Consider the following 71,083-nt stretch of genomic DNA (forward strand, 5'->3'; position numbering starts at 1 on the left):
GAATCAAGATCTCTTGAGTCTAAGTTGATAACCTTGAGGCTTCAAGTGCTGTTCTAGTGTCTAGAGAAAGTTTAGTTGCAGCTCTTGTCTGTATAATTTTGTCTTTCAAGTCCCTTGGTCTCCAATAGAGAGTTGGTAGTATAGGATATCAAGTGCCACTATGGGATGCTTGATATGGTATTTAAGTGAGTTAGTTCTTTTACTTTAATAGTTAACTTTTAGGATGAGATTCATCATCTTACTTAGGTATCCATCAATTAGTATCAGAGATTCGTTGTTAACAATTCTAAAAATGGCTACCTATGGAGGGTTATCAGTAACCTGGTAGTATAGGATATTAAGCCTCGCATTAATAGTATAAGATGTTTAATGAGACATTTAGGTGGGTTAGTTTTTTCACTCAATAATTAGCTTTTGGAGTAGGTTTTTCCATCTCACTTAAGTATCCATCTGCCTTATTAACTAACCCGACTGGTTGTAGCCTTCCTTCAAATGAGGTAGGGATTATGCTTGCCTTGAGGAGATATAATGAGGTAGGTATTATCCATCTTCCTGTTTAACGTATTTCAGGTAGTATTTGAATTCATGCTGTCTAATGCTTTTGAAGTCTCAGTTCATGCTCATGGCTGCCTTCGTTTTGGTGCACATACATCACATTCTTTCACCTATTTTAATATGCTTTAGTCTAAAATCAAAATCATTTTTTATGGAAAATACAGGGTTATTGTAATTTAATTTGGGGATAATAAAAGTTTTGATCCTTCAAATTTATCTAATTATTGATTTGATCCATGATTTAATTTTTATCAGTCAAATCTCTAAAATTTCATAATCGTACACAACTAGTTCTTGTGGTTTGAAGGCATACAATCCTAGACACGCATACATGTGGTGAAACATTTAACTCAAGGATGACAACCTCTTTATAGATTGCAAAAAAAAAAAATGTTGGTACGAGGAAATCAATTAAGAGTATAAAATTGTGTATGAGACTTTAAAAACTTGATTGATAAATATCAAACTTCAAGGATCAAATGAATAATTGAAATAAATTTGAGAGGCTAAAAGTTTTATTATTTCTCTAATTTGTCAGACAATTTGATCCCTTGTGTTTTAAAATGGAAGACACTTGAATGTATTCTTCTTTGATCATAATTTAATTTCTCATAATTCATACTAACTCACTTGAAATTCTCAAATTAAATCCTAATTCACTTGAAGTTCACAAATAAAATTCAAGTTTATTAGTGTGTTTTGTACAGTTTTTTTTTTTTTTACATAAAAGTTTAGGTGAGTTAGATTTCGAAAGCTTACAAGAATTAGAATATATCTCTAAACTCAAAGAGCGCTTATTAAGATACTTATAGATCACCTACCAACAAAATGTTCACATTGGCAATGGAATTTAAACCTATGAATTACATACTTGTTGTCTATTGACTCTTAGTGGCTTGGATGAGGAACAATAACATAACTACCAACGCTTAGATCAACCGGATAAGGATCGTCTTAGCTTAAGTAAAGATCTCGAGTTTGAGCATTGGAAATGCAGCCAACATGATAAATCCCCCTCAAGGGTTGTGGTAGAGACTTCCCCAAAAATGAGCCAACCCGATCTCGGTCTAGATTAGTTTGGCCCTGTAAATTTGTGGGCTGAGATAACGGATGCTATACACAAAAGAAAAAAAAAATACTCTATTCATTCAAAATTATAAGGCATTTTTTGAAAAGTTAAATGTTAAAAAATATAAGACATTTTTAGTTTTTCGACATATAATCATTGCCTTTTTTCAGAAGTGCTCCTATTGATGGATGGCTTTATATTTATTATAGGGTGTTTAATAGAGATAAATATAAAAAAATAGGTTAATTTGAAAGTAGTGATTGCTTTATTGGAGTGAAATTTAGTTAAAAATACTTTATATTTTTAAATGAAGGGAATAATAACATATGCTACCTTTATTATAGTGAATTGCTTAGCTCCTTTGGATTGGGGTAAAAACAAGAGAAAAGAAAGTGTGGCCCCCCTTATCTTGTGCTTTTTTTTTTGGTATATATATATTCATAAAAAAATGCATAAAACATATTAAAAATATGATTTCAATTCAAGAAATATCTAAACTAGCGTATTTATAAAGTCTTTTAATGGAGGTGGTCGTTGATGATAGATGCTCGGCTTATTTTGTAACTTTGCTCGTTTTCCAATTTTTGTGAGTATTATCCATTTTCATTCAAAAAAAATATATGCATAAATAACTTAAAATTGGGACAATTCACATTCTACAATTGACGTAATGGATGATGATCTTCTTGGAAATGATATTGTAATTATGGTCTAATTAAAAATTGCAGGCAAAGGCAAGCAATGTGTGGGATATTCAGAACAAAATGTGAATGTCAAATATGTGTAAAAATTGATGGGAACGTGATTCATATTTAGAAGTGTTACTTGTGTTGGCCGTTAATGAGGTGGGCCTTAAATGTTTAGATTTGTTGGAAATTTTTTTTCTTGATGCACTCAGTATAATATTATAATATCTTTTTAATTAAATATATTTTTTAATAAGTTAGTTAATTATTTTAAAATTATATACTCTTTTATGTTTATTTTTATTTATTAGAGTTTCTGAATTAAAAAAATTATTAATTACACTCCTAATTGAATGTATTTAAAAAAAACATTAATTAAATATTGAAAGATTTAAAATACTTTATATTTTTAAATATGATATTTTAAAAAAATATCTTATAATATTAAATGGGAGGAGTGCATAACCCATTCCTTTTTATAAGAACTCTTTATGTATAACTATGATTGTTAAAAAAAATTGTTAAAGCTAGTTTAAATCTTTAAATGTGTAAAAATCTTTGATGAGTTTTAAAACGGTACCTACTTGAGGAGTCAATATGAAATTTTAAAAGTACTTATTGCAAATATTTGATACTTGTATTTCATAAGTTACTAACTATTAATTATGTAATAATTTACAACTAATCTTTCAAATTTTAACATGTAACATTTTAGAAAAACAAAGATAATTATGTAATGTTATATGATTATTAAGGACAAAAGGTCGGTCCGATGTTTTCTGTCATACACTAAAATTAAATGAAGGTATTGGCCCCCACATTGTCATCGCTCCTAAAATAATGTAAAAGAATTGTTTATTTTAAATGAAAAAAATATTATATTTTTTGGGCCAGCAAAAAGGGGATTGCTCTGCACCTTAGGCTTAGAGTTTGTCATGTTGCTTATACATTTTTAATGGGAGTCGCCAACTCATCAAATTACATTAATTAGACATGAGATTTTTTTTCCAATGTTTATGGAAATTGTCTTGCAGTGCACAAATATGGGACCCATTGGCAAATAATGGAATGTTTTTCATCGAGAGGAACATTAACTATTTAGTGGTTGATGTAAGAGAAGATGCCAAGTTCCCTGGTTTGTACCTCGTGTGAATGCATAATTTTCTTTTAAAAAAATATTTCAAATTAAACCCAATAATTTTTAAATCTAAAACAATTAGATAGTTATATAAAAAAATAATTACAAACTTTTATTAAAATGTGTATTTATATCGCATAAATTTTTGTTGGCCAGTAGTTTGGTATAAATTTTAAAGATATATTGACGTTGATTTAAAAAAATACCAAATTTTATTAAAAAAATATATCATTACATCATACATTATTATTTATGACTTATAATTACCATTTTTAAGGAGTTTTTAAGCAACAAAATTTAAAAAGTCTGTGGAATGGGTCATTATTTGCAATTTCGCCCAAAACTTATCACTGAAAAGTAGAAGGCGTCTTTGTCGCGTTATTATCCGCGAGAAAAGCGATCCAATGATAACCTCTAAAATTATTTCCTATTAATTAATCGACGTCGACGAAGGGGCATTTATCAGTGACCGCTTGTTTGCTTTGTTCTTGCTTCCAAAGGCAGCGAACAGCGAAAGCCACCGTAGGTGTTTCCTATTTCCATTTGGATTCAAACACCGTCATAATGAGCAACGAATAGTGAGTTCGTTCCTTCTTCGCTTTTCTTCATTTTCTATAACACACTATTTTGGTGGTTAACTCTGTATATTCTTGTTCCTTTTCTGGCACGATTTCAGCGATTATCTGTTCAAGCTTCTGCTAATCGGGGACTCTTCTGTTGGAAAGTCTTGCCTGCTTCTCAGATTTGCTGTGAGTTGACTCTGTTAGACCTTTGGTCATGGTCTGTTTTACTTGATTGTGGTTATGGTTTCGAAGAGTGAAAACGTGGATTAGTGTTTTAAGGTTGCTGGTCGGTTATTTGATTGTTTATTTTTTCTTTCAGGATGACTCGTATGTGGACAGCTATATCAGTACCATTGGAGTTGATTTTGTTAGTTCTTTTATTTCTCTGTATGAATTCAATTTTTGGATAAATTTGCTTCTTTGTGATCTGAAGTACACATTTCGGGATTATTTTTTTCCCAGAAAATTAGAACTGTGGAGCTGGAAGGGAAAACAATCAAGTTGCAGATTGTGAGTAAAAATTATCTTCAATTACACAGAACACTTATAAGTAATTATATCAAAAGATATTCTGGTATCTCTGGGCATTGTCTTATGTGTAATATGCTAAATGTGTATGAGTTGCCTTTTTTTCCCTTTCCCGTTTCCTTTGGTTTCTTGTTTTGGCCTTTTATGTAGAAGTTGAAATGGTGGTTTATGCTTGTTTGTTAGAAATTTTCTATTTTAAACCTATCCCAATTAGGGCTTCTATTCTGCAAAATGTGGTTACATTTATTTCAGTTTGAGATTTGAGAATGATGGTGCATTCATAGTTTGTATGATCTCTCCTTTCTCTTTCTTTTCGTGGTTTTGTGGAAGCATTTTTTGCTGTAAGATACGGCACGGGCTTTCCACGAACATTGTTCAAATATGCTTCTATTTTTGGTGCATTGCTGACTTTAGTGCTTCTTCCTTATGCTCTATCCTCATCCCTTATTTTTGTCTTAGAATTTATGCATAAGCTTGCAGATTTATTTCAATGCATGTTTCAGAAGATAATATTTTAATTAAATACAGATGTTAAGTACATTTCTTGACTTTCTTATCCTTTCGACCAAAAAAAAAAAAATTTGCTTATCCCAGATATATGATTCACTGAATCCAGTGAAGGTGCCAGCTTTTTTCTAACTACAGCTTAATGGTTTTGCTTTGCTGTCTGTTCAGTGGGATACTGCTGGGCAGGAGCGATTCAGGACTATAACAAGCAGTTATTATAGAGGAGCACATGGAATAATTGTGAGTTTTTTTTTTTTGTATGAAAAATAGAGAATAATCTAATCAATAATAAAATCTGTTAGCAAAATTCTGAAACTTTGTATGTTGCAACAGATTGTATATGATGTAACTGAGCAGGAAAGCTTCAACAATGTTAAGCAATGGTTAAATGAAATTGATAGATATGCAAATGACAGTGTATGCAAGCTTCTTGTTGGGAACAAATGTGATCTAACTGATAACAAAGTTGTTGACACACAAACAGGAAAGGTAAATGGCACTATTTAGTTCTCCTTTCTTCGTAAATTATCTATATTATCCTGTTTATATTCTTATATAAGTTCAGTCTACTCAAAAATTAGTAAGCTGAAATCATTTTTTTGGCTCAGATATGCATACTTTCTATATGGATATTGTTTAACAAGAAATTTATATCTGATGTTTGAACTATAGCATGTGTGTGGATCATAATTTTGGTCTTCTGTTTCTTTTTGCTTGAGTTTCTTGTTTGCAGCATAACCCTCACATGCTTCCCCATATGAAATCAACAAAATTTTTAATTTCATTCTGTGTGATGATTCATGGTCACTGGAAAAAGAAAAGGAAAAGAATATATTAAATGATTTAAACTAATCTCTTTTGTCTTCTACAAAATTCAAGAGAAGAACGTAAGGAGAAATTAATTTTTCTGCTTGAACTATGCTCTGATTACTATAAGTGTCTTCTAGATGGTGTTGGGAATAAATTGGACCTTAGTAAGATTTTTATATGGAAATGAAAAGTTTGTTTGAATTATGACATATCGTGATGAATTTGTAAGATTTGCTAGCTAAAAGGGCAGGTATCAAAGGTTTACATTCTTCATCATAGATGTTTTTTTTTTTTTTTTTTATGTGAAGTATTAGTAGCAAATGCCTAAACTTCAAATGGAACACCGGTAATAATTCTGTGAGGTACTAAAATTGAACAATAAGATCACATTTTCAGTAGTCTGACTTGATATTTATTTGTGGGCGTGGCAACAAATCACAGGCATTTGCAGATGAACTTGGTATCCCTTTCCTTGAGACAAGTGCCAAAGACTCAATCAATGTTGAGCAGGCTTTCTTAACCATGGCAGCTGAGATTAAGAAGAAGTACGTAAAATTTTCTTGTTTTTTCCCCCCTTTTGTGTCCTTGGGACTCCATGAATTTTCGAATATAATCAAAATTATGGTATAAGTTTACTTCCAACACTCCCGGCAATTTCGAGTTCTCTCTGTTTTTTTTTTTTTCTGAATACTGATTACTGAAGAATGGTGGTCGAGATCAGCTATCTTAAAACTCTTTGGTTAGAGTGTCAATGGCCCGCTCATGACTGCATTTGGTTCCTCTCCAGATATAAAATAATATCTCTAAGAGAGAGATAGGAAGTGAAAAGTGGGCCCCACACAAGTGAGACCCATTATACGCCAAGTTTTTCTCCACTAAATGGATGATCCACTACGTTGGAAGATCCTCGAATTAAATTTGATGCTTTAGATTTGGCATTTTATAAAAATGTAAATTAATTTGTACAATCATAATTTGATCTGAACGGTTCAAAACTGCAGTGGAAGGATAGTGAAGAGAAATTTGACTCAAGGCCAATTGTGCTGCTTACTCCTTAAACTTACCTAAAAAAAAGTAATATTAACTTGATAGACTATGAATTCATTATGATTTGAACTTGCATGCAGGATGGGAAGCCAGCCAAGCGTTAGCAAGTCAACAGGAACTGTTCAAATGAAAGGCCAGCCAGTCCAGCAGAAGAGCAACTGCTGTGGTTAGGTAGCAATTTTCGTGTTCAATTTCTTCTTCCTCCTGATGTTATCACTATAGCAAGACACTCGAGTCCTTTACTCTGTTATGTGTTTAACTTTTCAGAAGCTGATAAATATCTTCTATTCAAGCCTTTTGAAAATTGTAAGTCTGACGTATTATTAAGTTCAGAATGAAAGCTTAACTACCACTTATATTTGGGAAAACACACACCAGCAATTATATATTCAAAAGTATATTTTACTATATATAATTTAAACAACTTCTAATTTATCGAATTGACTTTAAAAAAAAATGTATTCAAATACAGATTTTATTGTAACAATTAATTTTCACTAAATTGAATTTTGTTAAATTAATTTTTGACAACCTACCTTTGGTCAATGAAAAACCAAGCATGTAATTAGTTAATTGTTTTTAAAATTGCACCTTTTCTCATATTTATCATTTATCATTATTTAATATGGTGTCTTAATTAGTAAACTTTATTAATTACACTCCATTTTTATACAATAATTACACCCTTAATTAAAGATATTTTATGAAAACATTTTTAATTGCATCTTGATAGACGTAAACTGCTTTATTTTTTTTAACATAATGCTTTAAAAAAATATGATATTAAATGAAGGGAGTATGTATTAAATTTATTTTGGTAAAAAATGTTGTCTTGAACTTCTAAAGTCATTGAAAAAATAGTAATTAATATTTTTTGAAATTTCAAAATGATGCTATGGATAATTTATGTTCAAAACAAGTGACAAAAGTATCTAATAATTAGTAATTAATAATTTATGTTTAAATTTATTGGCCTCCTCTAATATTTGTGAGTTAAATGGAATTTTTTTTTAACATATCGTGTGTGTATTTTGTACAAGTTTTTCAGGGACCTATTAGTAATAACTCAATTTTAGTGGACATATAACTAATTTTCTTGCATTGGATTTCTCTATGGTTATTCCAATAACAAGTATTAATGGTTTAGAAGATATCGTTATCTTCATTCTCATCTACTGTTTACTACTTTGAGCTTCATGAATCCTTTATGACAAAATATTATCCCAAATTGGAGTCAGACCCTTTCCTTTTGTATGGAATCTAAATTAACTACATGTTTTATATTTTATATTGATATTAATTAATTTTAATGATGGTTGGGTTGGGTGGAAGAAAATAAATTTCTCTTTTAAATCCTTATGAAAGAAGTATTTATTGCTCATATTTAGCATTTGGCCATATCTTAGACATGATTACCTTTAATAAAAAAGCACCTATGTACAAGGTTGTTAAACTCGCGAATTTAAATAAACCCGTAATAGGGATGTAAATTCGAAATGTAAACTTGGATCATAAACTCATAAGAGTTTATCTTTATTAATAAATAACCTTTAAAAGTACATGATTAAATAATTAAAATATAAAATATGACCATAATTTAATTTAAACATATTTTAAATATAAATCATTAAAATTAAATCTACCTATATTTATGGATTATTATACTCAATATAAAAATTTTAAAATATGACAACTTATTTTTGGTATTTTTAGTTTTATTTTTCATTAAACTAAATCTCACCGCTTTTATGAATCTAGTTTTATATAGCATATAGATATCTTGCTTGATGAGTTTATGAGCGGATTGACATAGTTCTATAAGTTTTAGAAACATAAAAATGATAAATTCAAAGAGTCAACTTACAAGTTTAATTGAATTTATTTTAATTTAAGTTTATGAGCGAGTTAATACGATTTTATAAATTAAAAATATAAAAGTAATAAATTTGTAGAGTTAACTTAAGAGTTTGATAATAACGTCTATGTGTAATGTTTTCAATTAGTTTTAAGCTTAAATTTAATCTAAAAACATGATGCTAGATAGTTATGTCAATTAAAAGAGTTCAGCAAAAGCGGATCGGTTAAAGCTTTGTTTGGGTAAGAATAATTTTTTAGATTTTTATTAACCACCACTTGACATGCATTTGTGGTGGCACGTGGCAGAATTAGGTTTATTTCATTGAAAAATTCGCCTTTCTCAAAATAGCAGCCAATAATGCTTTAGCAAGTTTATGTTAAGCTATTGCGATATTCAACTTAAGGTTTGGAATTTGGATCTTTTAGAACTCCATGGACATACAAAAGTGAAACGAGCATTACTTTACTTATTCAAATAAAAATTAAGGTGAAGCAAAGCCAAGAACACCAAAAGAAATAAAAATGGTATTAGTTATTAGATCTATGAAATAAGTGATGATTAAGGTGACTTAGAAAACCAACTAATAAACATAAGATTCATGAGCTCACTCAAAAATCCATGTGTGGATTTGTTTAATTACCAATTAACAATGTGATGCTTCAGTCAAAAAAAAAAAAAAACAATGTGATGCTTATCCTGATGTTTAGTAATTTTCTATTTTTAATTGAAACTCCTATATTAAAATTTTTGTTTAAACTAAACAATTTAAATGTTCTTATTTATCACTTTTTTATTTCATTGTTACATACTCTATTATCACTTTTAAATAACATTATCTATAGAGTGTTTATTGAATTAGATTCACTGCGTTGGAAGAGTTAGTATTATACTCTTCCAGGATTAAAGAGTCTTTAGCAAACAACAACAACTAATGTTAGAAAATAATATTAATTACATTCTTATGATTAGTATTCTAATAAAATTTTAATTTATAATTTTTTTAATATAAAGATAATTATAAAATTATTTTTTATTGACAAATATACAGTTAGTATTTTAAAATTATAAAGTTACATTCTCATTATTAGTATTCTAATTTATATAATATTTTCAGTTAATCTCTTGATTTTATAAAGTATTTTTTTAGTCTTCTAGTTTTAATACCATGAGTTTTAAATAATAAATTTTTGTGCTAATTATTATTATTTAAAAAATTAAATTTAATATATTAAAGTTTAAGAATATTTTGTTCATATTTAAAATTTCAATGTTAGTATTTTGTTTGAAACTAAATAGTTTTAGGAATAATTTTATAAAATTAAATGAGTACGTCTAATATAAAATTAAAATATACAAGAAATATGCATTTTTAAAAAAAAAATCCTATTTTTTCCGCTTATTTTTGCATCCATGTTTTGCGATTTGCCCGAACCTAAACATTGATGTCGGGTGGGTAGACCCGACCCGTCTGGATATGCGGTTTTTTATTCGTCTTTCGGACGCTACAAAACCCTAGCCTGCTTCACTTCCTGTACTGCTTCTCAACCCTTCAAGGCGCAGCACTTGAGCTCCGGAAGAACGCCGGTACGGTAAGACCTGCCCCACTTTCCCATCTCTATCTCTCTCTACTTGCCTCCTCTTACAGGCTGAATAATCTGAATTTCCTTTACGTGTGTATTTTTCTTTTGTGATCCAATTTTGCTTTAATTCTGGCTATTGGCTTATTGGATGGTTTTTGGTTTTTTTTGTTATCAGATCTTGAATAAGGGCGGCACGTTTTTCTGGGAAGCCATGGCGCTGGTGAGTAATTTTCTAAATCTTTCTTTCGTTGATTGAATTTGTGCTGATCTGGTTGTTCTCTTATATTCATAATAGCATGATTGTGTACGTACGACAAGATGATTTATCTATCTTGTTTTTACTTTCTTCTCCGAAGTTTGGCTTAGTGTGAGATGCTTCAGTCTGAGAAAAAAATAATGGTGTGATGATGAGTTATGAAAGATAAACATAAATGTATTTATTTGTTTTAGTCAGATCATTGAATTCGAAATATTAGGAGAATACCTGTGGTGATATATTAGGTCAAGAGCAAAGCTGAGACCTACCTAAGATGTTAGTCTATGGAGTTTCAACTCATATTCATAGTCAAGTAGAGAAAGTTATTCATAAGAAGAATTGAAATCAGCAATCTCTGTTTAAAGTTAAACCTATTCCTCTTTACAATGTTGTTTTTCTCCTATCTGTTCATAAAATTAATGTTTTCAAATTTAATGAACACTATGCCATTGAATAACCTTTAAAGTAGAGAATTTCTTTTTGTATCAGCATAATTCTTACTGTTTTGCTTTTGTCTTCATCAATGGTCTCAAGCATAGCTACTAATTATCTCTATTACTGATAGTCTTACTTGTTATGTGTCTAGATCCTTCATGCAGGAAAAACAAATAAAAATGCTTACAAGACACTCATTGCTGCTGAGTACAGTGGTGTTGATGTTAAATTGGCCCCAAAATTTGAGATGGGTGTTTCTAATAAAACTCCTGAATTTCTCAGGATGAACCCTATTGGCAAGGTATGCTATATAGTCTTTTTCTATATTTAGGAAAAGATGGTTTTAATTTGAACTTATAAGGATAGATTGTCCTTTCAAGATGAACCCTATTGGCAAGGTATGCCATATAGTCTTTTTCTATATTTAGGAAAAGATGATTTTAATTTGAACTTATAAGGATAGATTGTCCTTTCAGGTTCCTGTGTTGGAGACACCAGATGGTCCAGTTTTTGAGAGTAATGCCATTGCTCGCTATGGTGAGATGATTTATACAGAAATGTTTGTATTGTTCATATAAGGGAGTATGTTTTAAGCGTTCCTTGTTGGGTTGGTGCAGTTGCTCGATTGAAGGGTGACAATGCATTGTATGGATCTTCTCTAATGGACTATGTAAGTTTTTTATAGGTGGTCATTTCTTGCTCTCGTGCAGTCTTCATGTTTTCTTTCACATATCTAAGCTTGTGACTTCTAGAAAGTGTCTCCTCTTTCTAATTCTTTTGTTATCTTTTGACTTTTCAGGCTCACATTGAACAGTGGATTGATTTTTCATCATTAGAGATTGATGCTAATATTATCACCTGGTACAGGCCAAGAATGGGGCGAGCCACTTACCTTCCTCCTGTAAGTTAGATGAATTTTCCTTTTTTTTATGATATTTATATTATGGAGAACTGATTCTGTTAGTTAGTATGTGACATTTCATTTCAGTTATATGTCATGGGAACACTTTATGGGTAATGAAAGAGATCCTAGAAGTTGATTTTTTTTAGGTTAGATGATGCTCTGTTTTAAAAACTCAATTGCGGGGTTCTGTTGAAGTTTTTTTTTTTTTAATTTGTCTTGTATTCATAGATATTCTGATTCCTTGACACTTTAATTTGATCTGAAAAATCTTCTTAATGAAGGTTGAGGAAGCTGCAATTTCTGCACTTAAGAGGGCATTGGGCGCATTGAACACTCACCTTGCTTCTAACACGTATCTGGTTGGGCATTCTGTGACCCTAGCAGATATTATTGTGACATGCAATTTGTTTCTGGGTTTCACTCAGCTCATGACTAAGAGCTTCACCTCAGAGTTCCCTCATGTTGAGAGATACTTCTGGACCTTGGTCAATCAACCCAAATTCCATAAGATCTTGGGGGAGGTTAAGCAGGCTGAAATTGTTCCACCTATACAATCTGCACAGAAGCCCAAAGAATCTGCTAAAACTAAGAAAGAGGCCCAGCCAAAGAAAGAGGCCCCACCTAAGAAAGAGGCTAAGAAAGAGCCTGAAAAGCCCAAAGAGGATGAAGAGGAGGAGGCACCCAAGCCCAAAGCCAAGAATCCTCTTGATCTTCTTCCTCCAAGTAAGATGATATTGGATGAGTGGAAAAGACTCTACTCAAACACCAAGACTAACTTCCGTGAGGTTGCAATCAAAGGTACTGTGACTAGATTTCACTTACTGAAACACTGTTTATATAAACCAGAATGAAGCTTATATTATTTTACAACTATACAAGCATGTCTTTGTTTCAGAGATGGCATTTTTACATATTTTATTTTCTCTTTCCTTTCTTGCAGGATTCTGGGACATGTATGACCCTGAGGGATACTCTCTCTGGTTCTGTGATTACAAATACAATGAAGAAAATACTGTTTCCTTTGTGACTATGAACAAAGTTGGTGGATTTCTTCAGAGGATGGATCTAGCTCGCAAATATGCGTTTGGAAAAATGCTTGTAATTGGATCTGAACCACCATTTAAGGTCAAGGGGTTGTGGCTATTCCGTGGGCAAGAAATACCACAATTTGTGCTTGATGAATGCTATGACATGGAACTCTATGAATGGAAAAAGGTTGATATCTCAGATGAAGCTCAAAAGGAGCGTGTCAATCAGATGATTGAAGATTATGAACCTTTTGAGGGTGAGCCTCTCTTGGATGCCAAGTGCTTCAAGTGAAAAATCAATCCCTAGGTGGAAGGGCATTTATATGTGACGCGCATCCTTTTTTTGAGTAGAATTTGATTTCTTTCTTGTTTAATTGATGGGTAAGTCTTAGCTGTATGTGATTTGAGAGACCTTAAAACCTGAGGGTTGTTGCTTTTGCCATAATTTTGATCGTAGCTAGCAAGACTATTTTGTAAGTGATGTTGATCTCGTTTTGAGTATAAATTTTTAATGAAGCTGTTCTGGGATTATAAGTTGGATAAAATTGGAATTCCAATATTTTTCCTTTTTTGCCTGTGCATGGCACTTGTATTCGTCCTGCTGCTTCCCAATAGGATAGAGCGGATAAGGTTTCGTCCAGATGTTGTATCAAAAATTAATTTCAAAGCATGGAAGAAGTGTTAGGAATGGAATGAAACTTGCTACTTATTGCTCTACCCAAGTGGCCGCCATAAAATTTAATCAATGTAATAAAAATTTATAAATATTTTTGGCGTTAAGATTTACAACTATGAAAACTAGTGCCCGACATGTAGGTTTTCTTGAATTTTGTTGCATTATTTATTTATCCCCAAAATCCTACACAAGTATTTGGAAAAAAAAAAGTTACAAAAACCTGCCCGGAAATTTTTTTTTTTCATTTAAATGTTTTCAGGAGTGAAACTCTTGAGAAGTGGCATGACAAAAATTATATTTCCTAAATCATAAAATATTTTTAAACGAAATACACGTATTGATAAAGCTACCTTTTACAATTTTATTTTTTCAAAATAAAAATATATATTTTCAATAATGATCGTTTTTTAATACTATTTATAAAAAAATATTAAAGAGAGAATATAATGAGAAGAATAATATTAAAAAATATTATTAATAAAATTTTATTTTTATTAAAGTGTTTCATATTTTGTAACAGTAAATCCTGTAAAAGTGTCTCACAATTTATGAGGAAGGAGTAGTTCAAGGAGAAAATAAAAAATCGATGCAATTTTTAGGAACAAGAGATTAAGGGCTTATTTGGTTTGTAATTCCATTTTTTATTTTCTTTAAAATTCTTTATATAATACAATTTTCATAATTGTTTTCAAAATAAAAAAAATAAAAATCTATTTGATTATGTTAATTCAAAAACAGTTTTAATATTAAAAAATAGATTGATAGTAATGGTTACAAACAATTAATGATGATAATTTATGATAGAAATTCATCATATTGTTCAATAATCAAATGTAGTATGTTTTGAAAATGAGAAAAATAAAATGAAAATAACTTTAAGATATTTCTATTTTTATTTTTAACAAACAAAAAATGAAAGCAGCTTTAAAAACAATTAAATTAAAAATATTTATCCAAACAATTTTTTTATTTTTAAAATAAAAAAATTAAAACAGAAACCAAACAAGACTCAGTTTTCTCAAATTTTTTCCTCTATCAAAATTATCAGTACAATAAATTCTTAAATGTTGTTAAGGATACACAAATCTCAGCCAAACTTGATGACGCTAGCTTGCCTTTCAATTAACGACATATTTAAAATATTGTTAATTAGTTGATTGGCTAGTTAAATGTTGGCTTAAAAGTATCAAAATAGCATATTACACAAATTTCCTTTTTTTTTTTAAGTCAGATACACACTCAAATATGTAAGAACTAAGAACCAAAAAAAAAAAATGAAACTCTTGAGGAGTAGTGGCATAACAAAATATAGTTGAAGGACCACATAAAAGCCCATTCAAAATATACAGGAGTCTGTTTGTTTTTTGTTTTTAAAAATTATCTTCTATTTTAAAAAAGATTAAAAATCATTTGGACAAGTGTTTTGAATGTAATTGTTTATAAAAATATTTTCATTTGATTATTACAAATTACATTTAGCTTAATCAATTATTATTATAAATCACAATCATTAGCCGCCAACTATCTAATTATTAGTCAATTTTTTAATTCTAAAATTATTTTTAATTAATATAACCAAACACACTCTCATTTTGTTTTGTTTTAAAAAATAATTTTTAGAAATTGACTTACAAAATAGTTTTTAAAAATAAAAAGTGGAAACAAAATCTAAACAAGCCCTAATTTTCTCATTTTTTTCCTATGACAAATTCACATTAATCAATTATTACGAGCACACCATTCTTCCCTTATTTTTTTCCCCCTAAAAATCAATACAAACTTAAGAAAATTAAATAAAGGGATAACCTTAAATTTATCTTAATTATTAATTTGATTTTAAAAATTTAATTTTTATCAATGAAATCTGTAAAGTTTTGTCACTATATATAATTAATAAATAATAATTTTTAGAATTGTACAGCAGAATCATCCTTCCAAAGCATCAACATCACTGGTTGCTTTTTCATCGAAACGCATCTCCTTCCCCCATAAATCTTCTATCATATTGTGAATGAACTACTTTGTTGTTCCTTTGTCTTGGAAGATTAGAGAAAGTTGAAGAATTTAATTGACAAAGATTAAGCTTCAAAAACCAAATTGATAATCAAGACAGATTTAAAATGCCAAAATTTTGTCACCCCTATTTTGAAAAAGAAAATTGAAGGGTAACACTCACAGTTAACACAAAATATATTCCCTTTATTTAAAATTATAAGGTATTTTTTGAGAGATTAAATGTTAAAAGTATAAAGCATTTTTATTATTTTAAGATGTAATGAATGTGGTTTTTTTTTTTCAAAAATACCTTTAATAAATAAATTATTTTATATTTACTTTTAAGTGAAATATTTACTTTTAAATTATTTTATATTTACTTTTAACTCCGCCTATATTTATAACCAGTCCCAAGCCCGGATAAAGGAGGAGGGTTGTGTTAGACCATCAACAGCCAAGGTAAAACTTTGTTGAATCTATCATGAACATGGACAATAGACGTTATAATGGAACGCGATCTTTTAATTAATAATATTTCTAAAAGCTTGATAAATGATAGAGCACAATGGCGTCTTACAATTCATGTAGCCGATCCCACCTATAGGATAAAGGCTTGTTGTTGTTGTTGTTTACTTTTAAGTGAAATGTCCTATTAAATAAGGGTAAACATGAGAAGATATTATTAGTTTAAAAATATTTACTAATTTATTGAGAATAAAATTTATTTAAAAATATTTTATTTTTTTCATATGTTAAATAAATAAAATGATCCATTGGTTAAAGAAACTCCCGGGCTTGACGTTGACTTTGTTAACTATTTCATCCCTCTACTACCTTGTAAAAGCTTGAAAAGCATGGAGAAACAAATTGTTAAATATTATAATTGGTTCTACTAAAGTCCTTTATTCATTTTTTTAATAGTATAATTTGTTAATTATTTATAACAAGGAAAAATATATTTGAAATTTCTTATAATCTCACACAATTTTAAATTATGTCCTTACAGTTTATTTTTTAATTAAACCCTTATAGTTTGATTTATTATATATATATATATATTAACTCTTAAATGTTAAAATTAATAATGAATAATTAAATTTCATAAAACAAAAATATTCTTGAAATTTACAAAAAAAAAATTAATTTAATATTTTAAACCAAAATAAAAAAAGAAAATTTGATTTAATACATTTTTTTTACATTTTTATTAATTTTTATGAAAATTCTATATGCATAACAAAATTAGAAGACAACTTAATTATATTAAATTTTGGGTTATAGAAATTATGTAATTAATTCTAAAGTTATATAATCATTTAATAAAATATAAAATTTATTAATTTTTTTAAAAGAAAAAAATTGAAGGATTTTAATTTTTAGAAATTAAAAAATTTAATTGATCAAATTATAAAGGCTTGAATGAAACAAAATAAACTGTAGGGACTTGATTCAAAATCAAATAAATATGTAAGGACTAGTAGATATATTTTTTTTTATAATAATGGTAAAGATGCATATTGCATATAATGGCCACAACGTATACATCATTTTTTAAACATAATTCTATTTGATTATTTATTTATTCAAACTATTAAAGTCAACGGTGCGGAAACGCCCCTGGCCCACGGTGTCTTTAATATAACTCTGCTTATTTATTCAAGTAATTAAAGTCATGGGCCTTTCACAACACATGATTCAGAGTATTGGCCAACTTAATAAGAACAAGATGGCATATTTTATTGAATTAAAAAATTGAAGCAAGCAGATACAGATCATCATTCATGAGATAATCATATCTTAAATTCATAATTCAATTTTTTTAGCCTTTGGTTTTGTTTAAGGGTTAAGAAATTAACCCTTTATTATAAACTAATCTCAAACAGCTCTGGTTGGGTTGTCTATAAAATCTTGTGCTTTAAGTTCTCACTCCTCAAACTCTCCAAGTATCAGTTCTCTCTCTCTCTTCCTCTCCTATCTAAAATCTGGTTTGAATTTTGATGAAAATTTGCTTCTTCTTCTTCTTTTTTAATTCTGAGTAATTTTGCATTTTTAGGATTCTTATCCCCCTCGGAAATTATGAGTATCTGCTTATTGACAGGCCTTTATTTTTGGTAATCAGATCTTGAGCAAGAGCAGCGTCTTTTTCTGTGAAACCATGGCCCTGGTGAGTTATATATATATATTTGGTTTCTCAATAATTAAATCCCAAGCTCTCTTATGTTGTACAAAATTCGAGATTAAAAGTCGTGTTGCATGAAAAGTATAATAGAACTCATTTAATAACCTTATATTTTACTTTTAATTAAGTTACTTTTCACTTTTAAAAAGCTTAATATTATTTAGGTGTACATTTATGTTAAAAAGAACTTTGTGAAAACATTCAAACGAGGTTTGAAAATGGATTTGAAAAACCAACAAGTTTAAAACTTTTGAAACTGAAAGTGAGAACAGGGACATTTAATAGGGAAATTGGCTTTTCAAAAAAATATTTAAAAATAATTTTTATTATAATAATCGACTATCATTAAATGCCAAATGTAGTTTTGGGTAAAGAAAATCAAATAGGGACAAGTGTTTTATAATTTTAAACTATAAAAGTCTGGCTTTCCTTGATTGAATTGGTGTTGATCTGGTTCTCTGACATTTACAAGAGTACAACTATGTTCTGTACACCAAACTGATTTATCAATCTGCTTGTGTTAGCCTTTGTTATCTGAAGTTTTGAATTATTGTGTAGACAAAAAATATTGTACGAAGATGAGGTTTGAATCTGTTATGTCTTATCTCACTCTGTTATTTAAATGTTATGAGAATTTGGAGAGGTTCTAGGTTCTTGTATTGGTGATTGATATGGATTATCAGTATCAGTGAGCTTTTAGATAAACAAAAAAGAAAAAAGAAAAAAGATAAAGATAAGAAAGAATTTTGACAATGATGGGATTGATGTTTGCATCAAATAGAAAGGATTTACCTCTGAAGGAACATTAAATATTCCAATTTATGTTAAAAATAACTATTTTAAAATATCCATCTTTTATTTGGGCGTGATAATACTCAAACTTGAATTAATGAATGACATTGGACGTGAGACAGTTATAAAAAAATGATTTTAATTTCCGATTTTAAGCATATGGTTTGGGATTGAATATGCTTTTTCACCTCTTCAATCCAAGAAAATTCTAAGCCCCATAAATGAAATCAGGTTACATAGAGTTGTTATTGAATAGAAAAATTTTATCGCCTCTAAATTTAAACTCTAGCCAACAATTATTTTTAAAAAAAAAAAAGAAGTTAGAAAATATCTGTGGAAACATATTCACACTTATAATTGGGTTTTGCTTCTATGTATTTCCTTCTTTAGGAAATCATATTAGTTTTGAGCTATTATATTCATTTTTTTTTAAACTTTGTAATAAAGCAAGACATCTTCCCCTAGTTTTGTTCAAAATTAAAGTACATTTTAACCCTTCAAATATTCATGTAAAGTATTTTTTTTTTTGTGCAATGTTTTCTTTTAACATTTAATAATAGTGTAATTTTACTTTACCATTAAATATGTTAAGTTTGACTGTTAGTTAAAATAGACAAAGACCTAAAAATTATATTAAAGGATCCTATAAAAAAATTAATACAAGTAAATTTCTTAAATTATCAATTAATTCTCTTAAATTATAAATAAATTCGAAGAGACTACTATCGTTTCTTACTTATGTGAAAGATCAAAATATTCATTCTAACAAGCCACTTTAACCAACTATTGGATAATTATCAATTAGCATTGCTAGTAATAGCACTGATAAAAATTATTAAATATTAAAGTGTTAATGTTTTTATAAGATGTTATTAAAAAAATATTTTTAATCAATTATCAGTATTGTTACTAACAATAATGATTCGATAAACATCCAATAGCCTATCAAAGTGTTGTTCAAAATAATATTTTAGTCTATTAGATGATAAGAAATAATATTTATCTTGTAGTATTTATTTTTTAGTATGGTACTTATATGTAATTTTTAAAATTTTTTTGTAATTTTTAGGTTTTTTTTATAATTTTTGAAGTCAAATCAATGTTAACTTTTGTTAACTATATGTAGGGATAACAATCCATTGTTTTTAACCGTTTAAGAATAACATTGAATCATTAAAAAAAAATTGGGATACTAAATGTTCTTGCTCAAATCATTAGAAGGCAAAATGTTTTTTTGAAAAAAAAAAAAACTTTCTAACTAACCCTCCCTATGTAAGAAGAAACACACATACAATACTCAACCACCCAACACACATGTCATCTCGAACTAACCAACAACCCCATATAACTTAATCCAACCTATTTTTCCACTTATGAAGAATAGAACTCACAACAACTTACATCAAAGTGGAATGCTCATGTTATTGAGCCAAATGGTTCTTGCTTCTTGGTGGTAACATTTCCTTTAATCTTTTTGTTTATATGAGGACTAGTTTGTTTATATTAGGATATTTCTTAGACTATCTAATAACTGAGGCTTCTCTCTTATTTATTCACTTACTTTTTATGTGTTGTAGACCTTGCATGCACGGAAAACAAACAAAAATACTTACAAGATATTCATTACAGCAGAGTATAGTGGTGTGGAAGTTAAACTTGCACCAAATTTTGAGATGGGTGTTTCTAATAAAACTCCTCAATATCTCAACATGAACCCTATTGGCAAGGTATGCTATAATCTTATTCTAATTAGGATAAGCTTTTTTAGTAGAATAATGAAACTTGTGTTTCTTTAAGTTTATCTTAATTATCAATTTAATCCTTGAAGTTTAATTTTTATTAACTACATTTCTAAAATTTTGTAAGCACACAGAATTAGTCCTTGTGATGTTTTCCCCCTTAAATTAAAAGAATAAATTGCGCATGATTTTGAAATTTTAAGGATTTGATTGATAAAAATTAAACTTTAAAAATAAAAAAAATATAACTTTGTATCCTTACACTTGTTTTTCGGTATTTTAGATCTATATATTTTTATTTTATAATATTTTAGGTCACTTTATGAGTGGTGTTATAAGAATTTAAAACACCAAAGAAAAAAAGATTTATAATACCAAAAAAATGCAAAACTTATAATAAAATGCAAGGGTCCAAAGTTATATTTTTTTCCAAAACCAAATCAATAATTGATTAAGAAAAACTTAAGAGAATAAAAGTTTTATTATATTTTTTTGAATGTATTGAACTTATAGAGACACACTGTCCTTTCAGGTTCCTGTGTTGGAAACACCAAATGGTCCAATATTTGAGAGTAATGCAATTGCTCGCTATGGTAATAAGATCATTTTTTTTATATTAAAATGAATTTGTGTTATGCATTGAATTGGAGGGTGTTTAAGTGTTTTTTGGTTGAGTTGGTGCAGTTGCTCGGTTGAAGAGTGACAATGCATTGTATGGATCTTCTCTCATTGACTATGTACGTTTTTATCAATCTCCCTTTTCCCTTTGCATATAAAATGATATAATCTTAAATAATTTGAACTGTTCAAATAATAATTGAACAATTCAAATTCTGTTTTAATTTACTTTTATAAAACTTAATAATATTTTAAACTTTTGAAATAAAAATATTTTAGCTTGATAGGAAAGATAAGCAAATGATTTGGAATTCCTATAATTAAAAAACATGGGATAGTTATTATAAAGTCCCACAGGAACATAAAAATACAATAAAATCTCATGAAATGCTAAAATATTCTTAAAGCCCCAGATTCCTTTAATATAAATATGTTTTTATATTCAATCACTAAAGTACCTTTATATTAAAACATGGAGGGCTGGATTTTTTTAATATATAATAATATAAGGGTATTTTGATAATTGCGTGTAAAAATATGTTTACATTAAAGAAACTAGAGACTTCAAGGATATTTTAGCATTTTGTGAATTTTTTTTTTTTGGCATTTTCACTTCTTCTATCGGGTTTTATAGTCGTTCTCCCCATTTAAGGGATTATTCTTTGATGCTTCTCTCAACTTGTGAATTCTAGAAAGAGACATGGCATTTATTGCTGGTTTTTTTTCCCCACTCTTAACCTCATCCATGTTTTCTTTTGGAATGTTTCAGGCTCAAATTGAACAGTGGATTGACTTTTCCACATTAGAAATAGACGCTAATATTAATGCTTGGTACCGACCAAGAAATGGACAAGCCCCTTACCATCTTCCCGTAAGATCTTCAGACAACACTGATTTCTATTTGCATGTGGATAATATTTGTGTTGAGGAGAATACAGCCTTATCATACAGCATTTCTATCACTAATTCCAACACTAATTAGTGAACAAAATTTAAAAGTATATTACTAATAAATTAATGATGATGTTTTTACTAATAGACTTATTAAGTTGCTAATACCATCACTAATTCATTTAGCATCAAAATCTGTATTGATTAGCAATGGAATTTTTCATCCCTAATTCAACGTTTTTTATATAGTGAGAGGTTGATCTATTTTAACAAGAGGTGATCTTGAATTCAAATCTGAAATATGCAATGAGAATACTTAAGTGAGAGCCAAAAAAAAAAAAAAAAGATCATGATAATACCTTGTGAGCAATGAAGGACCAAGTCTTTAATGGGTGCTTATCATAGTGTTGAACAGTGAAACACTGCATGCTTTTTGTTGTAGTGAGATCTACATAATCCACGCTTAACTTAAGTGGTTTAAATTTAAATTTTGTAATTTTTAATTTTTTTAAATGATAAATTTATTTTTTAAAAAATATCAATTATAAAAATTATATTTACTTTAGATTCAGAATTTGTTAAAATAAAAAAATTGTAAAATATAAAAATTAAATTAAGATAATTAAAATAAAAATTAATCTGAATGATTTAGATTAATGATAAGTATTCCATGCTCATCATTGCGAAGTACATGAAGTGTGATTCCATAAAATAAAAAAAAAACCCTAAAAATTTTAGGATGCAGACTCAACTCACACACACACAGATGAACATATACCTGCATATTATTTGGTGGGAGCATTGGAACTAATGTTATAAATTATTGAGTTGTTTTCTGTAACTTGTCTAATTTCTATTAATAACTAATATCACGATGCATTGAGATTTTTTTTTTTTTTTTGAAATTTTGGTGTTGATGAAGGTTGAGGAAGCTAAAATTTCTGCATTGAAGAGAGCCTTGGGGGCATTGAACACTCACCTCGCTTCTAATACTTACCTGGTTGGGCAATCTGTGACCTTAGCTGACATCATCATGACGTGCAATTTGCATAGAGGTTTCACTCGCCTCATGACCAAGGGCTTCACCTCAGAGTTCCCTCACGTAGAGAGATACTTTTGGGCCTTAGTCCATGAGCCCAAATTCCAAACGATCATAGGTGACGTTAAGCAGACTGAGGCTGTTCTTCCTCTGCAAGCTCCACAGATGCCTTATTAATCATCCAAGAAGGCCCAATTGAACAATGAGGCCCAATAAGAGCTTGAGAAGCCCCGAGAAGAGGGAATAGCGGGGGAGCTTCGTCCAAGCCTTGTGAAAAGTTAATCTTAGTTGGAAGGCTGTTTAAGTTAATTACTTGTGAGGTATCTTTGTTGAATAAAATTTATTATATTGTTTATTTTATATTGAAGTCTAAGATGTGGTTTGGATTTTCTATATTCACAAAATAAATGTAAAATGTGTATTTGGAGGGGATGGTAGGAAAAAACAATTTATAATCCCTTTATTTAATATTATAAGATACTCTTAACCAAATTATATCTTCCAATGAATTAGTTTATTTATTATCTTTAAAACCATACATGTTTTTTAAATTTATTTTTATTTAATAAGGTGTTATCAATTACACCCCTGATTAAGAATATTTTTAAATAAATTTTATTAATTATATATTGAAAGGTTCAAAATATTTTATATTTTATAATGTAATTTAAAAAAAACTCTTTATAATATTAAATGAGAGCGTATACAGTTATACATTTGATTTTAATGTTTGCTTTCCCTCAGAACATACTCCATATTAATTTTGTGAGTAGAGAAGATCCGAGACCATCGTGCTGGGGTGGGGGCAATTAGAGGAAGGTCTCTAAAAATTGTGGATTGCTTGTGGATGCAGGCCAAGTTTTACTGCTTAATATCACTTTAACCTTAGGGTGACTAATAATATGATTGATTGGGAGGTTTTGGAGAGACGAAGAAATGAGGGGTTGTTTGGTTAAGAAATTTGAGGGGTGAGGGAAGCCAAAATAGCCTTCCCCTTCAATTATTTTGATTTCCTCCAAATTGGGCTTTTTATTTAGGGGAATTGAATTTTTTGACTGATTTATCTTTCTTCATTTTGTTATATTCCACAGCTGCCCACAGGTGAAAAATAAAATATACGAACTCTACATCCAAATGCCCACAGGTGAAGTTTGTAAAAATTCAAAGAGCCTCATCTTCAGCATGTTTGTACAGTAGCACGGGAGAAAAACTGTTTTTTTTATATCATTTTGTTTATATTTTTGTTTAAATAATACTGTTGTTTTAATTTTTTTTAAAAACTCTTTTGGGTGATGAGATTTAATGTATTTTTTTTTTTATAGAAAGTGAGTCAACGAAATTGCTATTATAAAATTGATTTACATGAAAAGAAGTAAAAATAAGATAAATTTTAATATATAAGGATATAATAATATATAATGATACATTTGTGAATCAAACGAAAAATCATAAAAAACCTTTCACCTCCCCTCCCTTCTAATAAAACCAAATAATGTAACATAAAAACACTTGCCTCCCATCCCTTCTTCCCCCACCTTGAATCAAACATAACTTAAAGGGAGATCATCATTTATCCTTAATAATAATATATTTTTTTAATAATAATATTTTTAATATTTAATAATTTTTATAAATGTTTTTTTTAATAATAATAATAATAATAATAATAATCTGATAATTAATTATCTCATAATAATGAATAATGTGGTTTTTGCATTTGAAATGCGAAAGTTGGAGCATTAATGAGAGAATTAAAACTTTTAACTACCTTTTTTCTTTGCCTATGTTATACCCCTAAGACAACTTTGATGGTATTTTATTTTTTTAAAATATAAAATAATTTAATAAAAAAATTTTATACTTTATTGATGATAATTTTTTTAATATTACCTTTTGTGTGAAAAGAGAATTGAAATGATTATAGATTTAAAATTATATTAAATAAAGGGTGTTTTTTGAAATATATTAAGAAAATAAATTAGTAAAGTGTTATTATTGAGTTTTCTTGTTATGTGTAAGATTGTTTTAAATTGTTTTATAATTTGAGATGGAGGGATAATGTGCATGATTCAATTAGAAATCAAATTTTATATGATAAAGAAAATGACTAGCCATGTTAAATTTTCATTAAAATGTATATAGAGGTATTTATATAATTTTTTACCAACATATCAAACTTTAGATTATTAAATTTTAATGAGCATAAATATATGTCACAGGTTTTGACAACTTCTCTACTAGTTTTTACATTAATTTCTTCTTAAGCCGACATGATCACATGACTCATTTATTTTTCACAAACTATATCACATGAAATAAGAGGCACAGAAGAAAGCAATCTGCTTCAAGCTTCATAAACATATTTTCCTTTTCTAGTTTATTGTGTGTTTAGTTTTCAATTTGCATTTGACAAAAACATATTTGAGAATTTAATTATTTATTGAATTCGATAAAACTACATATTAAATATGATTTTTTTTTTGACCAAATATATCAAATATGATTTGAACGTGCTTTCAAGGAACATCTAAACAGGCATTTAGTCTCTTCGTGTTGGTATTCTCTTTTAGCAATCATTTTCTTTTGGCAATCATTAAAATATATGTCACTAAAGTTTTTTATTTTTTTACCTGATTATTTGATTAAATCAGATTTGAATATTGCTGGTTGAATTAAAAGTAGTTTTTTTAATTGTTAAGTTTAATTGAAGATAATTTTTTTAAAAACATTTTCTGCCTTTATATATGCTCAAACTCAAGACTTTTGCAATTTAAAATAATTTTTATAAATATTTTTACTAATAATAATAATAATCTGATATGTAATTATCTATTAGTAGATTAAAATAGTATTTTAATATTTTATATGGGAAAAATATTAATCTCATAAAATTTATTTACAATTTTAGAACTCAATAATATTAATCTTAAAAAACATAAATTTAACTCCTACAATTTGTTCAAGTTTCACTATAGGTCTTTATATTTTATTTTTAATATTTTAAGTCTCTAAACTTTTCTCCATCTGCACGTTAAGTCCCTATAATACTGCTTATGAAAAGAACTAAAATACTAAAAAAAATATAGAAACTTAAAACATTAAAAAAAGTGCAAAAACTTATAATAATACTTGATTAAAGTGTAAGGATCCAAAATTATATTTTTTTTAAATTTTTTATAAAATTATTTAATGTAACTTTTTAAATTTTATAATTCAATTATTGGTTGAACTTAGCTTTTTAAATAATAGGAATAAAATTACACTGTTTCTGAAAAAATTTAGAATACTATATACTGCTATGCAAATAAATTTAGTTTTAGTTTTTAGTTATAGTATAATTTCAAAACACATACAAAGAGTAATTAAGTTTCAAAAAATATTAGGAGAATGTGTAAAGGACGTCCTAAATTAGGACTTAATTATCACACTAATCATGGTTAATCAAGAATTAATCCAAATGGATTATTCATTACAAGATTAACCTAAATAAATTCTTAACATGTATTTTTTTTACAAACTATTTAATACAAAGAGATCTCAAGTCTTTAAAATATTTTCAAAATTCATATCATTTAATTAAACATACGCGAAAGCATGATAATAACTATTTTTACTTGCACAAATATTTTGGCCCATTACTATAATACAAACATCAAAACACATTCTCAAGGGCCCAAAATGTCTTTCTATCCAACACAAAACCCATAGTGTAAGTGTATTAAGAATATATTATCCTAATTGGCAATATCATAAACTAAATACATATATTAACATAAGAGGAGAGAGGCCTACAAAAGTGATTATTATCACTTGGCCTAATGCTCCTTTTCTCTATTATTCTCAGATGAGCTAGCTCCTGTAATATGTTAAAAGAGAGGGATGAGTACAACCACTCAATAACCAAGATACATTTAAGTTATACAAATGCATGATAATTAATCATGATTGCAAGTGGCCAATAAATTAATTAATGTGACCATTCAAACAATCACATTAATAACATGTTAATCACATTAATATTTAACTCATGTGAATAATTTCAAGAATAAAGTCAAGTACAAAATTTATACAAATAACCACATATACATTATTCGCATAATTACTACATGTTCTCATTTCTACAATTACAATCATATTCTCAACATAGCCATCAATCACTCAAATGGCATAATAATAATAATATGCATGATCGATCTCTTCCTTATATCCCCCTTATTTTCTCTGACATGAAATTCGTGGGTCAACAACCAAAAGGGATCGTCCATGTGGTGAGACTACCCCAAGGCCTTAATCATATCATGAGGGGCTACCGGGCCAAGGTTACCTTACTCACTTATGAACACGGTTTCCCCCAAATCATACACTATGGGGTGTCATACCCAAAACTAGCTCTATCCAAAACTTCAGGTAGGCCAGTAGGGTCAAATCCCTTAATAGGAACAATGCTACAGTACTTTACAAGGTAAGTAGCGGCTATAACATCTAGGATTATTAGTTAATAGCCAAGTACTATATGGATTTTGCATAACTGCTAACTCCTTCACCAAGGCGAACGCCCGTCATATGATCATGCTCATGAGAAAATGCATTTCAAAAACTCATATATATATTTCAAAATTATCCCACATGCTCATCGACTTTCATCACTGTGCATAATCCACAACTTATAACCAAGAGTATACACATAATCATCAGCCATCAATCTCATTACTTACAAGTCACAATTAACTTGGTCATAAATCATAAGGTCTCAACAAAGCCACATGCATTACAAACAACTATTTTAAATTTAGATATATATATATATATATATATATTCTTTTGTTTCACCAACATAATTAATTAATTAACATACAAATGCATAAAATAGATTTCCCCCGGTTACCTCAACCTTTGAGAGGTCAAAGGTTACCCCTCAAGTTACAACACTTCCAAAGCTTTTCAAAGCTTGAATGATGTCAAAAGAAAATTAATCTACAATTGATCATATCTCAATGTGTCAATAATATTATTAACACAATTTTCACTCATACTCTAACACCTAAGTATTTATTTTATTTTATATTTATTTATTTTTTTAAGAAATTAGTCTTAGTCTCTTAAATTCTAAAATTTAATTTTATGTATTTGAACCTATCTACTTGGTTCAATAGTCTCCTTCACAATAATTTCATTCAAATAATTTTTTAATATCAAAATTTCTCTTTTTATTCCAAAAATTCGCACATAAAAATATCCAAAAATTGGAAACTTAATTTCAAGCCTAAAATCATTATTCTATAGTCATAATAATTTATTTCTCATCTCAAATAATCATCTAAATATCAACAAATCAATTTATATTTTCAGATTTAACCAAAAATTTACCCATAGGGATCTAGAGATAAACTCAAATGCCTCAAATTCCAATTCTATCAACAAAATAATATTCTAGAATATTTATTACACTATCAACAATCTCAACAACCAGATTTTCTCACCAAAAATTCATCCCTCTTTCAAACTCTAGATTTTTCAAAATCTTAAAATCTGCAGCTCAAAGGGAAAAACAACTAAGAAAAATGTTTAGAACACTTACCTAATCTTAGAATACTTAAAATCTCATTTGAAGTATTCCATTATGAAGCATCGCCTTCTGAATCAGCTCCTATCGCCGCAGCGTCATTCGTGTTCTCTTGCTCGCTCTCTGTTCGCACCAGACGCAGATGAAGAAAGAAGGAAGAGAAATAGATGAAATAAGGCAAAGTGTTTTTTTTTAAAACAAGCATGGGTCCCACAGCCTTTACTCTCTTTCTTTTGTTTTCTTCAATGCACACACGTAAACGTCTGCCTCCCTTTTGTCATTTCATTTTTTTAATTTTTTTAATATTCCTTCTTTCTTTTCTTATTTTTTTTATTATTATATATGTTACGATTGCCTGGAGAGCGCCGAAAGCACAGCCACTTCTTCTTCTTCTTCTCTCTCTTTTTTTTATATCTTTTAATAATAATAATAATAATAATAATAATAATTTAATATTTTTTTATTAATTAATTTTTTTAATTTAAAATTATATCCTAAGTTAGATTTAATAATCATCTCCTATTAATTTGCTTAACTCTAAATATTTTTTTTAAAATTTCTATTAACCCAAATTAACTATTAAAATTTAAATTGGGATGTTACAGAATGACAGTTAAATTTTAAATAATAAAAATTAACGACAGTGAAATTTTTAATAATTTTTTAAAAACTTATTTGTAAATATTAATTTAAAGAGTTGCTAATTTCAAAATTTTAATTATAAATATGATATTTAAATTGTAAATATAATAATTAGCTTACAATTTATATTTTTATTTATAATTGTCTGAATTCATATTTATAATTTATTTTATATAAATTTTTTAAGAATTTAAATATAATTAATTCATCTTTTTAGGACTTTATTATCATTCTTTTTAAAATATTTTGATTATTTATTTATTTATTTTAACTACATATGTGTCCCTTTTCATATATTTTTGAAGCTTATACTAGTATTTTTTATATAAATAATTACAAAACACAAATACCTGCTATATTTTTATGATTTTATTTTCATTCATCAATCTATTGACAGTTAATTTTTATATGTTACACTAAAATACCCCTTTTAAATATAAATATTATTTAAAAATTATTTAAATTACCAAAAATATTAATGCATATGTTTTTTTTTACTTTTTTAATTTTTATTTTATATTTTAATTTTTTAAATGCATTTATTTAGTATTTTAAAAAACATTAAATACATAAATCGGTTAAATTAATATTTTAAATACACAATTAAAAAAATATTGAAATAAGGATTTTTGGGCGAGAAATAAAATAAGGATTTAATATGATTTATGTTTATTTTTTTAAAATTTTATTAATTTTAAAATAAAGTTTTAAATTATTTATTTAACTGGCCGCACATTTAATTATTTAAAGTTTTTAAAATTGAAAGAGGGAAACGTACAATTAGATTATAAAGACAAATTAATTACTAATAAAAAAATTAAGTATTTTAAATTTTTTTATGATATTAAAAATTGAACTAAAATTAAGTATTTTAAAATTTTTAATGATATCAAAATAGAGGAAATGTGACTATAGTTTACTCTAATTTTATTACTGGAGTCTCGAGTAATTACTTGACGACCATTGCCTAATTCTTCTTAAAATTAATTGTAACCCCACCAGGCCATCACAGCGCAATGTCGTAGCAAGTACTAAGGAGCAGCGGATCTCTTTTTTCGTCGTCGACGAGCTAGCATTCCACAATCCGTTGGACGCCGTCCACCGTTGTCGGCCCTGCGTGGTTGTTCTGATGCAAGTAGTGAAGAAGGTTTCGAACTCTATGGCTTTCCCAAAACCCGGTGAGATTGATTTGTTCAATCGGGCTTTGAATCTTTAATTTGTTCCCCGTGTCATCTGTTCCTGGCGTGGTTGCTCTTGCTTTGTTTTAAAATTTTCATTTTAACCTGGCTTTGAATCTGGTCGTGCAATCGTTTGAATATTGACGCTTTCGAATTTGGGAATGTTCACATATTGAATTTAATTCCTTTTTTTTTTTCCACTAGTTTTTGCTTGAATGGTGTGAATTGGGTATTATACTTCTTCCCTCTTCATTTTGATTACTAGCGACTTGTATGCTTTGGATTGTGTTGTTTTGCAATGTTGGATTTGTTGTGTATTGGCATTCTGTTTATTAATCTCTTTACATTGCCATAAATTTAGAAAATTCTCAAGGCATTTGTAATGTAAGATCTTATAAATGACATGGCTTGAGTTGTGTCAAAGTATCTGGAACAAAAATTAAAAGGTTAATATATCAACTATGCATATTTCAATGATTATGTAATATAGGTCCGCCTATGGCTGCCTTAACTTTGGTCTTTTGTTTGTATTATTATTAAGGAAATTTATGAATGTTTTTAATTCCATATCATATATTTTTAACATAAAATTTTGTTCTTGAATTAGTATTTTAGCTTTATCACTTTGGTTTTCTAATTTTACAAAACATTTACTCCATCTATATAATTATATTGTCTTGCATCTGAATTCCCTCATCAAAATGGAGACAAAGTAACGCTGTCCTCCATAGCAAGGAGTAGTTAGACAAGGAGATATTATGCAATATGATACTCTACAATTTTATTTTGTGTACAAAAGTGTTATTTTGATGTATGGAAATTTTTTTCCTTATTAAATATGTTAACTTTCATTCTAACTTCCTGGCAGTGAGCTGGTGATTCATGGCTTTGTCCTCCAAACTTCCATACCAGCTCAACTTCTTCCGAACTTTTGTGAATGCAAAAGTCAAATGGGTCCGAGACCCATATCTTGACTCTGTGGTGGAGAAAGAGAAGAATCTCAAACAGGCAATTTTCCTTATGAACCATATTATTTCATCTCCTTCCGAATGTCTTCCCCTCTCCACTATTTCTCTGCTTAAATCCCCGCTCAATCTTCCCACCACAACAGCCAAATTCATTGATAAATACCATTCAATCTTCATACAATTCCAACCCAGACCCGGACTACTTCCCCATGTCAAGCTTACTTCTCCAGCCTTAGCCCTCCACAAAGAAGAATTGGCCATTCACAGCTCTGTAACCATCCGCCAAGATATTGTTAAGAGGCTCACAAGGCTTCTAATGCTTGCTGGAATTTCAAGATTGCCCATTTATGTAATTGACAAGTTCAAGTGGGATCTAGGTCTTCCTCATGATTACATAACAGCACTTTTGGCTGATTACCCTGATTACTTTGACATTTGTGAAGTTGAAGATCCGTTGACAGGGAAAGAGGTGCTTGCTTTGGAGATTGTTTCCTGGAGAAAGGAGCTTGCTGTTTCTGAGTTGGAGAGGAGGGCAATGAGCTCATATTATGGTGGGGGAAAAAGAAGGCATGATATTGCGTTCCCAATGTGTTTGCCAAAGGGTTTTGATTTGGAGAAGAGGGTGAAGACTTGGGTTGAGGAGTGGCAATCATTGCCTTATATTTCTCCTTATGAAAATTCATTTCATCTTGAGCCAAATAGTGACCAGGCTGAGAAGTGGGTAGTGGCGATTTTGCATGAATTACTTTGGCTTCTTGTATCTAAGAAGACAGAGAGAAAAAATTTTCTGTGCTTAGGAGGCTGTTTGGGGTTGGAGGAAAGGTTTAGGAAGGCTTTGGTTCATCACCCTGGAATATTTTACATTTCTAATAAGATTAAGACTCAGACTGTGGTGCTTAGGGAGGCTTATAGAAAGGATTTTTTGGTTGAAAAACATCCATTAATGAATACGAGATATTGGTACATTCACCTAATGACAAAAGTTGAGAATCGCCTTAAACCTGCTAAGTTGAAGGATAGTCAAGAAGTTAAAACTTAGGGATGGAGCCTGGACAAGATTCCAGTTCAACTAATTAAATTGACAGTTGGGCATGGTTTTCAAAATAAAGATATGGACTTCTTGTGATATTACTGAGATGTTGATCGAAGTTAACAATGTAGTAATTTCCTACTGTCAGAACTGGAGGGTTACTCCCTTCAACTCCAAGTTCGTTTGCAATTCCACATTCCCAAGTGATTGACTTTATTTTGGTGTGTAATATGTGGTTAGGTGGATTGCTATAGGTTTTGAATTCTAGCTTTGCTAATTTCTTTAGACCAGGCCACAATGAATTTCCTTGCAAATCCTTTAGTCTCGGCATGGATGGCTTGCCTTTGAATGAGACAAGGAGGTGGATTAATTGAGGTGCGTGGAAGCTGAATTAGTTGCCACTTCGCTGCTATAAAAGAAATGTTTTTAGCACTTCTGTTACCAATTGCTGTGGCATCCTCATTTACAGCTGATTTCTTGATCCTTTGGAAAAGTACATTTGATGATGACTTGCACTTAACATCTAAGGCAACTTGCTACATGCTATGTTAAGAGCTTGCAATATGAGTGCAGGGAAATGGATGCCAGTGCTTCTCTTGTGGTATATCAGGAGCTGGACCATCTTATAGGCTGATTTATTATTCTACTTTGGATAGTTCATGACCTATTCCAAAAGCACGTTTCCTCATTCTATTCTATTAAGAGCCATCTGGAATGTAATTATGATGTTTCTGGCTTCTGTTTGAGATATTACAATTTGAAACGTTACCATGGAACTTACATAATTATGGATTTATGTTTTATATACTATCATTTTCCATATATTTCAACCATTCTTTTCTATCTTTTTTATGGTCATAAAAAAACTGAATAATTATTCTCCCCTGTTTTTAATCTGCTATATAGATGATAAAACAACAAATGAATGGAAGTCCTTTTCAGAATGTTTAGGAAGAATAAATTCCCTCCCTAGCACACATGATATAAAAGATAATTCAGAAAGAGTGATTCTTCTGTAGATTTATCTGTATAGGTCTAACACTCAATGTTAGCACATATTGGAGAAAGTATGTTTAAATTTTATGTTATTTACTTTTATTTATTAATGATTGTTGTCCATCTTTAATGTGACGGGTTGAGCTTGCAAAAAAAAAAAAAATTTGTGATGTTCGAGGGATAAACTACGTGCAATTTACTTTTTCTTCGTGTTGGTATGATATCAAACTTGAGTGTTATTTTGCCAAGTTCATTTCTTTTATTCAATTGAACAAAAGTGCAAGATCCAGTTATTTGTTACTTCTACTTATTTGTATCTTCATTCAGCTGCAGATGCGAACATAGCATGGATGAAAATGAAAATATGCAGTGGATGGCGTTGTTTTCTGTTTGGTCTTCCTCTTATTTTCTTTCTTCCCCATCTGTTATCTGGTGGGTAATTCCTTCTTCACTTTTATTTGTCAAAAACATCTTGCTGTTTGATTAAAAGGGGGGCCTTACTTGCAAACTTCATTCCCATTGTATCAGTCATGGAGTTGCACCAAAATTCAAGTGTGCAGGAACGCCAGAAGACACTTCAAAAGAAATTTGATCATCTGGTTCTTGGTTCTGCTGCTGGTCAAGGCTTGCCTAATCGTTTACAATGCCAAGGTTCTTCAATTCTTTTTATAAAATAGTAATTTTTAATGTATGGTGGAGAAAAGGTTTTAACCTATTTTCAGTTGTTTAGTAGTCACAGCTTATATAATAGTAATTTGAATTCAGGACCTTGTGCTTTGGTACCTCTTAATCAAAGCCATATTATTATCGAGTTATCTAGGAACATTTTATCCTGTTGAATAAGGCTTCTTTCCTTGACACTTCATAATCATTGTTACTTTTGCACATTTATTGTTATTCATTATAAATGTGCTCGTGACATCTTGAGATATACTCAATTCCCTTATACATACTTCAATATTAGTTTGTAAATATTATTAACAGGCATTGACACTTATTGACTGCTTATTTGAGTTGTTTGGTTTATGAAAACATCACTATTTCTTGTGTTATTATTTATATGTCAAATTTTATAGCATTTTGTAGAATTAAGTTTTTTTTTATTATTTACACGTCCTAAATTTCAGAGTCGCCTTCTGATATTTGAAAAGTATATAATTTAGGAGAGATTTCATTTCATGATTATATCCAATAAGTTGTGTTCTGTTTACTCTAGATCTGTCACTGATGAAGTTATTATATTTTCATGATGTTTTTCGTTTGACATTTGTATAACTCATTATTTAAATTAACCTGCATTGGCCTGTGCAATACTGCATGAGATGCTAAATTATTAAAAAATTGCGCATAATCCCATGTGATAGCACAAGTACAGTTCCAGTTGTTTAATTTTATATAAAATGATGATTCTTGTAATGTATTTCATCTTTTTTGACACTTTTTGCCTTCTTCTTTAATCCTTTTTGAAACAATGCACAGGAACAAAAGCTCTCAACAAGACTCACTCTTCTCATAATGTGTCACTTGTCGAGGACAACATTGCATTTGTCACTGTCTTTACTGTTTACAATTCTTCTGCTAGCAACGTAGATGATAGATCATCAAACACAGTTATTGGGGGTTCTTCATATAATAAGGTGCAGAGGTCAATGGCTGTATTAGATGTCTTCATTAACTTCATTCAGGTATTTATTAAGTAAAATTTGTGAAAGTTATTGCCATATTACCAGAAGCTTATTCCCTTATCTGTTGTATGTTGTTTCTGTAATGTCTTATGTGTTACGTGGAAAATTAAATGCTTTCTGGACCAGTTAATGCCCAGGTTTCATACTTTCAGTGTTTACTTACTGGAATTAGTAACGTCTTTGTCTTGCATAGTATTTCCTTCGTAAGCCTTACTTATTTTGCCATGTGCACTCTTATGTTTTACTACTTAGTCATTTGTTGGCTACTATTATGTTATAGATACTGGAGCATGGCCTGGGGAATTCAAACTAAACTTAACTTTGGAAGCATACAAATTGCCTTTGATAACAATCAAAGTAAGTTAATTGCTTTCACTATTAGCAAAGAGAGGATAGACCACTAGGTTCTTTTTCTTTTCACTTTTACAAAGAAGTATGCAGTACATTTGATGGGCCTTTACTAGGGAGGAAGTGTTTATTTGAAGAAGAAAATAAATGAAGACCTAAAAAGTGAGGCTGGGGGTAGGTCAATGATGTAAGTGCTTGGTACTAACCGGGAGAGGGATATAGCCCTTTAACCGCATCATGTTGATGGACGAACAAGTTGGAGGAGTCTGGATCCACGATGGGTTAGATTGGATGCCAATGATTCTCCGGTCAAGTTAATAAAGCTGCTTGTGGAGAATTAATACGTGACAAGAATGGCAATTGGAGATGTGGGTTCATGAAGAAATCGGGATTTACTCTACTAGTAGTGTTGAGGTGATGAGCATTTGGGAAGGTTTGAGCTTGTGTGGGGATCTAGGATACAAGAAAATAAGGGTATTTTTTGATTCTATGGAAGCTCTTAGTAATACCTTGAAAGTGCACAGCAGAAACCACCTTGCTTTCAGCATAGCCAAAGATATAAGAAGACTTCTTATGTGGATTCGGGTGTTACTAATGAACATATGATTAGAGAAGCCAATATTTGTGCTAACTGGCTTGCATGTTAATGCCCACGATGTAGAAACAGAGACAATGGTCATGTCAGAACTGGCAATTGAATGCAAGGATGTTATGTGGCGTGATTTGACTAATGGGCTTATAGGCCCTGATTTTTTAATCTTTTGGGTCTTTGTTCTGGCTTTTTGCTTGAGTTATGTTGCATGAGGCATGTAAGTGGAGGAGAGAATGTGGGTCTTCCTATGTGGAATTTTGGCAAGACCGAAGGGATTGTTGGAAGAAACCAGCAAGCTTTTCGATAGTGGGAGAGCACCTGGCCTCTCAAAAGCCGGGAGTCCCATAGCTCATTTACTTTTCTTTTGTTGGCGATTTTGCGGTTAGTCATTGAACATTTGTCCTCCACCTTTCCGTTATTGTCATTAGAGAATGTCAAACAGCTTATGCATGCTGAAACTAGAGCTTTAGCATGATCTTTTCATTCATTGGTTTTTCAATCTCTCGCTTTCTTTTTGGGTCTCATGACTATGTGAATGGTATCAATTTTTTTAGGGGTTCAGCCTTGTGCATGTGGGCACCTGGGAGGATATTCTCTCATAATCTGGAATATATGATGCATGCAAGATCCTTCAATTGTGTCTGCGTATCAATTAAGTAACTTCATTTCAGGCTTGATAACCTTTTTTTTTTTTTGGTAATCTACTCAAATTAAAGCTTAAATTATGTAACTGGATTAAATATATTGTCTCTACATTCTGTAGCAGACATTTTCATTTGATAATTTGGTTGAGTTTTTATAAATGCTGATGATACCTATAGACTCCATTCAATGTTTGATACGTGTGAAATTTGCAGGTGACAATGCCCCGGAGCAGTGTGATCATTCTTACTGACCCAGCATCTGACTTTTCGTTGCACAAAAATAGGGTCTTTCTTTATCCTATTCAAGGTGAATATTCACGGGACAAGTTGATGCTTCAAAGGATCAGGTCTTACATTGTAAGATCATGTTGCATTCATGGTAGATAGAGCATTTCTGGAGGTCTAAATTGTTGCTTTTCATGCCGTTCAATATCTTTCCTTCATTTCCCCTCCATTTTGTATGATAATTTATTGGCACAATCAATAGTTTCATGATAATAATTCTAGTGGTTCAACTGGTTGAAGGCTTCTCTTGGTTATGATAGTTTGCGATTCTTTCACTTTGCCATTGATGGGAACAAAACTATAAATTTGGTGAGATTGATCCTCTGGGACAAACAGAGAATTAAGGGGTAGCATAACTAACTCTAGTTAGGACCAGGTAGCTGAGGAGAGAAAATGTGAGAGAAGCTGTGGGAAATATATAAGGTGCGGTGAGTGAATCTGAGTCTGGGAAGGTTTTGAAATTGAGGAGAAACTAGCCTCTCAAATGCAAGGGAGCAATCCCTTTCTTACTTCTGTGGCTTTTTTACTTCTTTTCTGTACATACTACTGCCCAAAGAGGAGAATTCATCCTATTTGTCAATAAATGATAAAACAGAGTCAATTTCAATATATATCTGATCCTATTTAAGGTTGTGCTCTTTTATCTTACTTTGTGTATTTACTAGAAAAATGAAAATATTCATATTTTTTAAACGAATAACATTTTTCTTTCTTTTTTTTTCTTTTCATTCTTTCTTTCTTTGTTTTTTTTTTTTTTGGGGTTTTGCAGAGCTTCTTAGAAACAAAGCTTCAGGAGCTTTCTCAGAGGCCAGGGGATGTTACACACTATATCTTCACTGATTCTGATATAGCAGTGGTTGATGATTTAGGACATGTTTTCCATGACCATGAAAATTTTCATCTGGCTTTGACCTTTAGGAACAATAAGGCTCAACCTTTGAATTCAGGATTCATTGCAGTGAGGGGTACCGCTGATGCAATTTTGAGGTGCGTAAATTGATCCAACTGGATTTTTATTTGAAGTGCATATATATCATCTGAAACAATAGGGAAAAGAACAATAAAGATTTTATAGTCTGAGTAGTTGCCTTATTTTTATAATATCCTTGACTTCAACAATTTGGGGAAAACGCAGGGCAAAGCTTTTCCTACAAGAGGTTTTGAAAATTTACAGCTCAAAATTCATGAAAGCTTCCCGGATGCTGGGTGATCAATTAGCTCTTGCTTGGGTTGTAAAGTCCCATCCTTGTTTTGATTCCAGCAGGTTTTCAAAGGCGCTGCCTTTCACTGAAGACATTGGTGGTACATCGGTATTGTTCTTACCTTGTGCCATATACAACTGGACGCCACCTGAGGGTGCTGGTCAATTTCATGGCATGCCCTTGGATGTTAAGGTATTATATACCTTGCAGCCTGTAATAGATCTTTCACTGGAAGCTTGATTTTTTTTTTTTAAAATTTCGTTTCTAGTCTTTGTGGTTATGCTAAAGATGCATTTTAGTTCAAATGAAAAATATAAGTTGCAATCACTCCCTTTGGTTTAAGTGGTGCATTTGCATTCTTTATATTTTATGGAAGATGTGAAGTTTTCTGAGGTTTGGTTTGGATGGAGGGAAAAGTGGGAAGAGAAAACTAGGAAGAAAAATTGTCAAAAATAGTAAATTTTTTTATTATTTCTAAGAGTTTTCCCTCCTATTTTTTCTTCCTCCCTATTTTTCTCCCTATCCAAATGAAGGAGAAAAGTTAACAATCTGTGATTCCGATTAATTTCGGATTGTTCTATCAAGCTTAATGTGTATATGCACTGCTTAAAACTAGAAGGATTGAGTTGGGAGCACTTTTACTGAAATCAAAGGGACTAAAGTACAAGCAAGCATTATTGAACTAAAATTCTTGTGTATCGGAATTAATTTTATAATGCAGGTTGTACACTTTAAAGGATCAAGAAAACGCCTCATGCTTGAATCTTGGAACTTCTATAAATCCTCTCCCATTACTGCAGACATGTTATGCTTCATTCTGGCAAGTGGAAGAACCAAGTATGATTTTTGAAGTTCGCTTGAGAAATACTTGAACCGGATACTGTGCAGACATGGCTTGCTAACTTCTCAAAATTGAGGGACAACTTAGGAGAATGGTATAGCTGGGAACCTCGGCTAGATTATTGAGCATGAGATTTTTTTTTTTTTTCTAACCCAAATATCTCCGCCCCAGGTTCGAGTGTGATAGACTTTTTTCGCCCTTTTAGTGAGTTATTAGCATATTTGTAAGCGACAAATATATTTCATTCAGACCCCATGAAGATAATATGGCATGTAATGGCACTCGCATTTTTTGCCTTAACTTCTGCCAATATTAAACTCCTATTTATTACTGTCTTGAAATCAATGTTTTAAAAGTCGAATCTCGGAAATGCCAAGTCACATGCCAATGCATGGACATGGAACCAACATGAAAAGGGAAAGAAAAAGAGAGAAATTTCTCCAAAGTAACCAAGGCTAAATCTTCTAAAATCCTCCCTTTTAAGTTCAGTTCCATAGCCTCCTCTTTTTGGGATCTGAATTGAATTCAATGTACTTAATAATTTTTTAATATATTAGGAGAATTTAAATCCTTGATCTCTATCCACATTCCATCCCACCTTTATGAGCTGAACTTACCTTAAGTGACTTGTATGCATATTTAAGTATTGATGGATAAAACAATAAAGAACAAATATACAATAAATATGTATATATTTTAAAGTTATAAATTATAAATTATGAAATAAGTGTATATATATATATTGAATTAGAATGGTGGAATATTGATGGATATTGTTTTTTTATTTTGTAATTTTTAAAATTTAAAAATGCATTTTTATATTATATAGTTATTTCTTTTTATTTTAAACGTATAGTATTTAAAAATATATTAATTTATTATTATATATATGATTTTTTGGAAAAAAATGGTGCAACTATTAAAGGGAAAATGATAATAAAATTCATCCAAAATATATAAATGATAATTTAATTTTTTAAAATGCCATAATTCCCTTACAATTTTTAGAGACCTTTCTGTCAGTAATAAATTTATATAAATTATTAAATTATCTTTGTTAAAAATAAATAATTCATAAATTTTATTTAAATATTTATAATTTTTTTTCTTATATTTGTAATAATGTAACAGTAAATTATAACTTTACATATTAAATTTTTTATTATTTGCTGTTACATTATTGTGAATCTAAGAAAAAAAGTTGTGAATATTTAAAAAAAATTTATAAATTATTTATTTTCAACAAGGGTAATTTAATAATTTATATAAATTCATTAATGATAAAAAGATAATTAAAGATTTTAAAAAAATTATGATATTTTAAAAGATTAAATTATCATTTATATATTTGAGATTTTATTATTTTTTTTTACTATTAAACTATAAAGCTGTGTTTTTCAACAGGTTTAATAATCAATTTTTTTAACATTGGATATTATAATTTTTACTTTTTAAATTTGCGGATGTGAATATTGTATGACATTTTAATTAATGAAGTGAAGTGGAAATATTTGTTTAATGTTTATACAAGCTTGTGTATAACTCCGATTCGTGAAGTCAAAGGTTGTCGCATATCATTCATTATTAGTTATCTTCTCAGTCCTGTAACTTTTTTTCTTCCGAGCTTTTATAGTTTTTCAGGAAAACTTGTTCATGAGTTCGCAACTTGATGCATAAACAGAAGAAAGAATATTTGCGAAGAGGCTCTCTCTCTCTCTCTCTCTCTCTCTCTCGATCATCCATGGAAGCCACAGAGTCGCTAGTAAGTACAACGACCGCGAAACTTAAGCTAGCGGCTCTTCAATGGCTCGAGGGTTTCAAGGAGGCTTGTTGTCTTCATCGCGTTGTAATTCTCTGCTTCAGGTCCTTCCCTTTCTCATCTGTCCTCTTTTGCATTATTCTGTCTCGGCTTTCCCTCTACTTTCTGTTTTGTTTCCCAGAAACCCAGAGTAAAAATTAAAACAATTTTCATTATTTTGTATTCTACATTAATCTGGGTTGGAAAGTTTGTTTTGTCAGTTGCGTGTTTCTGTGATCTATTCAATTTGATTTATGCTGTAGAGCCCATGTCATTATACAGTTGGGTTATTTCTTTTCTTTGCTTTCTCTACTATCAAACAGAGCTCTGATCGGATAATGTTTATTTGATTTCTGCTTTACTTCTTAATTTCTGACACAGGTCTAGAAAGCTTTTGGTGCGAACCGGGCAGTGCTTTCTCTTAAATGGTTTTATTTTCTTAGGAAGGTAATTTCTCTTTGCCTCGACCAACAATGTGACTAAATGCATATTTTCAGTTTTCACAATGCATATTCAAATTTAGTTCCAGTTAATCTGTTAGTGATAAATCTGAAGATGTTATTCCGGTTAACTATCAAGAATTGAACTTTTACATTATCAGCAAAAAACTACTGTCATTCATGTTGCAAGTGGTATTTTGCCTTTTGCAATGCTAATGTTCATTAAATTAGAGTAGTTGAGGTGCTAAGCATTGTAGTAAAAAGATGGTGAGTCAATTTGTTTTAGGATGGTTATGTTCCTCCTCTGTTCCATGTTAAATTAGATGAAAGTCTAATTTACATGATAAGTGATATATTGAAGCTGCTAATTATGCATATACTTTATATTATAACAGTTTGAACTTTGCTGGAGCTTCCAAGGAATCAGTTTATCTCTATATAATTGTATTCATTGGATAACTAAGTGATTTGTGGTCATTGACTAATTGTTGTTGAGATAACTGACTGTATGAGGATTTCTCTTGTCTCGAGTTGATATTTTCCTTGCAACTTCAAGTGTGTTTATTGTAAGAGGCAGGTAGATTCTTGTGTTTGGAAGAAGTTTCTATCCATCTACCTCCATATTACATTTGGTGCTGTTCCTTCTTGACATTCTCTTTCTTTCCTCTCAGTGAGTGAACAGTAGTCATGAGACGGGAAACAATGATAATTGTGGGAATAGAGAGGTTTTAAATTTTATGATTAAAAAAGCATGACAGGTGTTTTGTGTGTGTGTCAATTAATATGAGGAATTGTTATGACTAGTAAATAGATGAACTTAAATTTTTACTATTAATGATATTCTGTTAGGCCTATATTTATATCCGGTCCCAAGCCCGGGTAAAGGAGGAGGGTTGTGTTAGGCCATCAACAGCCAACGTAAAACTTTGTTGAATCTATTATGAACATGGACAATAGATGTTATAATGTTCCGACCCCACCTAGTGGGATAAAGGCTTCTTATTGTTGTTGTTGTTGTTGTTGTTGTTGTTGTTGTAATGATATTCTGTTATACAATACTTTTTTCCTGGCTATCACTTGTTGGTTGACGCCTACATGCTTTAGGTGTTAGTGGATTATATAGTCTTGTCTATTATTCTATTGAATAATTTGAACATCTTCAAATCTCTGTACAGTTTATCCATCCTGAACTCAGTTGTCATCCCGACATTGCAGTGGATATTACCTGATCGATGCTCGCAATTTGGTTCTCATAAACTGTGCAACTTTGGTGGCACTTTGAAATTTTATTCCTTCTTGCGTCTTGGACTCATTCATTTCTTTTATGTAAGTATGTAGTTACAATCATCAGACACTGATGTTCACATTTTTTTTCCTTGAAAAATACAAGCCTTGTGGCATCTTTAAAGGAATTTTGTGTTATTTAGCTAGATTTTCTTTGTTACTTGTGTGTTTATGCAAAATTTGTTTTTTTGATCATTTCAAGCTAGCTGTATACTTACCAAGAGGCTTCTTGAGTGTTATTGATGAAACGTTCAAGATGCCTGTCTATATTTATTTGAAGCTGTGATTTTCTGAATATTGGATCTCATGTTAACCTGCATGTGATTGTTCCCTACAGGTCTTTTGGTTTTACCCGTTATATGTGTTCAGCATAGTTTTAAGCGCCATCTGGTAATATTATCCTTCGAAGCTTACATCCTCTTGCATCTTTTGTTCTGGTTTGCTGTTGCTAGTTGTCAAGTTATTTGGTACTTGTGTTTTTCTCTATAAATAAGGAATTGAATTTTGATAAACTGAGCAGAAAAGTGCAGTTAGGAAGAAGATATAAACAGAATAGGTAGAATACCACTAATCAATTAAAACCCTCCAATACCCTTTGACATTAATATACAATCCTTAACTCTCAACTCAATTTTTGTTGTACATTGAAGCAATCCTTGGAAACTCTCTCAGCTTCAGTCATTGACATCAAACTGCAGCTAACAGCACACATTTCCATTTCCGTGATACTTTTTGTTTCTTCTCCTTCTAAAACCGCTAATTAATAACAAAGAATGTCTTTAACTTCTGTGACGTGGTCCAACTTTAATGAAGATGCCTTATACTTTACTATCCTTCCATTTGAAATTAGAACTTGAGAAGTAGATCTTCTGTCACAGTTCAGACTAGGTGCTTGAAAAAATTTGAATAGCAAGAATAAATGTTTCAATGCTAGAATGATGGCAGGACCAAGAATTTAAATTCTTCAAAATTCAGTTTGACTATTTCAAGAGTTGATCAAGTCAACCCAGATACTTAAAGAATGTTTTGCTTTTAGGTACAATGACATTGCCAAGTATGGGTATGATGCAGTGGGTAGATCCAAGTCTACCGTAGAGGAAAGCTCAAGCCACACTAAATCATCAGAGAAAGCAAATTCTTCTAACACAAAAAGGCTTTCTGGTTTGGGAGGGTAAGTATAGAATCCTGGAACCTTAATACTGTATTAAAGTGTGTTTTCAGTTTTTACTTATAAGTGATGGAAATTCTTTCTGTTTAAATCATGCATTGAATGGTTGAGCTCTACTGTATTTTCTTAATCCAGGGTCATCATTGGGGCTGGAGAGCAGGTCTATTCAATACTCCTTTTGAGTGTATTCTTCCTCAAGGTGACATAATTATTATCATTACACCCACACATATTTTTGTATTTGATTTTCCAAGTGTGCTGAGTATCTTTAAATGAGTTGACTTTTTTTTTTAATTCTTATTTGAATATTGATAAGAAAGTTATGTGCTCAGTGTCAGTATGCAATCAACTTGGTGTCGCCTTGTTATAGTTTTTCTGTTTGCATAATTAGCAATTTCTTGTTTTATATGCAGGTCTATGCTACAGGATTCATACCTCTTATAGGGAAGGTGCTCAATTTTTTACTTCTTTCCTGGCTGTATGCATATTACTGCTTCGAGTATGTTCTCTATAAAACATCTTTTCTAGATGTCTTCTCTCTGTTGTTGTGTATAAAATTATTTATGTTCTCCTTTTTTGTAAGCTTTTGCTAAATGAGATTTTCTTTTGCATCAGGTATAAATGGAGTTTTAATGAAGTGGCTTTGGACAAAAGGCTGGACTATTTTCAGTCCTCCTGGGCATTTTTTTCTGGTTTTGGTAATATAATTTTTTCATTTGGGAATTATCTTCAAGTTTGTTTACATTTTCACTTTATTGGGTATGCCTGTTTGGGTAACTAGAGAAAAATCAATCAGTTTCTCAAGAGATGATGGATTAAATCATAATTATGGCTTTAGGAAAGAAATTTTCAAATTGTCTATATATTCACTACTAGGAAGTAAAACCGGAGCCAGTCTTTGTAAAATGCTGGTACTGTTAGAGACAAGGTGAAGATATTGAAGTGTGTTGCTACTCGTCAGTTTTTGAATGTTTACAATTTATGCAACCTGTACATTAAATAGTTAATATTCTCGAAGTTTGTGAATAATAGTGATATGTATGTGAAATAAATTTTTTTTTTTTAGGAGTCTTGAATGCCTATACTGTGCTTACTTGGTTACTTAGATTTCAAATATCTTTGAAGAGGTGACAGTAATCAGTAAATTGTTGGGCTGCTTTTGAAAGGATATAATGTGTGACTGGGAGGGGATTGGAGTGGTTAAAAAGGAGAAAAAGGAGCAAAGATCGGGGATTTACTAAACTGCATAGAACATTGAACAGAATGCAATGCCAATCCATATGTCTTGTGACCTTGGTGGAATTAAAGGGGAAAATTATGCTATTTGTCCTCATAGTTTATGTCAGTTTTTTAAAGCAGATCTTTATACGTTAAAAATTTTAAAACGAATCCCTATATTACAACAGGGTTGCTGGGTTAATCCCTAAACTTCTTAACTGTTATTAATGGAGTCCCTAAAGATGATGACATGACATGACTCTCTTAGGTTGAGCAGTTATGCTGCCATGCGAATGCCTCTTCCATGGTTTCTTTAGTTGCAATGTTGAGGTGTGTATCCTCCTAACCAATGCACGTGCTACTTGTGTTCAATCTACCTTATTGACTCACTTGCATCTATATATGTATCTATATGTTGTCTCTGCATTTAAGAGTTCACATGACTAATTTTTCAACGTTGTCATGCCATGTCATTTTCTTAGGGCCCCATTGCTAATTGTTTAGAATTTAGGGATTAGCTTTGTAAGTACGTTATAAGATAGGGATGTGTTTGAAAGTTTTTAAACTGTAGGGACCGACCAACCTACTTACAAACTGTAAGGAGTAATGGAATAATATCCCCAAGTTCAACACTTTCCATGCTTTTCTGCTTTATTGTAACATAGCATTGCAATATGGTGAAAAAAATTCTCTGTTTCGTTTCATTTGTTTCCAGGAAGCCCCTGTGTCTTTGCTATATTTTTTTTCTCGCCTCTTGTCAGTTATGGGATTATGGCTATTCTCTTTCCTCTGGTATGTTTGACTTCCCTCCTTCCCAAAAAAAAAAAAGAAAAAAAAGTCTTCTCTTCCTACATTGAATTTTTTTATTGCATTTCTAATTTTCCTTTCCAGATTTTATATTATTAAGAATTAATGACAGTAGCTTTTGTTTTTCAGTTTGTTTTAACTGCAGCTGGGTCCAAGGTTGATCAAGAAATATTGTTGGAAAAAAGCAAATGGAGAGGCGTAAGAGTGGGCCGGCTTCCAATATTTTATATCTCAGATAAACTGTTGTAAGCTCTGCAACACTCATCTCTTTGCTCTAGAGACATGACACTTTCAAGCTTAACTACTTGGCTAACGACTTAAAAGGCATCAATCTGGTGATTAATGAAGTTTAATCTTCACAATAATAATTACGCGTTAATGCAATAATAATTTAAAATGCACCGAAGTATTGGTTATTCATCAACATTAAGCTTCCCGTGTCATTAATTAGTAGTCTCTCCCTTTTTATACTGCTTCTGAATAGCATGACATAATTAAGATGCAATCTTTCTAGCAAATAACAGACTTCCTAGCAAATTCTTTCAAGGTTGGTTTGTTATAATTAATATGCAAACCTTTTCTTTTTAAAGTTGTACTCCCTCTAATCCTTATTATAAGGCGCTTTCAACTACTTCATTGAAACCAAGAAATGACTGTTAACTTATTAAATATGTGTTGAACTGGAGGGGCAAAAAAAATTCAACTTTACCCCTGTTAAAAATAGAAAGAGAGAGATACACAATATATAATAGGTCTTAAAATTAAATTTACAACAGAAATAAAATTGGAAAATGATAATAAATAACCCTCCACATGCTTTATATTACGTGCCAAATAATCCTTGTCGAAGGTGCCCTGTAATAGGGATCGGAGGGAGTATATTTTTTATGCCAGCTGGAAGAACTATTTGGAATTATTGGGAGTATTTTTTTTTTTCCTACAAGGGCTTCCACATTTTCCTCGTTTTTTTCGAGGAAAAAAAAATTTAAGAGATCCTGGTTTGTAACGTCAAAACTCATTGAGAAGTTGCCTATTCTTGTTTAAGCTTGGCATGAAAACTTAAAATTTTGATGTGGGGGAATAAAGCATTGTTTTATTGAAAACATTACCTTACATGAGCCTCTTTGAGATAGTCATTATAAATTTGTTTAGTTTCTTACTATGGAAACCTAACTGTTTTACTAATTTGACCAAGTGTTTGTCAACTACTACAATACTCTAATGCTGACTCTTAATTAAAAGAGATCAGTTAATGAGAGTAATTTTTCAAGCATTGGCTGAAAGATAATTTGTCATATGTGAGCTATATTTTAGGAGTTCTGGTCACCTTGTCATAATGAAGAGTTGTTGTGGTCTGACCTTGAACCTTTTGTTTTTGGCCAGAACTAACTTTGAACCTTTGAATGTTTAAGTTCCTCCCCTGCAATGACTACAATGATTTGTCATGTGTGAGCTTTAATTCTGTTCACCTTGTCATGATGAAGAATTGTTGTGGTCTGACCTTGAACCTTTTTTTTTTGGCCAGAACTAACTTTGAACCTTTGAATGTTTAAGTTCCTCCCCTGCAATGGCTATAGTATTAGATTATTTTATATACGACGCAAAAGAAGAAGAAGAAGAAGATATATATATATATTTACTCGTTCGGGTCCAAAATATTTCTCTTACCTAATTTTGGTCTAGAATATAAGTAACTTGGTATTTGTAAATTATTTTTTTTTTCCATTTTACCCTATGTATTTATTAATTTAGATTCTTGTGTATGTGAATTTATAACCTTCTCGCCCATCATAAATTGGAATTATGAGTAAAAAGGGATAACAATATATATTTTCATGAGAATAAGGATTTTATTGATATGGGGATTATTGTTTAAAAGAGGCTTGTATTTTGGACTGGAGGGAGTATGTGATTAGATTGGCTAAATTCCAAATAAATTTTATGCTTATGGCAGTGTGATGAAATTCACAGAATTATTGCTAGCTGAGTTTTATAATGATCTTTATCATTTTAACCTGATTTTGCGTGTGCCTTGTTTGGCTCTTCTGTAGGATATGGATGCTATCTCGTCTCCCCTTTGGGAAAAAAGACCGGACAAGAGACAACAAAGCTCGATGATATGGTAGGAACACCATGATTTTGTCCAAAAGGTCTTGTTTATTACTTGATTGTGTTCTATGCTTTATCTGTTGTTGATTATTACTTTGTTTGCTATCTTGCAAGATGGTATTACTTGCATTGTGTGGGATGCGTTTTTTGTTATTGGCAAAGACCTTATTGTGGTCCTTAAAACTTGGCATGTTCATATGATTGAGCTTTATTCATGACAATTTTATTTTACAAATTTTGATGATCAAATATTCTAATTCATGTAAATGAAAACGAAAAATCACAGAGGACCCATATCATTGAGCTTTATTCATGGCAATTTTATTATACAAATTTTGATGATCAAATATTCAAACTTCCAAAGAGTCCCATGAAATGTACAAATAATCCTAAAGTCCCATGGACTTTAATTGTAATTAATTTGAAGTGTACATTTACTGAATGCCCTCCTTTAAAAATTAAACACTATCTCCCATGGTCATCGGCACCGGAGATCCGGTAACTGGTGGTGACAGCTCCAGTGACTGGCTGCTGAGGTGGCAGCAGCTCCAGCACCAGCAACCATGGGGAGATAATTTTTAATTTTTAAAGGAAAGTATTTTAGTAAATGTGTGCTAAAAATTATTTTCAGTTGAAATCTATGGGACTTCATGGTTATTTGTACATTTCATGGGATTCTTTACAAATTAGAATCCATATGTGGGACTTATGTGTGATTATCCTAAATAAAAATACTCGCCACTTTATTCATTTTTAGTTGGGACTTATGTGTGATTTTCCTAAATAAAAATACTTTCCACTTTATTCATTTTTAGTAATGAAGTCTTGTGTTTTAACGCAGCAGGTAAATACTTTATGACAAGTGGAAGGGTGACTGTTATATTTATTTATGCAGCTTCAAAAAGTTTTATTTATCTTTTGTTTAATGAGAAGAACTATCCTTCTCTGTACATATTCGTTGTAATTAAGGTTTATTTTTGTTACTCCATTAACAATGCTGAGATAGGGTGGGCCCCTCGTGCTGATGTGCACGCATCGACTCTGGCTGCCTTCTTTTTTATCTTGCAGATAGGCAAATTACTATGCAATGTAGGAGTTTTTGTGTTTGTGTATATCAAAAGAAGTCTTGCATTGCTCAAACATGAGGATGCCTTAATGCATATATATATAAAAAAAAAAAATGAGAATTTGTGCAAGTAAATGGGTTAAGAAGAAAATTGGGCGCACACATACAATAACGGACCAATATAGTTGAGATTTGGCCTTTTTTCTGTTTCTGAGTTAGATGCGGTGTTGGGCATTTTAATCACCATTCGTTATCTTTAATTTCAATGTTTAGAAACGGTTTTTATGATGGTCATTACGTCATAGTTAATCATCTTTGAATGTCATATTAAGCTCTCTTTATTTGCCTTTACACCGCCCATGGCTGTTGGGCCTATAATCATGTGCCCACAGATTGTTTGGTGGAACAACACTCTTTAATTGAGTCTTCTCTTCTTCCTCCTGACTTTTTTTTTATATATATTTATATTGTTTCGTCACCTTGGTTTCTTTAGGAAGGATTCGTTTAATTATGAAGATTTGTCACATTTGATTGGTGTGATGAAATAACTCTTCAGAACAATGTCTTCAAGCATGACTTGAACCGGTTTTTTCTAACATGCAATAGGGTGTTTTTGTATTTTGATGACCTTAGTTTTGGTGTAGATTAAATTTCATGTTCCTTTACATAAAAACACAAGGATTAAGAATTGAATAATATTCAAGGAGCTACCTCATCATCCCAACATTAATGTGCTTTTCAAGTCCAATTCTTTGCCTGTGGGTCCCACCATTTTGCACATGTGACGTCCAAGTCATAATCTTAATGACTCTCTCCCCCCCTCTCTCACACTGGCCCTCCTCTTCCACCAGGCTCGCTCTTGCTCCGTCTCATCAATATTCTTCTTCTTCTTTTTCTTTTTTTTTTCTTTTTTTATCTGTGAAACTAAAACACGCAGACGCAGTCATGTTAAAATTCACATAGCAACAGTCTCTTGTCATGCATGGCTTGTGTTTATAATGTCATCTAAACAGACTTCAGAAAGAAGAAAACAAGAGAAAGTGACGAAGAGAGTCATCAGATCAGAAACCAAACTTGGCTTCCTTTTTATACATAACATGAAATAACATACAAGTTGTGGAGACAATGAGTATCAAGGTACGTATACCTCATAATGGATGGGATAGCAAGTAGAAGAGGACCATAAAGATGAATTAGAGGCTTCGAACCAGTCTTGGGTTTGAAGAACTTCCAAAGGCAAAGCGGCAACATAGCTTCACGCATGCTTCCCAATGACTTCATCTCCCCTTCCTAGAATCCATGGCTGTATTTCCTCTCTCCTCTCTCTTCTTTAGTAAACTTAGCCTAGTTTTCACAACTCTTGACAAGTCGGGATCCCATCACTTTCTTTCATTTTCTTCTCTTTCCCCTCAACTCCCAACCATTATTATTTACAGATAAACCACTTTTTCTCCACAATTCTAGTACACACACACACACACACACACACACACACACAAAAGCACATTAGCCCAACGCATGCGGGCGTTCTATTGTTGATAAATATAGTAGAGAGATGAGGGGAGAGAGTAATCATCCATTGTTGAAGGAACTTCTTGTGACCCTTCATTGCTTCGTCCGTAGTAATGTCTCTCTCCGACCTTTGTTTCTTGTCCTTCATTGCCTCTGCACAGAGCCTGCAAATCCAATGACCTTGGTATATCTCTCACACACCACTGATCGACATATGCCATTGTACCTTCCTCCATCAGTTCGCAACACAGTAGTATTCTATTTGTACTCTTTCTGCCTTCTGAAATGTCTCCATAATTTACTGTTCAATTAACCATAAACAACACACTCTACTATGGTAATTAGAGGATAATCATTACTTTATCACTAAGAAGCACCGATACAGGTACGAGTATCGGGTACGATACGATACGATACGCGGACACGGCTATTTTTCAAAATTTTAGGATACGGGTACGGCTATATAAATAATTAAATATTAAATATTTGGATGTCTAAAAACATAATTTCAAGATGTCTAATGCCATAACAAAATATAATACAATAAATAGTCAAGCACTGAAACACTATCAAGTGGCAAAAGATAATTATCAACTTAAAGTAATTCTAATCTTCCTCATCTTCATTGACACCACCACTTTCTCCTATAAGTTCTCTCTCCAAAATTGGCTCATCTAGAGATAAACTTGCAACTTCAAGATTTTCAACATCATCAATTTCCCAACAATCTCCACTAATATCCCACAATTTACTTTCTCCAGTAGAATACTTCTCACTCTTTCTTGAAAGAAGACGAAGATTTGAATGAACAAAAACTAAGTTCTCTGCTCTTTTTGGAAGTATCTTATTTCTCTTTAGTGAATGAACAAAAGAGTAAGTGCTCCAATTTCTTTCACAACAAGATGATGAGCATGGTTGATTGAGAAGTTTCAATGCAGTCCCTTGAAGTTTAGGAGCATCAGCACCATGATTGCTCCACCAAGCCTTAGGCTCTAATACCCATCTATCTTGTATGGAATCAACAAAAGAGAACTCATCTGAACATCCAGAAAATTTTGAAAATTCATTCATAACCAATTTCCCCTCTTCTTCATCTGGAAACATCCTTCTAATGCACTTTTTCCTCTCAGTTGATATTTTAGCATCTCTATGTGGAGAGACTCTATTTAGTCCACCTTCAAGCCATTGTGTTGTATAATACCTACAATAATATAATAACATTAATTGGAGTTGTGATGTAAAAATGATAAAGAAAAGAATTTCATGATAAAAAATAAGAATAACACACCTAGGATTCAGTGAGTGGGCAAGACAATTTAGTGGAGTGGCACTCTTTGTCCATCAATCAATGATGATGTTATAAACAACTTCATAAAATGAAGAGTACTCAGAAAGTGATTTTCTCTCATGCTTATAAATTGATTCCTTGATTTGCTCTATCATTGAATCCCACATCTCATAAATCAAATGAAGTGTGGGTCTATTTGTGTCAGCAAATCTCAACATATCATAAATTGGTTTAGTGAAAGAGAGAATATAATCAACCTTCTCCCACCAAAGATCATTAAGAATTATGTCCTTCACAGTAGCAGCCTTTCCAACATCATCATCTCTATAAGCATTCCATTCTTCACCAATAACCAGTGTACGAAGAGAAGTTTTGATAAGTTTGAATCTCTTCAACATCACAATTGTTGATGCAAATCTTGTTTCGGCTATTGCAAGCAATTTTAATGGCACGAATTCATTAAACATGGCCAATCTCATAGAATGATTCATGATAAATGTTCGGATAAAGACTGCATCATCCCTCACCTCAGTGATCCAACAGCATTCTCCATAAACAATTTCATTTGCCTCTGTATTTTTTGTTGCACATATATTCTTCAAGGCAAGATTAAGTGTATGCACCACACATGGTGTCCAAAAGATGTGAGGATAATTACTTGAATAACTTTATGAGGCCCCACTTCTTCAACCACTTTCTTTATCAAGTCAGCCATGTAAAATCTATCTTTATACTCACTAGTTACATCAATTGCCTTCAAAAACATGGGACTTCCATCACTTACAGCCATAAAATTAATTAATGGCCTTCTTTGTACATCTGTCTAACCATCCGTAACTATACTTACCCCCTTATGATTCCAAGTCCCTTTAATTGATTCAAGTTGCTTTTCAACATTGGCCCTTTCTTTTTGCAACAAAGTAGACCTTAGTGCATTATAACCAGGAGGTTTAAAACCAGGAATTACATTGTTGGCAGCATATTGAAATGCACTTATAAAATATGGGTTACGTGCCAAATTGAAAGACAAGCTAGCCGAATAGAACATTCTAGCAATTTCAGCAGTTAAATTATCTCTAGCTCCTTGTTGGAAAGCTCTTTCTATTGTATTTATTGCCCTCCTTTTTCCCTGATTGTGTTCACTTTGAATAGGGGTAGAACCCCTTTCACATAAAGGAGACAAGCTCTCAGTTGGAGTTGGCAATGGCACATGTCTTGGTTTTGTTCTATTTTCAGCCTCCTCTTGAGCTTTTCGCATTTCACCTAAACAACTATCATCAACTTTCGGGCATATAGCAATACCCTTTCCAGAGATCCTCAACAAATGAAATTTAACTCTAAAATAAGAGCCATTATATTGGTTATTACAATAGTTACACTTCCAACTTCTATTTCCACCATCCCCTTCATTTTCTTGAGGAACCAAAGTTACATAAGCCCATAAAGGAGTACTCTCTTTCTGTCTTTTATTACTAGATTGAAATTGAGAATTCACACTTCCTGAACTACTACCGGGTCTAGAATTAGAAGCCATTGCAGGTTTAATTTTAAACAATATCCTGCAATTTTAACAAAAAGAGAGCTAATAAAAATTTAAAATAAATCAATGTTTAATTCAACAAAATAATCTATCTAAATAAAAAAAAATTAAATCAGTAATTCAGTATTAAATTTGAAAACTAATCAATTGCTCTGGCTCTCTCTCGGTTCAGCAGTGAGCAAATTATCCAATAATGCAATAATAAGAAATTCGAAATCAGCAGCCAAATCTGATAGATACATAAAGAATGAGAGGCAGCGCATCGAAGAATGACCATACATGAAGAACTGAACAAATTACCAAGATTGAAGCTGAAGAACGATGGTGAGGCAGAGGCAGAGCAGACGGTCGAAGACGCTGAGGCAGAGCAGACAGTCAAATACGAAGACTCAGGCAGAGCAGACGGCGAGGCAGTGTGAATAAACGTGAGAGATGAAGAACGAGAACGACCAACACAGGCAGTGAAGCTACAGAGCAGAAAACACGAGAAGGGGGTCGATTGGAGCTGAAAATGTTAGGGCATCGGATTTCTGGAGCTGGGACTGAGTTAAAAGAAGTGAAAAACGCAGAGTGTCAACCCGCATCTGCCCGCGTCCACCGGAAACTGGGAAAAGGGACACGCTGTTCCCCAGTCCTGAACGCGTGTCTGTGTCGGATACGTATCCGACACGGACACGCCGGCCATTTTGGCGTGTCGGTGCTTCTGAGCTTTACCATGATAAAAAGGACTCAATTATAGTTGAAAATAGCTAACTCCAGTAGAAACGAAAAAAACTTAGCTTAATAGTCTACTATAATTAATATGATTTGACTTATATAAATAAAATCACTTAATAAACCCTATCATGGTATAAAAGATTCTACCATAATAAAATAGCTTTAAACCAAGTTAAATAAGCTTTATTACAATAGAAAAGATTAAACTAATATAGTAAAGAATTATTATGGTAGAAAAGTTTGAAAAATACTTTCTAAAATAGAAATCCTTTACAAATTTGGAATTTCAAGTTTAATATATTCAATTCAAAGTCAAACAAATCACTAAATCAATTACCATCATAGTTTAAAAGCGTTTGGAAGTATAGGAAACCAATAGGATTTGAGAACCATTTAAAACATGGGTAAAAGGATCATTTCTAGCAAACAAACACATCTGTCATGGCTAATTGAGCTCTCAATGAAGCTAATGACACATAAGACATTTGTTGCGGCCAAGCCAATTGTGCACCGTGGCTTGTTATGTGGCGCACAGTATAAAATTGATGATAGCTTTTCTACTTTCACACAAGATTCGAGGGGCTAATTTTTGGCACACCTTAAATCTTCATTTGATGTTCAATTGAGATGATTTAGGTGTTTATAAAAAGTTTATTTAGTCAACTAGCTAATGACACTTGTTTTATTTCCAAATAATGTCACGTCACAAACTTAAATACCTAGAATCTAAACAATAACTTTTTCACACTTTTCACATTAGTAGGTATCCTAATTCACCATCAAATACCAAAAGCTTACAATAACTCATATACTATATTCAATAGACTTAAGATAACCTGCACAATGTACCACATATATAATTCACTATAAATATCAAATTGTCCCTCAACCTTAACTTTTCGACATAATCCAAGGGGGAGGTTTCTAAATCATTTTTCCTTAAATCCATCTAGTATTTATCAAAATAATCATACATATTTGCACCAATATTTTGGCCCAGTCCAAATAAAATTTACTTGACATAAAACCTTGGACCTAAAATACAACCAATCACGAGTTCAATGCATATAGTGCTAGTATGACAAAATGGTAGACCTAGTTGGCAACATATGATTCAAATTACTCATAATATAATCCAAAATAAATATAAAGGAATTACAAAAATGACTCTAATCCTTTGCCTCTGATGCCTCCCCTTTGCTCCCGACAGAGTTATAACCTATAATATGTTAATAGAAGGGTGAGTGGAACAACTAAGTAATTAAGATACATTAAATCAAGAACATGGAAGTACAATTAATAATAGGCATGCAAAGTGAGCAAATGGTATAGAGACACAAGGATCATAATTTGCTCCTCAAATTGGGCCTAAATGACCCAATACACCTTCAAGCTCGGCCCCAAGGCCATCAACAAGTCCAATTGATCTATTAATCATCTCTAACCATTCTTGATTCAATTCATACATAAATTCACTCATTTACCCTTCATTACCTTGATTAACCAATGGTTCAAAAGTTAGGATGTTACACCTTTATCGCTAATGCTTGTGTCTAGTCCTAATAGATTGAAGCTGAGTTAGGCTCCATTGCTTCAAAGCTCAAGCCTTCAAGTTTGGAAGAGTGGATGGCATGGGCACCCTTGAACTAGAAGAATAGGCACTTCTTAACCATGAGTATGAGCTTCATTTGATTTGTTGTACCCTCTTTGTGGGAAAGGAAGAAGAACTCAGTGTGGGAAAGCACTATAAAAAAAATCAAATTATTAGTGCAAATTTCATTGCTAAACTAGTTAGCAGTCGAATAATTCTGTTAGTAAAAAAACTGCCACTAATTCATTAGTCATGAAATTTGCAATTCCTCAACTAATTAATTCTGTCACTAATTTTGGGAATATCTTATTTCAATTTAGCAATGAAAATCAAATCTCTTCACTATCTATCACAAAATAACAATAGATTAGTGATGAAAATTTTGTCACAAATTTCTAATGGATTAATGACGGAATTTCTATAACAATTCCAACGCTTGTTTTTTAAAAAACTTCATGCATATCTTTTATTTGTATATAGTGGAAAAACATTTGTTGTAAATCCATCGTTAATTTTTTTTAAAATTTTTTAATTTTATTTATAAGCAGACTTTTTTTATACATTAATATTTGTTGATTATATTAAAATCCCTATAAAACAAGAAATTAATTATACCATAAAGCAAACATTTCAAATTTATCAAATTACCAAAATTTTTTGCAAATTACAATGAAAATTTCACTATATTCTAAAAAAAAATACAACAAAGTAGTTTTAATAAACAAGTGATCATAACATGCCACAAATTGTCAAGTCTTGATTCTGGCATAGCCTTGAAGTCCACTTGCAAGTGCTTCATACGCACCTTATTCAGGATATGTTCTCCATATTTCCCAAGAAACATATCTCAAATTGTTGATAGTTTGGTATTCTTTATTGTCTTCAAACACTTTTCCTGTTTGGCTACATCATTCTTATTTTCTTGGGCCGTGTCTTACTCTTGTGCTTCTTTCAGTGTGCTTCTAGTTGATATTGATAGTGGTGGATAAACAGAATTGAAGTTTGTTGCTACCCTTGTTAAGTTTTTCGCTTAAAAGAACATGTGTTATCTACAAATTAGGTATTTTGATATTGTCATAGTTAACAAAACCTTGAGCTCCTAAAAAGCCAAAGCGAAGTTTATTACTTAGTGCTGTTTTGTTTTATTATCTTATAGAATCTAACAACTTTTGTGTTGATTTCATGTTGATAATAAAGTTGTGGTCAAGAAAGTGTTTTTGTCTCTCTTCTTCAACATGTTATTTGATGAACAAGAAGAAAAGGCTAAACATATGAAATGGAGCATTCATGATGAAACTAAGTCTACATTAGCAATTTGTTTGAATGAGCTTGCGTTGGAATACTTGCAATCCATTGTCAAATGCTAGCATACATATAGGAAATTAGTGTGATTTGTGACAGTTATGTTGAAGTATTAAATTAGACATATAAAGCTAACACATGATGTAATATCTTGTAATATAATGTAATTTATGTTATCAAAGGATGTAAAAACATGTTATTATTTAATAAAAAATGGATTTGTTGGTATTCAATTGTTTTCGTTCTTTAAGTTGGAGTGATTAAGATTTACATATAACAATACAATAATAAATATTGAGAATATTCATTAGTGTTTTCATGAAAAATTATGAAAATTTTAAAATATTCATTTGCATTTTGAAAATATCCTTTGGTGTTTTTATGAAAAATAAGAAAATTTTTATAATATTTATTCATGTTTTCATGAAAATTGAAGAAACAAAGACCATGATTCTTTTTTATCTAAGATTTTTCAAAATATTTATTGGTATTTTCATAAAAGTTGAGAAAATTTTTATGATATCCATTCGTTTTTTCATGAAAATTGAAATTTTTTTTAAGATATTAATTTGTGTTTTCTTGAAAATTGAGAAAACTTTTAAAATATCTATTTGCATTTTTATGAAAATTGAGAAAATTTTTAGGACACTCATTTGTGTTTTCATGAAAATTGAAGAAAACTATGATTCCTTTTTGTTCATATTAATAAGCTTCCATGATATGCAAGATTTTTCTTGTCATATGCTATACTCTTTTGCATATGTAACACTCTCTCATAGTTTCAAATTTCTTGCATGATATCCAATGTTTCTTTCATTATATACAATCACTCTCCTATCATATGCAACACTCTTTCACAGATACAGATTTCTTCCATGATATGCAACATTTTTATCGTCATGTGCATCACTCTCTCACATATGCATATTGTTTCTACAAGCAACACTCTCCCATTATGTGCAACATTCTTTTGTCAAATGCAATATTTTTCTACATATGTATATTTCTTTCATGATATATAATGTTTATTCTATTATATGCAAGAAACTTTCGTAGGTACACATTAGATGTGGACATATTAAAACTGAAGGACCTTGTGTGACATATTGACACTGAAGGACCTTGTACTTTAGTGCTCAATAAATTATCATCGAAGGATAGTTGCGTGACATATTGACAATAAAGGACTTTGCTCAACTTTCTTTCTATTTTTTTACCATTAAGAGCATTTAAATAATTTACCCACTAAAATTATTGATAACCAACGACCTAATATCCCAAGTGTTTTTCAGCAATAAATATATTTTTAGGCAATTTTTTGTTTATTGAAATTAAAATTACATCTATTCATTTTTACTTGGCTACTACTATTTTAAATTCTCAAGTCATTGCAGATGATTTTGGCCCACACTTCCATGCCAAACTCAAAAGATAATCAACAGTACATAAACACTCCATTCATGTGGATAAAATGCAAGAATAGAAACTTAAAGGGATAAAATATTGTGCGAGAGAGCTTAAGCTTTCTTGCCTGAGTTATATTTATTTATTTTCCTTGCCGGCTTAAACTTGGAATGGAAGAGGAGAGTTTTAGGTGATTTTTATTCTCATAAGAAGAACCTCTAGTTCATCAATCTTAGGGCATGTTGTATGGATAGCCATTTCAAACTTGATAAGTTTCTTGGACTGAACAAGTGGTTGTTCCTCTTCAACATCTCGAGGACTCTTCTTTTTCCTCTCCATTTCCATTATTCATTTATCAAATTTATCTTTTTGAGAAATTCACTGCCATCACCCCACATGCTTTGATACCAATCATCTTGTAGATGTGATTAAACCCAATCCACATAACAGGATGTTCAACAAAGAATTTAACAGGAAACTTTATGTCAATATTCAACTCTTTATTTCTTCCTCTGATAAATATTTCCTTCATTTTCCCTTGATAAAAGTCGAAAATGCTCCATATGAAAACATGAAAGTGAAATGGAAAATGCAACACTTCAATGTAAGCCTATATTTAATATTGCTTTATGTTGATTAGCATTATTGCAAAGTTTTACTATTTGGATTATGCTGGTAGACAACCAGATAATAGACCTGATATGATAGAATTATTTAATATGTAAGCCTATATTTTAATTAACTTTTATATATTTTTTATCATTTTAAATTTCTAGCTTCAATGTATTTTCTTTCTTTATCAAGGCTATGGTGCTTTATCGCACCCAAAAGAACCTTTCTGTACCATTAATGTGTAAGTCATATGATCTAGCCTACCCTAATTGAAAGACAATAAAGGTACTAGTTGCTACTAATTTAACAATTATTATTAATTCTCTAATTAATTCAATAACATGTTTATTGATTTTTCTATGCAGTGCCCGTGACAAATAACATATAGCAAGGATTGTGGATATTGTGTGATGAGGTTTCTCAAAGATATCATCACTTATGGAATGACGCTAATTCTCGTTACGGTATGTATGTTATTCAAATTCAATTATATAAGGTTATGAATCTTAATTTCCTTAAGTAATTGATGAACATTGTTGTCATATTACATTATTGCAGTATTATCCTAATTTGTACTATGAAGAATTCAGGGACCGTCACATCAACGAAGTCATTAAAGAATGGTGTGAGTATGTTTTTCAACTATAGGCCAAAAACAAGTGAGCTAGACCTTGTTTATTTTAGTTTTTCTCTTTTAGATTTTAATTTGGAATAGTTTGTTTTTTCCTTAGTATTATAATGAGCAATTGTATAGCAAACATATTTGTTTTTTAATAAATTATTAGCTTTTTATAATTGCTTTTAGTTTGGTATAAGTTTGGATTGGACTAGATTAGACATTTTATTTGCATTATATTGTTGTAGGGGGCTACAGGAAATGCAGTCTCCCTATTATTAAAATTTTTTTGAATATATTGCATGATTATTGACAAGAACCGTCCAATATAAGTAATTTATTGGATGATTATAGTTATAATCATTCAATATTCTCGTTAACTTTAGAACTGTATAATATATTGTAGAATATTGGATGGTTCTAAAGTTAACCGTCCAATATACCTTCCCAATTCTCACTTCTTTCAACAATATATTGGACGTTTCCCTGAATTGTCCAATATAGTAATATTGGATAGTTGTGATAACCATCCAATATTTGTCTTACCAATGTATGATGGTATCATATTGGATGATTTATAATCGTCCAGTATAGGCAAAAAGAACCATCTAATAGTACCCTTTTTCTAGTAGTGAGATGCTAAGGTCAAAGCCAAGGTGAAGGCTGCTGGTTTGTATACTTCCGTATAGCAATGTATATGAGCCACCCTGCTAGCGAGACATCATGGTTGAAAAAAAGAGCAAGACACACTTGTCGTGACAAGCTTTTTTTTATGTACATTTTCTTACTTTTTTCCTAATAATCTTTTTTCATATATAAATGGAAATACTTCCACACAATGCTTAAAAGGAAATGATGTTTTTTACTTCAAAATGGTGAAAGGATTGATGTGGAGTGGAATACATTTAATCAACCAATTGGAGATGTTAGTGATCTCTTGATAAGTTTTCTAGGAATTCTTGCCATTAATTACAATAATTTTTCAATAAGATATAATGATTGGTGCAAAGTTCCTGATATAATGAAGGATTATGTTTACAAAAATATTGTCAAGGTAGTTAGTAGAAAAAATGATTCTTTTCATAATTGTCATTAACTATAATTAATATATTTGGCATTAATATATTATGCAGGCACATTTTCTTGTCAATGATTCGGAGCACAAAAAGTTTATTCTAAAAGCAATAGGGAAAAAATGGAAAGAATCTAAATATGATTTGTACAAAAATAATCAAGATGGTACCAAACTATGGAAGAATTTGAGAATGTTATATTGGATGATGTCTCTAAAGAAGATTGGGTAGCATTTATTAGTTATTGTGCAAACCCCAACATGCAAGTAAGATTTTGTTTTTGAATAATTTTTCTTTAAAATAAAATTTATCTATTAACAACAATTATTTCTTTATAGATGATGTCACGTAAAAATACTCAAAGTAGGGCTCATGTAAAGATTCATCATAAGAATGGAACTCTTAGTTTCACAAGGAGAAGGGTCATATGGTATTTTTTTCATTTGTCACGTTAAATATTTTTATATCTTTTTTATTTAACAACAAAGATATTTTTTTGATAGGAAGAAGAAGACGAATGACAAGTCAACTTTGTGGAACTCTACAAAGCAACTCATTTAGATAAAGGGCAATCCTTGCAATGAAGAAACAGCTACAACCATAGTAAGATAATAATTAGTTGCTTAATGATTAATTGAAAATTAAATTAACAAGTCAAATTTTTTCTACTTTATCTTCTTTAGTATTTTTTAAATAGGAAAAACTTAAAGAATATAAAAGTCAGCATTCATTAGATTCTAGCATTGGTAATGATTTAATTCAAGCTTTAGGCCTAAATCACTATGGATAGGTGAGGGGATTATAATTAGGTTCAAGACTGACATAGGTATTCAGACGATCTCATTCAAGTCGAGGTGGACCAACCCTTTTGGAGAAACTAAAATTGATCAAATGAAAATAAGGGTGTCACAAGTGGAAGAGCAAAACAAAAGATTGTTATATAAAAGAGTTACAAGAGAGAGAACTAAGTTGCAAGAAGGAAGCAAAATTGTTGTCTATGGAAAGAGAAAGGTTGGCTCTGGAAAGGAAAATGATGACTTTGAATAAAGAAAGGAAAAAAGAAAAGGATAGAGAAAGAGAGGAACAATCTTTGGCCATGTAAAAAGAAATGTAAGAAAGAATAATGAAATCAATGAAAGTGAAATGGCAAATGCAACACTTCAATTCAATAAATATACTCAACTTGTTCTATTTATATTTTTTTATCCTATATTTTCTAATGCTATATACTTGTTTTTATTTGCAAGATTCATCTTCCAATGCTAATACAAACAGGAGAGCAAATATGAATTTGAACAATTCTCCCAACTCTTTTCATAGATGAATTTTCTGCTTGGAATTATTAGATGTAATGTACTAATTAATGCATATTTGTTTCTTTTATTTCTTTTATTTTTAATTTTGTTAAAATTTTGATGAACAATTTCATATCAAGTTGCTTTCCACTTATAGCAGTAATTTTTTCATTTTCTTTATGGGTGTGATAGCTTATCAATAATATATATTTGTTTAACAGATAAAAAATAGTTATTAGAATTATAATATATTTGTTACTACTATATACCTATTTTTTGGTTAAAATTTATACTATAAATTTTATTTAACAATTAATTTGTATAACAAAATATAGTTAATTATGTAATAATTTGTTATTAGGACAATCTTATTATTCACAATCATTAATATAAGTATTTAATTTTTTGTTGTTATACAGTAAAATTTAATTTAATTATTAATGCAAATAATTTAATTTTTTGGAAATTAAATTAAATTAAATTACGGATGTTGTCTTCTCTTTTATTTTTATAAATGGCTGGAGCCACGTTATTTTAGAAAACAATAGAAAACATGGCTCCTGAGCCACGGCTTCACATTTTTGACAAAAATTATAGCTACAAGCCCAGCTTTATATCTATCAGTTAGATCTCTCGCATTTTTCTTTGCTCGAATGATTTTATCTTTTCTGGCATGATGAGCTCTTTGCCGTGTTTGAAAAATCTTGTAAGTTTTCTATGATCTTATTTTTCTTCCTCTTTGTCTAGTTTCTTTCTGTTTTTATTTGTGTCCTCTCTTTTTCTTTTTATTAAATTTTATTTTATTTTTTTCTTGTTCAGCAAGTTCATCGATCATCGTATATAAAGTTTTAGATTGGTATTTTTTTATTTTATTTCTTTTCTGGTTTAAATTTTCTTTTTTAATTTAAATTTTCCAACTATATTTTTACTTTTGTTTTGCAGGTTGAAAGGAATTGATAAAAATTGACTAAAATTTTTTTAAAGCATATTAACAAATTATATAGAAACCTGAAAAAAAAAAATTATATTGAATGCATACAAAGTTGCAATCTTAATTTATTATTTCTGATAATCATTATATATTGGATGCAATTTTAGGATTTCTTTTTCTTTTTCTTTTTCTTTTTAGAAAAAATTGAAGTGATGTACATATTATTTTCATTGGCATTAAGTTTACCAAATTATTCATTTAGTTGCATAGTTTGCTTATTATGCCAAGTAAATCCACTATAGGATACCAAAATTACAAGTGTGATCAGACAAAACTAAGCTTTCGCCAACTTCATTAGAAGAAGTCAATTTTGTCTTAAAGGATTCAACAAAAAAGTTCAAATCACATTCACATGATTGCAATTATCCTTTTGGGTATTTTGTTTCCTTGTACGAAACCGTAAATCTGCTGGCAAAAGCTAGAAAATTGGATCGGATATTGTTAACCAATATTTAACTATTATAATGCCCCAGTTTAAGAAAAGAAAATATGTTGAATATTGCATTACTAGAAAATAATTGTGATATTACCTAAGGTTATATTCTTTACATGGTTATGAAAAAATAAGTTTTCTTATGGAAAGTAACTGTTTGGATTTGAATCTTCTTTATACTTTATACTATTTGGATTTCCATACATCTCCGTACATAAAATCATGTCCATCCATTTGATTTCATGGCTGTACATTTATTGTTATCCCATAAATGCTTTTGAATTAATGTTAATATTTGAAAATATTTTATAAACATTTTGAAATTATACCATATGAAACTGAGAGAGATTTGAAAAAGTAGTTAGTGATACATATACTGAGCAATGTACAGTCTGTCCTATTTATAATTGTATATACAAGACAAAGAAATAATGATAATAATTACATACTGATCGATTGCTTAAATAAGAACATAGTCAACCTTAATATCATACAATAAATATAATATATACTTGGGTTAAATTTTAAATGAAAATTTTGCCCCTAAACTGTTATAGCCCAAATATATATATATATAGATAAATAAATAAATATAATACTAATAAGGATATATAAGTTGGTGTTTTAATAGTAATATTATTAATTTTTGAGAACATATGCAGCAAGAAAAAGACTTGGTGTAGTGGTTATTATATAAGCCCATATGTAAAAGGTTTGAAGTTCAAAATCTCTGGAGTACAAAGAGGAATTTTATTTCTGTTGGTTTTAGCTTATATGAAATCACCATAATACCCTTTTCCAATATGATAAAAGCTTCCTTCTCTTCCTCGGCCATTCCAGAAAAATAGAGAGAGAGTATGAGAATATGATCGACTCAACATTTTCTTTGCACCTTTGACCCTTTTCTTGTTCCAGTGATTGCCGACTCATCTCCCTTTTGTGCTCACAGTGGTGGTTGGTATGGTTGAAGATGTAGTTGCTTTGGTTCGTTTCCCCTGCGTTCCCTGTCTTTATTGCCGTTCTCTATTTTGTTCTGGTTGTTTTCGTGGGGTTCGATCACTGCTCGGTTTCTATCATCTGTTCGGGTTGCTACTGGTGTGAGACTAAATCGTTGGAGCTGGACACACGAGCCTTTCCTTCCTAACTCAATCGTGAGCGTTGTGCTCTGCTTTACCGATCTGTGCTTCTTGTTTCTGCGTCCTTTCTGCTTGCTATTCTGTCCGTGTGTTCTGAGTTGAGAAATCACTAAGCATCAAAACTAGAGTGGAGCTGTTGCTGTAAGCTTGTATCGGTGCTGTGGAGTCAGGCTCCTTCCATTGCTGTGCATGGTGATAGTGTTTGGATTATATCTTCCTTGTTTAGCCGGTTGTTTCAATTTCTTCATCCTTGTTTCCATTTTTTTAAAATGGCAAGAATTGATAAATTTATAATACTAAATTATTGTATTAATAATCTGACAATAAAACAAATAAAATTAAATTACTGAAAATATATTTTAAAAAATTAAATTGCAGGACATATTCTTTTCAAAAAGTCACGAAAAATAAAATTAATTTTATTATATTACTAAAAAAATTGCTGAATTATTATTTTTTAAATATTGATACCAATAGCCATGGTTTTTTTGAAAACCGTGGATTTGTTTCCTTTTTCATGAAACATAGCCATGGTTTCTGTTTCTTGAAAACCGTGGCTACTTTTTCTTACGATCGATACAGCCATGTTTTTTCACAACTGTTGATACTTGATAGGGTACTCGTCCACATTTGCAAACCATGGCTATTCAACAAAGCAAACCGTGCCTACATGCATGTTTGGTTGTAGTGATCGTGTGCGATCTGGTTGAAGGTGAGCAGGTGACTTAGATATCACATTATTTAACTCCTTTTTTTTTTTTCCTCGCTAAAGTGCCCTTTTCCTAATAAAGCAATGGGAAAGGAAATATATGTGGGGCCTTTGGGAGACCATTCTTCTCGGTTAATCAGTCATTTTGAGGTAAAATTTTTATGAAACATATGAGGAATATTGAGTAAATTATGCGTTTTTATGTCTTTGTCTTGGTGGTAAAGTTTCGCTGAAAAGCATGATTTTCTCTCATGATGAAGGGAATTCAAAGATGGGTATAATAATAATGCCGCAACATGAATGCTGGAAGTCACAAGTTCAGGAAAAGAAATTGAATTGGGGATTGATTCTGCTGAGGTGTGTAAAATTCAGAACTTGAATTGAGCAAAGCCAAATAACTAAAAAAAAAAAAAGGCCTTATAATGAAATCTAATTACCTGTGGCATGTATGTGATTCAATATAATCCTATGACTAGATGTTCAAGATTATATAGTATTTGGATTCTGACATATATACTTCAAAAGTGGAATTATTACTGCTTGTGGAATATAATTTGAATTTGATTTGTAGATTCTGGTACACTCCTTTGAGTATAAGTGACGCTTACTCAATTGAGCATATATTATAAAAGTAATTTTGACGATGAAAATGGTAGATATGGTTTTTAGATTTTTCCCCCCCTAAGTTTAATCATTCATATTAATTGTTGTCTATCCATATTAGTCTTTTTAACAAGTGGTATTATCTTAATCGACAGTATTGCCAAATATTACATTTTAAGCCACAAGCAAATATGATTAATTAGTTAACACTATACTATCTTCTTCTTTTTTTTTTCTGGAGTTAACATTATAATATTATCACTACTATGCATACTACTATGCATAGGAGTATCTTCTTTTTTTCCCTCCCGAAATGAATTACCTTAAGATGAATAAATTAATGAAATCTATTCATTGATGTGTTTTAATTAAATTTGTAAATAGGATCAAGAACAGCAGCAGAAAAGCGAAGATCATTGGAACAGTAATGGTTTTGACCTATTCAAAGTTACAAAACTAGACATATATAGGCTCTCTTTACAGTTTACACATCACGTCCTTGTTAAAATTACATCGCTTAAAGGGAATCATTCTTGGAGATATGCCTCAGCTTTTGCTTTATAATCATCCGTCCCAGCACTTTTATAAAAGAAGTCTACAAGAATGGCCTTATGGAAGCGCCTTTCAGAAAACGAGCCACATGTAAAGCTGCTACACAGGATTGATTTGCTACCATGAGAATTGAGTATTTGTCCCCCAACACCAACATCAAATAACTTCATCATCGTGTCGTGCCTGCGTTATCACTACAAAACTGGATAGAATAATTAATGCATGCACAACTTGACAGAATCTTTTTTTTTTTTTGGGCCAAAAACTTGACAGAATCTCGAACAACATGAAGAGGAACAAATCTTGCTTACCCGCACACTAAGGCGAAGTCAACAAGAAGGAACGAAGACTCAAATACAGTTTGTATAATTTTGTTCTTTATTTTAGTGCAAATATTGATATACTCGAAATTAATTTACATCTATATATTTTCTAGTTGTAAAACATAGATACACTTCATTAAAATATAGAAGAGTGACTACTTATAACTAGGCAGGTCATTCTTAGTTAATGTCTCGTTTGCTTTTAATTTCCCCAAGAAAATCTTCCTATTATGTTGCAAATTTGCAATATAATACCACTTGTAATTCAGTTCTACAAACTAAATTAAATGTATAAATCTAATGTTTTAAAATACATGCATGTTCGAGTTCAAGGTTATATGCTTATGTATGTATAAGAGCTGTTAAGTCACAACAAATATGTGAACATCTATCTAAAGAGCTAACTCATGTTTAACTGGTTTATGACACTTCGTATAATGTTTACAATTCTTACAGTTATTTTGGATTATTACAGCATATATGATAATTTAACTGCAGTCCAATATACACCACGTTATGTTGCAAATGCTTAACGCAAAGTTTTTCAGCACATTAAATAGAAGTGCATGATCGAACACCAAGCTCATCACATGCTTGACAGAGTTTACAATATAATAATACAGCACTCAATTAATTAACATTAGAGTTCATCTTCCGCTTAGTTTCCTTCTATATGACAAATTAAATTGATGCATTACTTGAACTTATAACAAACCCAAAGGCTCTTCTTTGAAGGCTGCATTAATTGCTACGAAAGTTATTTCAACTAGATTTTTAAATTATCTTCGTGTACAGGATCAAAATGTAAATGTTGTTGAATTAAAAAAAGAGGTGCATATTTGTGTCTTTATCATGATATTCAAAGAAAACCAGTGAATGATATTATAAGTGTGATCGATGAAATCCCATTTAATGACAAATGGAAGACTGGATGAAAATATAAGATGATAAACAGTTTATAATGAAATTAACAATACTAATTAACGTTAAAGGACTGAATCGACAAGAAGGTTGTTTTTCTATTTGTTGGTCAAATACTAATTGAGTATTATGATAGTCACCTAATTACTTCTATTTGTTGGTGAAATAGAGTATTATGATAGTCTAATAAGTAGTGCCAAAATTGACATTGTCCTCATGGATTTATTTCACTTGCATGGATGTCTCTCAAGATTAAACACAGATTCTTCTCAAACCAGTCATGGATTGGAGTATAACTACAAGAGGCAGAATTTTGTAACTCAGAGGGAAAAGAAGGGGATTAGCTTTGTTTTTTTATTCATCAGTAGAGGGGAAAACATCATGATCATAATAATATTACACATGCATGAGAGTTTTTATCTTGTAACAAATAGGAATAAAGAGAAATAATTAAATTAGGGATTAACACACACACACACACACACAATCTACATAAACTCATGATAAGTCAAAATTAGTTTCAAATTAAACTCATAATACTTTCTAGGTTAAATACTAGAATAATTTCTTTTGAAATAAACACCCATATAAAGTATCCAACACTATTTTATGAATGAAAAATCAATGGCTTATTGGTCACAAGCATAATTTTTTTATTTCAATATTCTTAATAAGTTTGACAACTATAAACTATCAAAAGTCCCAAAAGCATATCTAGGAGTAGAGCTTATCCACTAATTAATATGATAATAAGTAGATTTTATATATATATATATATATATATAAATTGATATGATTTTGAGGTTATAATCAATATAATTTATAATATTCTATGGATAATTATTGGGTTTTACATACTCCGTTCATCCTTTTTTTTTTTTATAAGATCAATTTTAAGGGGTATACCGTACATATAGTGTCCATCTTTGTCAGAGTTTTTTTCACAATTTTATAAGAAAAATCAAAATATGTTTTCATATATACCCCTAATAAATGATTAATTTAAAAAGGAATTTAGAGCTGTGCAAATTCATGACATTTAATATAAGGTAGAATTAAAAAGAAACTAAAATTTTAAGATATCAACTAACTTTATATGCTTTAATTTCTTGATATGAATGTCAAAACTGGTTCTCATAAAAACGGAAGGAAGAAATATTTTTCTTTCCATATTTATTTGCAAGATAAAAGGCCATGAATTTTAATTAATGTAAGCTATCTTAGAGCAAACAAAATTTGATTCTTGTTTGTATGACTCATGGGTTTGATTATATTATATAATTCAAACTCCCTTTACACTCATCGTCTTCATGCTCATTGATGGTTGATTATTGATCAGTGATCACCATATAATTTCACCTTAAGAACTACAGATGATGAATTGAGAGATAGAAGTTAATTTTAGGAAAAATATAACTTTAGATTCCTATACCTTGCTCGTATTTTATTATTGACCCCTATACTTTTTTTGTTATTTTTGTTCCTATATTTTTTTTTTGGTGTTTTGGTTCTCGTACTTTTATTTTTCTTATTATTTCAGGTCCCATGAAGGACTTTGGAGGACTTAAAATAATAAAAAATGAAAGTATAAGGATTAAAAATACTAAAGAAGTATAAAAATTAATAACAAAATGTGAGCAAAATACAAAAATTTAAAGTTATGTTTTCTCTTATTTTTACAAACAGGAAGATAAATATTAAAAATTTAGGCCAACCCCAAACTTAGATATTTGTGATAGCTTAATTAGAGTCAAAGGTTAATGGATTTGATTAACTTGATAAATGAGCAAGAGTTGATGACAGTTAATAATTAGGTACAAACTATTAGATTGATGGAATAATATGACTTCCCTTACATATAATTGCAATAATCCACATTCATATTCATAGTCAATCTCTCCTAACTAAAAAGTTGAATCCACCAGATCATCTAAAGTTGACCTCGGTGTTTGGATCACAATTTTATTTGTTTTCTTGATTTATTAATTTAATTTAATACTCATTCATTACTTTGATTATTGGCTCCTGACTGGAATTAATTATACTATAGTGTTTTGGCCTCATTGTAATATGGTGCGTTTAGATGTATCAGGATTTAAATTTAGATTTGGACATGAACCAAGTCCTCCATTTGAATGCATAAAAATCTTTGGATCCATGCTTTATCATAACTTCTTTGTAATATCAAATTTTTTCTAAACCCAAGTTATTTGAAATTCTATGTATTCTAACCCTTTCATTTTCTTCACATTTTCACTATTGGCATTTTGCTACTGTCATTACTTCTCTCATTTCTCATTCTCATCTCTCACTGATTGAAAAACAGAGTCTAAACAAATTATCTTAAATACATAGATTTTAAATGTGAAATTTTAAATCTAAAATTTAAATTTATATTCATCAATCCAAACATTACCTAAATAATTTTCCCATATTGTTCCTTTCAACTGAATAGAATTAACCCTCAAATTCAATAATTCCTATCACAAGGATAAGCACTACACCAGTTATATAATATAACTTGCATATCCAAACTTCAAACTAAGCCCTAATAATTTTTTAAAAAAAAATCTCAAATTCCCATTCACATAATATCACAAAAAATTTTCCTTGAAAAGTTAGAGACCTCTATTAAATATTGATAAAAGAAAGTATATTATTAAAGCATGTATATTTAATAAGTGTAAAGTTAAAAACTTGTTAAATTTTTAAGGGAAAACATAACTTTAGGTCTTTGTAATTTGCTTGTATTTTGCTATTGGCCTTTGTACTTTTTTTGGTGTTCTAGGTCTCCATACTTTTATTTTTTAATGTTTTAGATCTCTCCATAAATAAAGTGTAGAGACTTTAGAAAGACCTAGAACACTGAAAAACAAAAGTATAAGGATATAAAACACTAAAAAAAGTGTAGAAATCAATAACAAAATACGAACAAAATACAAGGACCTAAAACTATGTTTTCTTAATTTTTAGACAGTTAATAAGTTTTCAAGTTTTCTTTAATTCTAGTGAATATGTTGAAAGTAACTAACAAATAGAACTAAAGGAGAATAAGGAATTTTGGCTCTTTTAATGTGCAACTAATAAATATTTTTTAAATATCCTTAATTAAGTTTGTAACTAATAAAGTTTTCTAATTCAAACATCCTATTAAATAATGCTCCCTTCGTCCCAAATTATGAAATACTTTTAAACAAAATCTCACGTATTAATAAAGCTCATTAAATGTATTTTACAACTTTACTTTTTCAAAATAAAAATATAAACTTTTAAAAATGCCCTTTATTTAATGCTCAATTGATGAAAGAATATTGAAAAGAAAGAATATATGAAAATGATAATATTAAAAAAGTATCATTAACGAAATCTTATTTTTATCAAAGTGTCTTATATTTTGAAACGCTACATATTTTTTAAAATTATCTTATAGTTTGAAATGGAAGGAGTAGTAAAAATGAAAATTGAAGGAAATACAATTCAATTAAAAGTATCTTGTAATACTGAATGGAGGGAGGATGTTGCCTAATTAACTTGTGATAAATGCAAACAATATCAAACCATGCCTTCCTGCCACCGGCAAAACCTTTACCTACCGGGGAAGGAATTTAAGGAATTCAAATCTTGTATGTGGAAACATGTTGAAAAGAGCTCCCTCTAATTATTAGACCATATGAAATGACTCGAATCAGAATTAATCATATAATACCG

The 71,083-nt window shown here is 30.5% G+C and overlaps 7 protein-coding genes across 25 annotated transcripts in view; all 7 read left to right on the forward strand.

Annotated features, from left to right (window-relative positions):
* The window catches only part of LOC129304362 (glucuronoxylan 4-O-methyltransferase 1-like), a 4,597-nt gene extending 3,727 nt beyond the window's left edge, over positions 1–870 (forward strand). Inside the window, exon 3 of the mRNA XM_054943987.1 lies at positions 1–870. This exon is cut by the window's left edge and continues 1,176 nt beyond it. The gene's annotated coding sequence lies outside the window, so the exon portion shown is untranslated.
* Positions 871–3,864: 2,994 nt separating this feature from the next.
* LOC129304512 (ras-related protein RABD1-like) lies at positions 3,865–7,273 on the forward strand. The gene is made up of 8 exons (XM_054944198.1): positions 3,865–4,026; positions 4,125–4,197; positions 4,331–4,378; positions 4,474–4,521; positions 5,215–5,286; positions 5,380–5,535; positions 6,298–6,401; positions 6,984–7,273. The coding sequence occupies exons 1-8, from the start codon at positions 4,013–4,015 to the stop codon at positions 7,072–7,074; spliced, it is 606 nt and encodes a 201-aa protein (XP_054800173.1). The 5' UTR covers positions 3,865–4,012; the 3' UTR covers positions 7,075–7,273.
* A 2,967-nt stretch (positions 7,274–10,240) lies between these two features.
* Positions 10,241–13,509, forward strand: LOC129304441 (elongation factor 1-gamma-like). Of its 3 annotated transcripts, none has more exons than XM_054944097.1 (8): positions 10,241–10,350; positions 10,517–10,561; positions 11,184–11,333; positions 11,509–11,569; positions 11,650–11,702; positions 11,832–11,933; positions 12,218–12,734; positions 12,877–13,509. In XM_054944097.1, exons 2-8 carry the CDS (start codon positions 10,553–10,555, stop codon positions 13,254–13,256), a joined length of 1,272 nt encoding a protein of 423 aa, XP_054800072.1. In that variant the 5' UTR covers positions 10,241–10,350; positions 10,517–10,552; the 3' UTR covers positions 13,257–13,509. The 3 variants fall into 3 exon arrangements, with proteins under 3 accessions (XP_054800072.1, XP_054800073.1, XP_054800074.1); XM_054944098.1 differs by having other exon boundaries at positions 10,283–10,345; XM_054944099.1 differs by lacking the exons at positions 10,241–10,350; positions 10,517–10,561; positions 11,184–11,333 and adding an exon at positions 11,413–11,430.
* A 4,065-nt stretch (positions 13,510–17,574) lies between these two features.
* LOC129305210 (elongation factor 1-gamma-like) lies at positions 17,575–23,385 on the forward strand. 4 transcript variants are annotated; one of them, XM_054945198.1, is made up of 7 exons: positions 17,575–17,620; positions 17,755–17,799; positions 20,184–20,333; positions 20,878–20,938; positions 21,030–21,082; positions 21,733–21,834; positions 22,777–23,385. In XM_054945198.1, exons 2-7 carry the CDS (start codon positions 17,791–17,793, stop codon positions 23,068–23,070), a joined length of 669 nt encoding a protein of 222 aa, XP_054801173.1. In that variant the 5' UTR covers positions 17,575–17,620; positions 17,755–17,790; the 3' UTR covers positions 23,071–23,385. The 4 variants fall into 4 exon arrangements, with proteins under 4 accessions (XP_054801173.1, XP_054801170.1, XP_054801172.1 ...); XM_054945195.1 differs by adding an exon at positions 18,373–18,407 and having other exon boundaries at positions 17,580–17,799; XM_054945197.1 differs by having other exon boundaries at positions 17,586–17,799.
* A 6,748-nt stretch (positions 23,386–30,133) lies between these two features.
* LOC129305756 (protein WHAT'S THIS FACTOR 9, mitochondrial) lies at positions 30,134–33,922 on the forward strand. The gene is made up of 3 exons (XM_054945807.1): positions 30,134–30,276; positions 31,145–33,702; positions 33,799–33,922. Exon 2 carries the CDS (start codon positions 31,159–31,161, stop codon positions 32,281–32,283), a length of 1,125 nt encoding a protein of 374 aa, XP_054801782.1. The 5' UTR covers positions 30,134–30,276; positions 31,145–31,158; the 3' UTR covers positions 32,284–33,702; positions 33,799–33,922.
* LOC129305754 (uncharacterized) lies at positions 30,140–39,208 on the forward strand. Of its 11 annotated transcripts, none has more exons than XM_054945794.1 (9): positions 32,515–32,649; positions 32,848–32,875; positions 33,598–33,702; positions 33,799–33,921; positions 34,750–34,955; positions 36,753–36,896; positions 37,594–37,811; positions 37,960–38,218; positions 38,748–39,208. In XM_054945794.1, the coding sequence occupies exons 1-9, from the start codon at positions 32,623–32,625 to the stop codon at positions 38,874–38,876; spliced, it is 1,239 nt and encodes a 412-aa protein (XP_054801769.1). In that variant the 5' UTR covers positions 32,515–32,622; the 3' UTR covers positions 38,877–39,208. The 11 variants fall into 11 exon arrangements, with proteins under 11 accessions (XP_054801771.1, XP_054801770.1, XP_054801781.1 ...); XM_054945799.1 differs by having other exon boundaries at positions 32,532–32,649; positions 32,848–32,949; XM_054945796.1 differs by lacking the exons at positions 32,515–32,649; positions 32,848–32,875 and adding an exon at positions 30,140–30,276 and having other exon boundaries at positions 33,604–33,702.
* A 1,245-nt stretch (positions 39,209–40,453) lies between these two features.
* Positions 40,454–48,831, forward strand: LOC129304390 (protein EI24 homolog). Of its 4 annotated transcripts, none has more exons than XM_054944025.1 (12): positions 40,456–40,730; positions 41,047–41,112; positions 42,281–42,431; positions 42,727–42,779; positions 43,426–43,560; positions 43,693–43,756; positions 43,971–44,056; positions 44,173–44,255; positions 45,491–45,567; positions 45,712–45,827; positions 47,634–47,732; positions 48,536–48,831. In XM_054944025.1, exons 1-11 carry the CDS (start codon positions 40,537–40,539, stop codon positions 47,698–47,700), a joined length of 1,092 nt encoding a protein of 363 aa, XP_054800000.1. In that variant the 5' UTR covers positions 40,456–40,536; the 3' UTR covers positions 47,701–47,732; positions 48,536–48,831. The 4 variants fall into 4 exon arrangements, 3 of the variants coding, with proteins under 3 accessions (XP_054800000.1, XP_054799998.1, XP_054799999.1); XM_054944023.1 differs by having other exon boundaries at positions 40,457–40,730; positions 47,634–47,704; positions 48,533–48,831; XM_054944024.1 differs by having other exon boundaries at positions 40,457–40,730; positions 47,634–47,704.
* The last annotated feature ends 22,252 nt before the right edge of the window (positions 48,832–71,083 follow it).

This window comes from Prosopis cineraria, unplaced genomic scaffold, assembly GCF_029017545.1.
Source record: "Prosopis cineraria cultivar Desert tree isolate PC_DT_omini unplaced genomic scaffold, ASM2901754v1 PC3, whole genome shotgun sequence".
NCBI lineage: Eukaryota > Viridiplantae > Streptophyta > Magnoliopsida > Fabales > Fabaceae > Prosopis > Prosopis cineraria.

What these genes read in the sequence shown, in the direction of transcription:
- LOC129304512 (XM_054944198.1), top strand. An exon ending in GCCTGCTTCTCAGATTTGCT is followed by an intron (nt 4,198 to 4,330) that starts GTGAGTTGACTC and finishes TTTTTCTTTCAG; the next exon opens with GATGACTCGTATGTGGACAG. An exon ending in AAACAATCAAGTTGCAGATT is followed by an intron (nt 4,522 to 5,214) that starts GTGAGTAAAAAT and finishes CTGTCTGTTCAG; the next exon opens with TGGGATACTGCTGGGCAGGA.
- LOC129304441 (XM_054944097.1), top strand. An exon ending in GATCTTCTCTAATGGACTAT is followed by an intron (nt 11,703 to 11,831) that starts GTAAGTTTTTTA and finishes TTGACTTTTCAG; the next exon opens with GCTCACATTGAACAGTGGAT. An exon ending in CCGTGAGGTTGCAATCAAAG is followed by an intron (nt 12,735 to 12,876) that starts GTACTGTGACTA and finishes CCTTTCTTGCAG; the next exon opens with GATTCTGGGACATGTATGAC.
- LOC129305210 (XM_054945195.1), top strand. An exon ending in ACATGAACCCTATTGGCAAG is followed by an intron (nt 20,334 to 20,877) that starts GTATGCTATAAT and finishes CTGTCCTTTCAG; the next exon opens with GTTCCTGTGTTGGAAACACC. An exon ending in TAATGCAATTGCTCGCTATG is followed by an intron (nt 20,939 to 21,029) that starts GTAATAAGATCA and finishes GAGTTGGTGCAG; the next exon opens with TTGCTCGGTTGAAGAGTGAC.
- LOC129305756 (XM_054945807.1), top strand. Translation starts at nt 31,159, where the DNA reads ATGGCTTTGTCCTCCAAACTTCCATACCAGCTCAACTTCTTCCGAACT.
- LOC129305754 (XM_054945794.1), top strand. Translation starts at nt 32,623, where the DNA reads ATGAGACAAGGAGGTGGATTAATTGAG. An exon ending in ACCGCTGATGCAATTTTGAG is followed by an intron (nt 37,812 to 37,959) that starts GTGCGTAAATTG and finishes GGGAAAACGCAG; the next exon opens with GGCAAAGCTTTTCCTACAAG. An exon ending in GCATGCCCTTGGATGTTAAG is followed by an intron (nt 38,219 to 38,747) that starts GTATTATATACC and finishes TTTATAATGCAG; the next exon opens with GTTGTACACTTTAAAGGATC.
- LOC129304390 (XM_054944025.1), top strand. Translation starts at nt 40,537, where the DNA reads ATGCATAAACAGAAGAAAGAATATTTGCGAAGAGGCTCTCTCTCTCTC. An exon ending in GTTGTAATTCTCTGCTTCAG is followed by an intron (nt 40,731 to 41,046) that starts GTCCTTCCCTTT and finishes TTTCTGACACAG; the next exon opens with GTCTAGAAAGCTTTTGGTGC. An exon ending in TGGCTATTCTCTTTCCTCTG is followed by an intron (nt 45,568 to 45,711) that starts GTATGTTTGACT and finishes TTTGTTTTTCAG; the next exon opens with TTTGTTTTAACTGCAGCTGG.